This window comes from Lygodium microphyllum, chromosome 9 (genome assembly GCF_053477565.2).
Source record: "Lygodium microphyllum isolate KBCC chromosome 9, Lygodium_microphyllum_v1.1.10, whole genome shotgun sequence".
Classification (NCBI taxonomy): domain Eukaryota; kingdom Viridiplantae; phylum Streptophyta; class Polypodiopsida; order Schizaeales; family Lygodiaceae; genus Lygodium; species Lygodium microphyllum.
Window position 1 is genome coordinate 27,372,835 of NC_141143.1, and position 72,089 is coordinate 27,444,923.

At 39.8% G+C, this 72,089-nt stretch overlaps 1 protein-coding gene across 16 annotated transcripts; it reads left to right on the forward strand.

Annotated features, from left to right (window-relative positions):
* Nucleotides 1-22,632: 22,632 nt before the first annotated feature.
* On the forward strand, nt 22,633-41,464 carry LOC148030895 (uncharacterized). Of its 16 annotated transcripts, none has more exons than XM_087684456.1 (11): nt 22,633-23,156; nt 24,988-25,126; nt 25,312-25,384; nt 37,277-37,321; nt 37,598-37,956; nt 38,077-39,124; nt 39,206-39,596; nt 39,715-39,794; nt 39,876-40,563; nt 40,652-40,987; nt 41,087-41,464. In XM_087684456.1, exons 5-6 carry the CDS (start codon nt 37,619-37,621, stop codon nt 38,777-38,779), a joined length of 1,041 nt encoding a protein of 346 aa, XP_087540582.1. In that variant the 5' UTR covers nt 22,633-23,156; nt 24,988-25,126; nt 25,312-25,384; nt 37,277-37,321; nt 37,598-37,618; the 3' UTR covers nt 38,780-39,124; nt 39,206-39,596; nt 39,715-39,794; nt 39,876-40,563; nt 40,652-40,987; nt 41,087-41,464. The 16 variants fall into 14 exon arrangements, with proteins under 16 accessions (XP_087540579.1, XP_087540583.1, XP_087540580.1 ...); XM_087684453.1 differs by having other exon boundaries at nt 37,277-37,956; nt 38,077-38,816; nt 38,893-39,124; XM_087684457.1 differs by having other exon boundaries at nt 37,277-37,956; nt 38,077-38,294; nt 38,893-39,124.
* The last annotated feature ends 30,625 nt before the right edge of the window (nt 41,465-72,089 follow it).

Genomic DNA, 72,089 nt, shown 5'->3' on the forward strand with positions numbered 1-72,089 from the left:
TGTCTGGGGGAGAGGGAGAGGGATTTTTAAAAAAATTGAAAAAAAAAGGGGGGAGTTTCTATGGGGGGAGGGGGGGATGTTACATCCTCTCCCTCCTAGAGGAATCGAGATGTCCTCATCTCGAAAAGACTTGGGGGAGACAAGCACTACTGGGCCTTAGAGCCTTTGGGTTAGGGCCCATCACGCTTTCACTGCGCTACTTTGATTACTCAAATTCTTAACTTAAAATAACAACTTGTCACAACTCATAGGCTTCAATAGGATTTATTCCAAGTACAAGACCTACTACCTCAAGAGGATCTTCCTAGGATATCTAGTCATCCTCAAAGGTTACAATAGGCTCCAAGCCTTCATCATCATGTGGTTCATAATATGAGAAAAAATTGGAGTTTAGACGGCTTCGTTTGACCGCAGTTCCTGATTCTCAAGGTGTAACTCAGGAAAATTTGTTTGGATGTGTCCTAGTTCATTGTAGTGGAAACATCAACAGTTGGGGCATCTCTTACGGATGTGTCCTATCTCTTCGCACTTGTGGCACCTCTTGTCTTGATCCTGTGAGTCATCTTCATCATAGTTTCCTGATTTAAGTTCTTGGACGATTGGATTCGCTCGGAGTAATGCGTCTTGCAAGTCGGTTGGGCGCATTGATTCCAATCAAGTGTTTTTGGGTGGATTCAACCCAGCACAGAACTTTGACACCTATTGTGTCATATCCATTGGGGATTCATACTTTAGGAGTGAAACAAACTTTGAATAATATGCTTCAAGGGATAATCCTAACTACTTCAAGTCATAAAATTCATTCATCTTTTGTGTGTGGCAGGCAAGTGGCAGATACCTCCCTTGCACAGCTTCCTTAAGGTTTTCCCAAGGGATTGTCCCCTTCGAGATCGCTTGGTCTCTGCACCATTGTTTCCACCAAAGTATCACTTCACCTGTAAGCTTAAGTTTGGTGAGCATGGCTTGGTTAGCAGGTGTAGTTCCTGCTGCCTCAAAATAGTCCTCGATGGACTCAATCCAGATCTCGGCGTCAGGTTGAATAGTCCTTCCCTTGCCATCAAACTCGGGTGGCTTAATTTTCTTGAGAATAAACTTCTTCTCTTGCATGTCAGCATTCGTGGGTGCAGAAGGTGCATGACAATCAAGCCATACCACTTAGGTTATCTCTATTTAGGATATGTCTATGAACCGAACATTAATCAACAATATATCATTAAGAAGTTTTTGCTCTGATACCAACTGTAACGTGTCCGCTCCTCAAATCATGGGACACGTCTTAGTAGTCCATCGAGAGATATATCTAGAAGACGCCGCCTGGCACTCGCAAGGAATGACATGGGGTTTTCCAACTAGGGTCTCTCGAGTCTGCTCCGCAAGGGAACTTATCCGGCCATTCCCATTAGGATTGATCTTAAGTCCGACTTTTCCTAACATTTCCCATTAACATTTCCTTTGAGGAAAGCTCTCGGCTAACCAAGACCACCCTTCTGTAGGATAGACCCATCAGTCCATCCACCACGCTTCCCTCGGGGGTTGTTTTAGTTATTTAATTACCTACCACATTATGGTTGACATATAAAGGTAGCCTCCTTAATTAACCCATTAATCACAGGTTTCTTTACGTAATTCAGGCCACAGACATGAAGACAAGATAAAAGAAGGTCAAACACTTCCTTAACTTATCTTCGGATTAATGTGCATCTCCTGCCCATACAGAAGAATTAAGTGCTCCTTTCTACCTCCGCAGAAAAATCCTTCCATCTATTGGCAACAACCCCGAAGGTTTTATCCTACCAAGATTCCACCTTGTAACTAGTATCAAGGCCTCGAGATCCCATCTCGAGTCATGTAGAACACTTATGTAGGGCCTGAAGGCATTGGGATTTACGGCCAAAGCCCCCACTAGCACCCAAGCGTCCTCCTACACCAAGTAATTTCCACGGAGAGACCTCTCACAGCGGGTTCGGTCCACATTCCCGGCATGGATTCACAACCCCCTTGGTTAGGGTTTGGCGGTTCGTGAGGGGTAGCTAGTGCCATCCTTCCTTAATTATCCCTTTAGGAAATCAACCACAGCTGTGAAGCAACCAGCTTAATAACAATCACTAGGGAAAACATCCCTTTTATTTCCATGGCAATCACTCACCTTAGACCAGGCCATGCAATCATCAATCACAACAACTTGGATTAGCATCCAAAACCACATCAACAAACAGTTGAATGCACAACCTCTTACTTCAAAGCATCGCAATCCCATTGCATGCACAACCAGAATTTAACTTGGATGTATCAAAACACTTTTACAACCTTTCCAAACAACCAAGTATAACTTGGTCAACAATCCATCTTTAACAAGACCAACCTTCGTTAAAACCATTTCAACAGTTCTGAGCAACATGCTTAGCATGAATCAACTACCCTAAATTTTGCTCTCCCCCTTGGGTTAGGGCTTCGCAGGGTCGATTTAACAAGTTTCTTCTAGGTCCTTTTGTCTTGCGTGGCCCTCGACGGTTGCGACTTACATAGAGCCTTTGATGGACAACCCTTTGTTGGAAAAGAAACGACTAAGTCCTTGGAGTTGGGTTCTTAAGTTTTCAAGGTATGGCAATAAACCCTCCTTGTTGGGTCATCAGTTGGACATCAACTTTAAGTAAATGCAACATCTTCTAACATTTTATCTTTAAGTGTGATACTATGCAGAATTTTTATAGTCAAATTCACTCCTCATGCGCTTGGAGCATACCAATGCAATAGCCACTCTTATCACCTTTCCACTCTATTAGCCCCGTTACAGTGATATGCAATGAGAAGTTCATGCATTGATAACCTCTAGACCCTAGTGTATCCACCTTGGCGGGTGTTTGCAAAGGTAAACATATATCACAACAACTATTATGTCGTAGGAAATATCTTAAGTATATATTAGATTCCTAAATGGATACATCATAGTGTAGGACAACATAGATTTTCAAGAGAGCATTTTTTATATTGATTATAAACCTATTTAGGATGCAATCTATGTCATAACATCACAACTGAACATTATATGACTCGTACTAAGCCTTAATGAGTTTGCATCCTATGCAGGAATAGATTAGAAATTCATTTCATTTCATGTGATAAATCATGCTTATAGATTAAATTATGTGTACAATGGAAGACAAAAGATCCTTTTGAGTTTTACGGGTCACGTGGATGTGGAGAGAGGGTGACAAGATGTTAGGGTGTCGTATTGCTGCGCATTCGAGGTGTGAAATCCACCCAAAAGTTGTGTGTGTGGGATTTGATACTTTGTACATACTTAGTTGTTATGTTTGCATCTTTATTCTGCATGGTAATATAGTAAAGAGGGCTAGAAAAAGATCTTTTTTGTTGGCAATGCTATAGTCGACATATATGCCAGATGTGGCTTAGTTGCAAAGGTACAAGAAGTTTTTGACAAACTTCCAGTCCGAGAAGTGGCTACATGGAGTGTGCTAATACTAGGATATGTACAACAAGGTTATGCTGAAGTAGTAGTGTGTTTTCTTTTTTTTTTGAACGGATGCAACTTGTGCGCTTTTCTGTAAATGCAGTTGTGTTTGCCTGCATGTTGACAGCCTGTGGCAACACAGGAGCAGTAAGGGCCGGGAAATTTATGCTATGATTGATATAGCAAGGGCCGCTTTTCTTTGTGCCATTTTATGTTTTTGGGGAAAGAAAAACGACGGATGCTATTTGGAAAGGGATGACTATTTTTGAAAAGGGCTTTTTGGGGGGAAGAAGCTTAATGGAGAAGGAGAGCAAAAAGCAGAGGAATGAAAGAAATCAGGGGAGCTCGACGAAAAGAAGAAGAAAATGAAGGATTTTCAACAATCAGAGGAGAGCTACGGAGACAAACAGGAGATGAATTGAAATTGGAGGGGAATCTCTGCAACTTGAAAGAGGTGAAGTTCAGGACAGGAAGAGCATACTGTGGGAAGGTAATCCTGATTGAAGAGAGAAGAAAAATCGATGGGGGATTTCGCCTGTTCTTCGACTTTTGGATGGGGAAAGAGGGGAGAGAGTTCTTCCATTGATGAGCTTATCGACTTCACATCGTCATCCTCTTCCACTGTCTTCTGCTCTGCAGCCATGGAGTCTCCGCGCGCAATCCATAGTACAGATCAGTGCAATTAAAATGTCACCAGATTCTCCTTTAGTGAACTCTAGTCAAGAGCATACTTTCTGGAATCAAACACGCCCAAGTACATCAACTTATGCATGTTGGCAAACGGCATCGAGAACCAGTGGCCACGCACAAGTCGAGTATTCCTATTCAAATCAATGCCTTGTGGCTTCGTAGGGGACTGAGACATATGCTAATTTAGCTTTCAAATCCCAACATCTAAGAGACCCAGAGAGAGGGAGAAAAGGGGTAATCTCTGCAACTTCGAAGAGGAGCTAGACGGAAGGAAAACGGAGAGGATCGGAATCGAGAAGGATTTCGAGATTAAGAGAATGATACATATGGTATATATGAAGCGGAAGGAGACACACGAGAGCTCAGAATGAAGGAGAAGACGAGCTCAGCTTGGGCACAATGAGTAGGCTATTGAGCTATATCATCAGACGCAACAATCTTCTGTACAACCAGATGGGCATGTCTTTGTTGCCATTCTCAAAGCTTGCACTAATTTAGCAAACGTTAAGCAGGGACTATTGATACATTGGCACATTATGGAAAATGGTTTTGAGTCATCCACCATTGTTGTAGCCAATGCCTTGATTGATTTATACAAAATGCGTAAGGATTCAAGATGCACAAAATGTGTTTGATAAATCACTTAATCGGGATGTTGTGACTTGGAGTACACTCATTGCAGGCTATGGTCACGATGGCCATGAAGGGTCAGTTATTAAACTTTTCCATCAAATGTAGGACGAGGGCATAGAGCCAAACATTGTAACTTGGAATGCAGTACTTGGAGTTTATGCCCATCAAGGGCAGTTTCAGGAAGCACTTCATTTTCTATGGCAAATGTGTCAAGACGGTATACAAAATGTGGAAGCCTGCTGGATGCTGCAACAGTGTTTGACCTTCTTGAGGATTGCAATGGGATTACATGGAATTTAATCATCACAGGCTATGCTCAATGTGGTTGTATTCATGTAGCCATTCAGTTTTTTTTTAGTATATGCAACATGAAGTCACCAAACCAGATAATGTATCCTGGAATGCCTTGAATGACATGCATCAATTGGAGAAAGTAATAAGGCCTTTAAGTTGTATCAACAAATGGTTGACATAGGTGTGGACGTTGACAATGTCACCTTTGTCAACATCTTGAAAGCTTGTGTAGCAGCAGACAACATTAAGTTGATTCATGCTGAGGAACATGGAACACAACGATCGCATGGTATGCTCAACATGGTATTGGTGACTATGCCCTGGATCTCTTTGGGAAAAAATAGTGGCAGCCCTTGTTGGAAATCTTATATGTATCTTATGGTGTTAGAGAGCTTGCTAGAGACAAACCTAGTCTTCTGTAGAGTCATAGATTCCAGCAGTAAAGCATTTCCATAGAGTATGTTAAACTCACGCAGGGTTTAATAATTTCTTATTAGAAACTAACCTTTGATTACTAGAATTGGTGATGCTTGGATTCAATAGCTCTTCAGGCTGTGAACAACAAGTTTATTGAAGAGATGCATGTTAAAACAACAATCATTGCATTCAATATGAAGAGTCTGGAGTTTACTGTTGCATAGCCTGATCTCACTTGTTTAATCTTCTATCTTGGAATTTCTCAAGAACCTCTGTGGTTGCGACTTTACTTTTGAAAAACCGTTCGACATCTTTGGTGAACCCGACATGAAAGCATCGCATAAATTTCAGGATGGGAGATACTTCAGCATCCATTTCAGCCTCTTCTACAATTCCAGCTTCGTCCTCTACTGTAGCTCCATCATTGACTGCTGCTTCAAGTACTTTAACAGATGATCTAAAGCAAATTTTGCAGAATATGTCCATGTATATGCAGCTTCAAAATCAACAGACACAATTGTATATGCAGCAACAGTAGCAATTGCATCAACAACAATTGTCTCAACAAAGGCAACTATATTTGGAGCAGGAAAATGCAATCAGCGTGACTAAGGCGATTGAAGCACTTGAGAATGAGAAGAAGCTATTTGATGGCCGTAATGTTTCAGTATATTTGAAGACATATGAGATCAAGATGGGGTTTTTTGGAGTTCCAACTGGACTTATGAGTAAGTATTTCCTTTGTCTTGTCACACCCGCCTTGAGGGCAAAAGTGACTGATCTTTTTATTCAAAATTCGCATTGGCAAGATTTTAAGAAGGCCCTGAAAGAAGAGTATTTCCTTGAGGACTTTGGGATGGCTACACGGCGGTCATTCCGAGAGTGGGTCTACATGCCAAACAAAGGTCTAGCTGCTTCAAGGTTGATATGAGAATTTGAAGAGAGGTATAGTCAGCTTGATTCCATTGAACAAAGAGCATTGGATGTTGAGAAAGTTGAGCTTTTCTTGCAAGCTGCAGATCCTGCTCTTCAGGAAGAATTGGGAGAGCTTCTTGAGGATTGCACGAAGCCTATGGGTCTTAAAATGGATTGGCAAGATGCCCAGGATGCAGTCTCGACTTTGACCAAGAGGAGGATATGGAAGACCCGCCTACAAAATGGTTCTATGACACTGACACCGTCTTCTGCTCCTATACCTGCTTCTATCCCTCTTATTTCTTCTCTTCCTCAGCTAGTTTCTTGGCCTATGCTAGTGCCTACTGTTTCTACTCCTCCTATTCCTCCTGCTCCAAGACCGATGCCGGTTCCTTCTGCTCCAAAACCATCCTCTCCGTCAGTCCCTTCCTGTCTTGATGATATAATCAAAGGTATAACAGATTTGACACTAGAGTCAGTTAAAGCAGAATTGGTGGGAAAACTGAAAGAGCAATTTGCTTCGACCGCGCCTACTATTTCTTCTAGTGCTCCTATTGCACCTAGGAGAGATCGAAGATGTATTTGGTATGATAGTACGAACCATCAGCATTGCAGGGATTGTGAATCTTTTCAGGATGCAAGGAGGAAGAATTTGGTATTTTGGGGACAAGATGGTAAGGTTTGGTTGACTGAAACAGGAGCTCCGCTTGCTACCAACTTTGGGAAAGGCGGAATGAAGAAGTTAGTGGATGACATGGCTGCGCGTACTTCTTATGTGGCAGCTAGAGGAGATGCTTCTGCATATGGAGTCCAAATTGAGAAAGGATCAGAGAATCAGTTAGCATTATGGACTTATGCTATGGAGACAGCAAACAAGGGAAAAATTCAACAAACTGTTTTGACTAGTGCAAGCTCTAGCATCAGATCTGAGACAGGTTGGGATTCGCCTGTTGACAGATACACTATTTATGCCTACTTGGCTAAGTCTCAGGGAGCAGATGTACTTGTTGAGGAGAAGCGTAAGAGGGATGAAGAAAATCCAAGTGCAGCTAAAAAGACTAGAGGGGTGAGTTTGTTACTCCACCTATTACAGGACCGTCTTTGAGACCAGGGCCAGAACGACAGATGGAAGATGCTCAAAAGAAAGAAAAGAGGCAAGAGCCTAGAGAGAGAAAGCAGCCAGGGTTTAGATTGATGTCCGATATTGAGACATCTATAGACATGAAGAAAATATTTAATGACAAGATACTTGGCAGTGAGGTAACTTTTACTATTTTTGAGGTTTTGGGCATCTCGAAAAGAGAGTTTCAAGATCAGTTCCAAGAGGTCCTGAAGAGGAAAAGACATGCATTGCCTACTACTGATACACAGGGAGTTTTGACTGGGGAGTTGGATGAGGATGAGGATGAGGTTATGGTTGAGAATGCTTCTGTTTTTTCGCAGATAGAGAAGAGGGTTCAGCCTATGCATTATGCTGAAACTGATGAGCCTGTCTTGATACCGCATAGTCACTTTTCGCGGAGTCATTGGGCTAGGGCAACTACAGAGACGATGGTAAAAATTGGAGAGAAACAGGTGCCTTATGTTGCTTTGGTGGATCATGGTTCAGAGATTAATCTCATAGTTCGTGGAGTTTATGAAAGTAACAGATGGCCTATGGATGTAGAGCATGGGTGGCGTATGAGAGCCGCCAACAACACTGCAGGTGATTTGTATGATGCATGTCCCAGTGTTAGGGTTTCTATTGGAGATGTAGAGGAGGATTTCCATTTCTTTGTAAAAGATTCATGCTCTTATCCCATAATTCTTGGACAGCCATTCATCACAGAGATGCGCATGGAGACAAAGGTAATGGATGATGGATCTGCTTATGCATGGATTCGCAGTAAAGATGGCATGAGAGCAGTTCAGTTTATGACGGTGTGTGTGAACCATGTTAGAAACAGGGATACTCTTAGAGATGCACCTTTGCCCAGTGTGAGGGATTCGGGTTTTCATTAGGTACCGCTGTTTCGCGAGACGACGGTGGTACAAAGCAGAGGAGATTGGAGTTCTCGCCTCCTAGCAGCAGTGTTTTCTCCTCCAGTTTTGTTGGGATTTCAGCAAACAGTTCGATGAGCTATCAGAAGACTTCTAAGTTGCCTAGAGCTGCCAGGCAGTACATATGCAGGAAGGAGGAAAATTTGAAAAATGCAGGTATTTTAGAGGATGATGAGCATATAGATGGGATGTATGATAGTATGATTTGTGCAGATACGATGATAGAGATGGAAAATATGCTGAAAATTGATATGCAGAGTTATCACAGTAATATATTAGTACAATCCCTAGACATGTTTCATGAAATTACAGATTTTTGCGTCACAGATAGAGTCTAAGGCTGAGGAGACTCAGCAAAAAGTGTTGAGTGCTGAAGAAATTCAGCAAACAGAGTTTCTGGTTGATTATGATCAACTTACAGAGACACAGAGGGCTGAAAACTTTCAGCCAAAAGAGTTTACTGTGCTGAAATATTTCAGCATCGAGAGCTTAGGGCTATTCCTATGCAGTCCATAGAGCAGAGGGCTGAGGATATTCAGCCACCATTGGAGTGTAGAATTGCTGATTTACAGCAAGATTTGAGTAATGCAGAGGATCATAATGAAGCCAAGGTTGACATGAAATACAAAACTGTGGATAAGAAGGTGAAGTCGGTAGCTGTACCGCTTCCACCTGACAGTGATCAGCAAATAGAGATGGCTGCCAAACAACCAATTTTGAGGAATCCGGAGCATATAGGCCATAAATTTTCAGCAGAGACTCTTGCTGAATTGAAAATTGGAAATGGTGATTTCTTGCTACCCACAGAGAAGCAATGCTTTCAGGAGATGCTTGAGCGATATGGAAGGGGGTTTGCTTTTTTCCCGCATGAGATTGGATGTGTAAATCCGGATATTGTTGCTCTTATGGTGATATTTACTATTCCTCATATTCCATGGAACCTCCAACCTATTCCAGTGCCTAAGGCACATCTGCCAAAGCTGATTGACTTGTTGAATGAGAAAATCAAGATGGGAATCCTAGAGCCTTCATCTGCACCATACTCAAATAGGTGGTTTACGGTTCCAAAGAAGAATGGTACTTTCCGATTTATACAGGACATGCAGCCAGTAAACAGAGTTACTATCAGGAATGTTGGTATAGGTCCAGTTGTGGATGAGTTTGCAGAAGCATTTGCTGGACGTGCCATCTATTCTTTAGGTGATTTGTATTCGGGATATGATCAGTTTCAACTGGCTTTGGAAAGCAGGGACATAACCACTATGAGAACTCCTATTGGGCTTGTCAGGATGTGTACCTTGCCTCAAGGTGCCACTAATTCAGTTGCACATATGATGAATGCCATGCATAAGGTCCTTCGTGATTACATACCTCAGCTTACCATGCCTTTCTTGGATGATGTGCCCATTAAGGGGTGTGCAGAAGAAGAGAAGAATGAGAGTTTAAATGAGCAGGGATGCAGATACTTTGTGGCTAATCATATTTTAGCTTGTGAAAAGATTTTGGCCAGGTTAGAAGAAGTGAATTTGACACTATCAGGGCAAAAATCTGTTTTTGGAGTAGATGAGATTGTCATTGTTGGACATATGTGTGGATATTATGGCAGGAAACCTTCACCTGAGAAGGTGGATGCTATAGGCAAGATTACGGAGTATTGTTCTACCACTTTAGAGGTACGGAGATTCATTGGAGCTTGTGTGTTTTATATGATTTGGATACCCCATTTTGCACACATAGCAGATTGTTTATATCAGCTGCTTCGAAAGGGGCAAAAATTTTATTAGGATGAGAGCCACACTAGAGCCATGCGGAAATTGAAGAAGTTATTGCAGATTGCTCCTACTCTCAGGAAAACGGATCATAATTGTGGAAGGCCTATTGTATTGACAGTTGACACCAGTCCAATTGGCATAGGTTGGGCTGTGGGTCAAGATGATACAGATGGAAACAGGTATGCTATTCGGTTTGGGGCGAAAGACCTAAACGAGAGACAAAGGAGATATCCGCAAATCAAGAGGGAGTTACTGGGGATTGTTACGGCTCTCAAATGTGACAAGGAGTACTTTATTGGAGCTTCAGTTGTGGTAGAGACAGATTGCTTGCCATTGATTGGTATGATTACGAGTTGCTCTACTCCGGATATAGCTATGCTGAGATGGATTGCATACATCAAGTCATTAAATCGAGAATTTAAACACATAGTAGGAAAGGATAATCCAGTGGGCAGATATGCTGTCTAGAGCCAGATATGATGATGAGGAGACACTATTTGCAGAAGAGGATGATGCAGAAATTTCAGCTGCTATGGTTGATCATGTTTGCCATGTGTATGATATTGTGGCTTTCATAGAATAACTCTATGTTGGAGATTGGTTGCAGATTGGCAAGTACCTTAGTACACTAAGCAAAAGAGATGAATGGACAGAAGAGTTCAAGAAGATCAGAAGAAAAGCCTATGGTCATTTTCTCAAGGACGGATTTCTTTGGAAGAATCCAAAGAAAAGAGGTGGATTACCTTTGAGGGTTATCTGCGATAGAGAGACACAGTTACAGGTGATGAGGGAGTTTCATGAGAGTCCTTGGGCTGGTCATAGAGGAGTGTGGGCTACTTATGAGAAAATCAAGGAGAAATATTGGTGGAAAGGCATGTATAGAGATGTTTCTCACTTTGTAGAGACTGCCAGATGTATTCGGTAGTACGTTATCGAGATGAGCTTCATCCGACCTATCCGCTATGCATTCATTATAAGTGGGTAGTTGACTTGGTTACTATGCCTATGGGTCTATGGCAGATGATGTATATTGTTTTGGCTAGAGAGGATCTTACCAATCATGTTGAGGGCAGATCTTTGAGAACAAAGACCACTAGTGCAGTGTGTAATTTCTTATTGGAAGAAATTTTCTGCAGGTATGGCTGTGTGGGTAAGATCACTGCGGATCACGGTGAATTGGATGCAGATGAAGCTAGGGAGTTTTTCTCTCAACTAGGAATCAAGTTGGCTCTAACCACAGCATACAATCCAGAGGGAAATGGGAAGAGTGAAAGAGGGCATCCGCCGATAGTGAAAGCATTAGCCAAAGCATGCAGAGGACGGATTGGAGAATGGCTGAGACTTCTACCATTTTCTTTGTGGGCTGATCGTACGACTCATAGTGTTACCACAGGATATATGCTTGCAGAGTTGATGTATGGTCAGAAATCAGTTATGCCGACTGAGATTTGTGCTTTGACTTGGTCACTTTTACCTTGGTAGGAGGATTTGACGAGAGAGGAGCTATTAGCTCTTCGGATTTGGCAGTTGGAGAGAAGACCAGAGGATATTCAGTTAGCTGTTGACAGGTTGAAGGTTGCTAGACTAAGAAATAAGGACAGATTTGACAGCAGGCATCGCTTGCGGCCTAGAGCAATAGAAGAGGGAGACTAGGTATTAGTCTTTGATAGCAGCCTTGAAAATCAACATACTGCACTTCGGAAGATGGTGAAAAGATGGTTTGGGTCATACATAGTCAGACATGTCTTTGACAATGCAACATATGAGCTGACCGAATTGGATGGGATAGTGCTTAGAGTGCCTATTGTAGGAAAAAGAATCAAGATTTTCAAGAAAAGAGATGATGAGGATTATGCATTGGAAGAATTTGCAAGAGAAGAGCAACGAGAAGAAACTCCAAATCAAGAGACTGATGATATAACAGATAATCTTGTTGATATATCGAAAATGCACAATGAAGAGATTGATCTGTTTGTGGATCTTAATGATAATGATCATGGGTAGTTGGTCCATCCGAAGGATGCACAGGATTAGAGGGGGTGGATGTCATATTGCTGCGCATCCGAGGTGTGAAATCCACCCAAAAGTTGTGTGTGTGGGATTTGATACTTTGTACATACTTAGTTGTTATGTTTGCATCTTTATTCTGCGTGGTAATATAGTAAAGAGGGCTAGAAAAAGATCTTTTTTGTTGGCAATGCTATAGTCGGCATAAATGCCAGATATGGCTTAGTTGCAAAGGTACAAGAAGTCTTTGACAAACTTCCAGTCCGAGAAGTGGCTACATGGAGTGTGCTAATACTAGGATATGTACAACAAGGTTATGCTGAAGTAGTAGTGAGTTTTTTTTATGAACGGATGCAACTTGTGTGCTTTTCTGTAAATGAAGTTGTGTTTGCCTGCATGTTGACAACCTGTGGCAGCACAGGAGCAGTCAATAAGGGCCGGGAAATTTATGCTATGATTGATATAGTAGGGGCCGCTTTTCTTTGTGCCATTTTATGTTTTTGGGGAAGGAAAAACGACGGATGCTATTTGGAAAGGGATGACTAGATTTGAAAATGCATTTTTCGGGGGAAGAAGCTTAATGGAGAAGGAGAGCAAAAAGCAGAGGAATGAAAGAAATCAAGGGAGCTCGACGAAAAGAAGAAGAAAAGGAAGGATTTTCGGCAATCAGAGGAGAGCTACGGAGACAAAAAGGAGATGAATTGAAATTAGAGGGGAATCTCTGCAACTTGAAAGAGGTGAAGTTCAGGACAGGAAGAGCATACTGTGGAAAGGTAATCCTGATTGAAGAGAGAAGAAAAACCGATGGGGGATTTTGCATGTTCTTCAACTTTTGGATGGGGAAAGAGGGGAGAGAGTTCTTCCATTGATAAGCTTACCGACTTCACATCATCATCCTCTTCCACTGTCTTCTGCTCTGCAGCCATGGAGTCTCCGCCCGCAATCTAGAGTACAGATCAGTGCAATTAAAATGTCACCAGATTCTCCTTCAGTGAATTCTAGTCAAGAGCATACTATCTGGAATCAGACACGCCCAAGTACATCAACTTATGCATGCTAGTAAACGGCATCGAGAACTAGTGGCCACGCACAAGTCGAGTATTCCTATTCAAATCAATGCCTTGTGGCTTCGTAGGGGACTGAGACATATGCTAATTTAGCTTTCAAATCCCAACATCGAAGAGACCCAGAGAGAGGGAGAAAAGGGGTAATCTCTGCAACTTCGAAGAGGAGCTGGATGGAAGGAAAACGGAGAGGATCGGAATCGAGAAGGATTTCGGGAATAAGAGAATGATACATATGGTATATATGAAGCGGAAGGAGACACAAGAGAGCTCAGAATGAAGAAGAAGACGAGCTCAGCTTGGGCACAATGAGCATTCTATTGAGATATATCATCAGATGCAACAATCTTCTATACAACCAGATGGGCATGTCTTTGTTTCCGTTCTCAAAGCTTGCACTAATTTAGCAAACGTTAAGCAGGGACTATTGATACATTGGCACATTATAGAAAATGGTTTTGAGTCATCCACCATTGTTGTAGCCAATGCCTTGATTGATTTATACACAAAATGCATAAGGATTCAAGATGCACAAAATGTGTTTGATAAATCAGTTAATCGGGATGTTGTGACTTGGAGTACACTCATTGCAGGCTATGCTCAGGATGGCCATGAAGGGTGAGCTATTAAACTTTTCCATCAGATTCAGGACGAGGGCATAGAGCCAAACATTGTAACTTGGAATGCAGTACTTGGAGTTTATGCCCATCAAGGGCAGTTTCAGGAAGCACTTCATTTTCTGTGGCAAATGTGTCAAGATGGTATACAAAATGCGGAAGCCTGTTGGATGCTGCAACAGTGTTTGACCTTCTTGAGGATCGCAATGGGATTACATGGAATTCAATCATCACAGGCTATGCTCAATGTGGTTGTATTCATGTAGCCATTCAGTTTTTTTTGGGTGTATGCAACACGAAGTCACCAAACTAGATAATGTATCCTGGATGCCTTGAATGTTGTACATGCATCAATTGGAGAAAGTAATAAGGCCTTTAAGTTGTATCAACAAATGGTTGACATAGGTGTGGACGTTGACAATGTCACCTTCATCAACATCTTGAAATCTTGTGTAGCAGCGGACATCATTAAGTTGATTCATGCTGAGGAACATGGAACACAATGATCGCAGGGTATGCTCAACATGGTATTGGTGACTGTGCCCTGGATCTCTTTGGGAAAAAACAGTGGCAGCCCTTGCTAGAAATCTTATATGTATCTTATGGTGTTAGAGAGCTTGCTAGAGACAAACCTAGCCTTCTGTAGAGTCTTAGATTCCAACAGTAAAGCATTGCCATAGAGTATGTTAAACTCGCACAGGGTTTAATAATTTCTGATTAGAAACTGACCTTTGATTACTGGAACTGGTGATGCTTGGATTCAATAGCTCTTCAGGCTGTGAACAACAAGTTTATTGAACAGATGCATGTTAAAACAACAATCTTTGCATTCAATATGAAGAGTCTGGAGTTTACTGTTGCATAGCCTGATCTCACTTGTTTAATCTTCTATCTTGGAATTTCTCAAGAACCTCTGTGGTTGTGACTTTTCTTTCTAAAAACCCTTCGACAATGGTTGGTTGCAACTCCACTAGCATTTCTATCTTCGACTCCGACTTTCACGTTTGTACTCTTAGTAAGCTTTATCTTTGGAGCCATCTTGCATACACGATCCTTTACCCTGGGTCCTTGATGTGGTGGCTTTGTTCAAGGGCAGCTCGCAAGTGGTCACCAAACCGATGAGGGAGATGAAATTCTGATAGTGTTTGTGACTTTAAAAATCGCCTTGGCTGGAGATAATCTCTAACTTTCACCTCTCTCTCTCTCTCTCTCTCTCTCTCTCTCTCTCTCTCTCTCTCTCTCTCTCTCTCTCTCTCTCTCTCTCTCTCTCTCTCTCTCTCTCTCTCTCTCTCTCTCTCTCTCTCTCTCTCTCTCTCTCTCTATCAGCATGACGGTCTGATTCTATCTCCCACTAACTATATCTCCCTTCCCCTATTATATTAATCTCTCTCTCTCCCTCTTCTCCTCCTTCTTCGTCTCATCGAGAGCAAAACATGCTCCCACATTCTTAATGAACACTTTATTAACTGACTATATATCTTAAAATAAATCTCAATGTCCCACTTTTATTGGGCACAATGAACCATCTATTAGAGTAAGGAGTTGAAGAATGCTCTAGAATTTCCATCTTTATCTTTCTTTCAAGAGATCAATCAATTCAAGTAGATAATCCTTTAGCGTTAGAATTTACCATAAGTTTGATGGTATACATGGAATATTGAAAATAACTATAGGATTTGGATCCAGGCACCCCATCTCATGTGTCTAAAATTCAAAATCCCTTCCATGTATAGAATGGGTACACCAAAGTCATCACATCCAAATTTTAATTGAGGGATTCTACAATAAACATGTTTCCAATCCCTTTCAAATCCCTTGAGCTTGGCTAACAAGAATCCAACTCAATCATATCCTCACTATCTAGAGGCAAAAGCAATACAACTCATTTTACCTTTCTTCCCAATATTATACTACATATCCACTTCTAGTTGAGCCCTATCATCTTAGCATAGATATTCTTGCTTCACAATCTTTGTTACCACTTAGTGCATATCAAAATAACATACCTATATAATAATGTTTTTTTTGCTTTTAACTCAAATGTCAACATATTTGAAAGTTGAGCCATTGTATCCATATAAGACAACCCATCATATAATCTAGTTATGCAATCTTCAACTTCTAATAAACATTTTTCTTTCATGTCTTTTTGTGCTTTGAAACCATACTGTTTTACAGGCCTTTTCATGGTCTCAGTCCTTTGAAAACATGTACAACTTCCTATTGAGAATCCAATAAACCTTGTAGAAAAAGCACCTATACCTTCTATGTGAGGTAAGATCTTTTTGCATTGCATCGTACTCTCGCTTACAAGGATGCTCATTGAAAACCTAGTTCCTAAGGATTTGTGAAATTTTTTACATTTAGTGGAAAAGGATAATCCCTTAGTGTAACACAGTTTCTAATATGATTCACACAAACAATCAAGAACTGTATAGCCCTTTTTCCATCATGAACCTTTCCAAACATAGATACACAACTAAGATCTTTCTCAATCTGCAAACCATACATAGTTTCTTCAACTACAACCTATATATTATTTACATCCATATCATCAACTAACTTTTTCATGCCACCCAATCAAAAATTAGGAAAGAGAAATAGTATTGTCTCATGCAAATGGATCTTGTTATCCTTAAAGAAAATCAAATTCTTGTCCAATGTGTCGTTATACATATCACAATCATTATGCACATACTCAATGCTATCACATTAGATGCATTGCCATAGGAATCCTTCTCTAATAATCAGAGCAATTGGTCATGTAGACTACCCCTTTCCCTCCATCTTTGCAAGCTTCAATTTACAAGTCATGCATATCCCTAACCAATTCATCCATTACATTTTCTTTTATAGGAGTAGTTGCAAAAATTATTCGATTACTTGTATGCTTAGTAACCTTAATTTGCAAACTGAAGACAATGACCCAACACAAAGCCCATGCATATTTATCATGAAGATCAATAACTAAACTCACCATATTGATGAGTGTCAACTCAGGAGGACAAGCATAAACACTCTTGGGGCACTTCTACTACCCTCATTTGGTTCACACTTAGTCTTCTGTATGAAATAACCTTAGGAGGATAAGCATCAACTAATCTTTGGTATGAAATAATGAATAATCACTAATCTTTTCTACCAAATATTATTACTTGTACTCAAGAGGACAAGCATCAACTCGTTTGGGGCACTTGTGTTGCCCTCATTGGGTTCACACTTAAGTTAATTACCTATATACATGTGTCCTTATCCCTTCATTTGATCACTTGCATTTCTTCATTCCATTGTGGATATCCTTCATGCAAGATCCTTGCTCTTGGATATGGAGAGAGGTTGTTGTTTTCTTGCTTTCTCCTCTCTACACTGGTTTTAATTGCTCTCTCTCTCTCTCTCTCTCTCTCTCTCTCTCCATATTTCTATGTATATATATGTATCCTGGGGAAATCAGTCATAAATATATGTATGTATCACATGGGTTCAACATAAGGGATTTTTTAAATACCACATTTATACATTTTTCACATACAAAAGGGTCCCATATAAAGGGGTTACTTATAGATTGAATAAATAATGGTTACACTTTATTAAGGAAAAATTCACAGATAAGGATATTTATAAATAGGCCTTGAATGCACATGATATAGAGGGTATACATATAGTGCATTACTCGAGATATATATACACATATGTATATATGTATGAAGGTAGAAGTGAGTCTTGATAGTACATAGATATCAAGGTTACTAACACGATTTACCTAGTGATTCCATGGACAATATCAACCTCAATGATTATACACACCTCATTCACAATGGTTATACATTGCTCATGTTTGTTCTTTGGTATCATGTGCCACCAATTAGTAGAAATTATTTCCATTGTCTTAAAGTCATTTAATATATTTCAACTAATTAATGTCACTAGAATATAATAGTCATACAAATAGAGTTTAACAAATTTTTACCTTGATTATTTTTTCTCACAAAATATGGAAGATATCAAAATTACTACATACTTCAATCAATAAGTTTGTATTGAGATCAAGATATATTGAATCCCTTAATTAGAGAAGTTGAGATTGCCACACCTATTACACCCACAAAGAGAGGTGCATATAGTGTTGTCATATGCCAACATGTGTCTTCTAAGCTCTTTGATGGATTAATGGGTTTATGGATGCATGGATCATATTTTCAGCCCATGTGTAGAACATGGATTCATTAAGCCTAATAGATGGTCTTAAAAATCTTTGGAATGGTTTGAATTGCTCTATAGTTTATACATGTAGTACTTTTAGAGAAACTAAGCCATTTGACTCCCTTTATCAAAATTAAAGGAGTCCCTAGTATTAATCATTAAATGGGATTGTTTTCATTCAAAGCATATACATGTTCAATTGAAGGCATGCGAGCATATGTGTATGCATATATTTCAAGGCAATAAGATCTTACCATACAAGAATTTCTAAACAAGAAGCTTTCACTAAGCTAAATCATTCCATTCATTCATTGGAGAATCTTTCCAATCTTGACAACTCTTTGGAGATCTTTTGTAAATGCATACACATGTAGGATGTAAGGTCTAAGCTCACAAACGAATATATGAGATTATTTAACATGCAAAAGTTCTATACTTAGACCTTGATTTGATTGAGACTAAGCTCAATCAAATACATGTTAGTACATACACATGTAGGATGTAAGATCTAAGCTCACAAACAAATGTATGAAACTATTTAACATGCAAAAGTTATATACTTAGACCTTGATTTGATTGAGACTAAGCTATGAAGGTTGATATAAAGATGAGTCATCTTATTACTTTGGTTTTGAACAAGCTTCAACATGTGTTTACTGCATTGGCAAAGGGAATTCATGTCGGAGGATTCACTATGGTTTTGAGAATTTGGTGCTTTAATACTTGATTAAGGGTCATCAATGCAAGTTCAAGGAAGGTTGCAATGGATATCCACCGCTAATAATAACAATTGGGTTTGGGGTAAGAAGGGGATCTCACTCAAGATTGTTATCACAAGAAAATCCAACATGTGGAAGATTCAGTTGAAGCTACAAAGATCAATCCTTTGACCCAATGTAAGGTGGCCAATGTGGCATTCCCCACCTAAGAGCTTCCTTTCTAGCCTCATGTTGAAAACTTTCTAGTTCAAATGGTTAGAGGGGATATCATGGAAAGTGGTGTTTGAGGCCAGCAACTAGTGCCTCCATGAAGTGTTTGACATTTTCCTTGAGGAATGCTCTACCATTGGTGCTTCTAGGTATACTTCTGCTTCATTTTTCTTGCATGAAATTTAGTGCATGTCCTTGGGAGTTGATTTGTGAGTTCCTTCTTATGATTATTATCGCTTGAGGTTTGATTTTGCCAAAACATTGTATGGCCTCATGAATGTTATATATGGTTGAGGACTATTGGATGGTTGTTTTAGATATTTGGGAAACTCTTAGTTAGACTCGCCAAGATATTAGTGAGCTACCACACGTGGGGAGTTTATTCTTCATCCCATGGTTTGCACTTCAGGAGCCTTCTTTGTGCCATCTTTAAGCTCAGGGGGTTCAATATATGTAAACCTTGTATATCACATACATTCAAAGCTTATTTAAAAGTACCTTTATCTGTGAAATTGTTCAAAATAGAATATGCTATTTTCCTATTAAATTTGTAAATAACCCCATTATATGGCACCCTTTTGTATGTAAAAACTATGTAAAAATAGTATCTTAAAAATCTTTTATTTTGAACACACATGATACACTTACATATTGCTATTGAGTCCTTCACATCCAATTTATGCATACAACTAGAGCACCTCAGGTTTTGTCATTTTTTTGAATTCTTTGAAACTACGTAGTTACCATAATATTACCTAGGCCATTATAAAACTACCCTTGCTATTAATGGTATGGAAGAATCAATATTAAACACATTTTGAATATTATAGTTGATCTGCACTTCCTTAAACCAAAATAGATGATAAGGCCAAAGAGGCACCAAACATGCAATTATTCATGAAATGACATTTTGTTGCTAAATGACCTGAAAACTCAACAAGGCTACTTATGAGCTCCAAAGGGGCAATTTGCTTCAAGAGATGGCCTGAAACAAATGGCCACCATGTTGTGTAATATAACTTCTACAATTCAACATGAATATATTTCTACAATCTTCCACAATATTTTTGGCATCAACTTCTTCTCTTGATTCACATGGAAATATGTCATTACTTGATGAATATAGAACATGCAAAGAGATTTAAGCACCTTGTTTTCCAAGTAAATGGTTTAAAGTATGATGATGACAAAAGTTACCTTCCTTTAAGTAAGAATCCTTTAGGTTGTCCAATCTTGAAATTGATTGGTGACTCTATACAAAATTAGTTCTAGGGATTCCAAAAGATAAGTTTATTTAAGAGATCATAACTCTTGGTGAGTTAATAACTCCTTAAAAGGTAGTTATCCTCTTCAAATAACCTAGGATTACACATTGTTTCATTATCTTACTATTACATATGCCATTACAAAACTATATTTCATGTAAATGGTATTGAAGGATCAATATTGAATAGTGTCATATAACTAGACTGGATGATAAGACCATTGGAGACCAACCATACAATATCTCAAGAAAATAAATGTACTATTGTTAAATGACCTAACTAGTATTATGTTCAAAGTAGTCAACTTGAAAAACAAGGCTAGTTACAACATCCAAAGGGGCAACTAGCTTTAAGATACCTCGAAAAATTGGCCAATATGTTGCATATAATAGGAACTCTTTTTAAAAAAACAAAAATAAGTTTCTATTGCCTTCCAAAACATTATCGACATCAACCCATTCTCTTAATTCGCATGGTCAAATAATCCACGATGTAATGATCTCCTTAAGGCCAAGCTTCACAATTTTACTTTGGTATCCTACCTTTTTATGCTATTTGCAAGTTAAAAGTCCTCACTGTCATAGCCCTCTTACATCATAAATGGATACTCCTCTCCCTATCTAGCGATCTAGGTAAAGCCAAGACAGTTCACGCAATCCAAAGGTATTTATATGTCCATTGGTACCATAAGGGATCAAAGAAATTTATGCCAAATCATACTTTCAAAAACTTTATATTTTCAATCAAGAAATTTAGATCAATTTAAGGCATAGATCTTTGATACTAAAATTCTCTAGTTATACAATGTTGCTAGATCGAGACAGCAGCAAGGAAAAGGGCTTTAGGCTTTACTAGTTAGAAGGACTATGATGCTAAAATTCTCTAGTTGTAACTAGAAATTTTTACATTCTTACTAATTCGGTTGTGTTCTACATTCATCCTTCCGGCTTACAATTTAAATATATCTATATAGGAAGTGGTTTAGAGTCCCTTTTGTGAGGGCGAAGAAAGAGAGGGCGGAGGGTAGAGTTCCACAAACAGAGATCGGTGCTTTACACACACGGGTGGTGCGCACTGCGCACTGCGACCTGAAAATCTAATTAGAAAGCCAAACTTTGCAGCGCTGTGTACTACCGCACTCACAATCTAGTGAGTTGATACGCTGCTCATAAATATTCAAGAGTATAATGTGGATAGGAGTTTTCCTGGCACGTTCTACTTGCCTCGTGTTTGACTTTGAGGCAATGGCATCCGGGTAAAGTAGATATCTGATATGACTGTGCGTAGCGGTAGTGGATCGGGCAATCTATCGCTTTTACCCCACTTAGTCCCACTTAGTGGGTTTATGTACATTAATAACAAAACTTGCGGGCGTAGACTGGGGAGTCGGAACTGCGGTTGGAGCTATATAAAGCAGTGCCCGAACGTTGTTCTTCGACATATCATAACTACTCAAACAGAAATGGCGACCAGATGTTGTGCATTACTGTTTGTAGTTCTCGTCTTGGCGACAGCCAGCAGCTGGGCGGCCATGGCAGCCCGCGAGTTAGAGCAGCAGGAGGCGGGTGAGGTGACAGCAAAGCCGCAAGAGACAGAGGCGGGATACGGTCATGGTGGGGGATACGGAGGAGGGTACGGTGGGGGCTACGGCGGCGGGGGCGGCCACGGCGGGGGCTATGGCGGCGGAGGCGGCCACGGTGGCGGTGGCGGCCACTGGGCGCAGCAGCAGCCGCAGGGCACAGAGGCCGGAGGATACTACGGAGGAGGAGGATATCACGGCGGCGGCCACGGCGGAGGCTATGGGGGCGGGGGTGGCCACTGGGCGCAGCAGCAGCCGCAGGCCACAGAGGCTGGAGGATACTACGGAGGGGGAGGATATCATGGAGGCGGCCACGGCGGAGGCTATGGCGGCGGGGGCGGCCACTGGGCGCAGCAGCAGCCGCAGGACGCGGAAGCGGAAGGATACTACGGAGGAGGAGGTCATTACGGAGGAGGCGGAGGAGGCCACTACGGAGGAGGAGGACATTACGGAGGAGGGGGCCATGGTGGTGGGGGCTGGAACTAACCAACGTATCCAAATATGCCGGCCACATAATAATACGCCGCCGTGACATCGTTCATGCGAAGCAGAACAATATCGTTCATGTACTGGTTCTTCTCGTTTGAATGAGTTACCTTTAACTTTGTGCATGTCTCTTGTTCCTCTAATGCTTAGTCGCTTCACTCGATCGATCACACTTAAACTCTTTGACGTGTACGATGGGTTGGTGCGACATTACGATGGGTTGGTACGGGCATAGTTGAACTCGTGTACGTGGCTAGACGAGAAGGTTCGAATCATGGGACGTTCCTGTTTTCAGCTGGTAAAGGTGGTAATAGATTGTTAATCATCAATTCACGGGATTAACAGACTCTTAATTATTAGTGTGCACATGTACAAGTGGGCATGGTTCTAGCCTATAATCACACATGATGTAGGGATACAAGGAGATGAGAGCATAGACAGGAAGAGATAAGTGAATACAAGACGATCCCCGAATGGTTCGAATGGCATTGATTAAAATTCCTTGCCATATCCTTTTGTTTGAGTACTAATTCATATGAGTAGTTCAGCAACCATTCAACATGGATTGTCCAATTATGGAAAACAAATGCTCTTCCATGATGGTTATGTATGCTTTGGAAAGTGCGAAGCATCTCAAACGGTTGTTTTGATGGAATATTATTTTTGTATGTATATTCCAACCGCTTGTTGGTCAACACTAACACAGTGTCAATTGTGTGTAGTGACAACAATGATGGAGGGGATCACACTCAATGGGCGAGGAGTCATACTCTATGGCAAGTGTGGGAATGAATGAATAATGAATCAACATCATGAAATGTTGTGATTGGTATATGATGAGTGGGCTTACTGATGTAGTTTCAAGTACATGTGTATCTTACACATTTCTAAATATATAGCTAGGCCTAGTGATGTATAGATGTAGCCATATCTATGACAATTGTGCTTTTTGAAGTATAGCAAGACAAAAGTTCCATCATTATGGATGAACATAAAGGTATAACTATGTGATAGTTCTATTGAAATCATGTCTCTAGATGGTCACTAAACCAACACTCTAATGTGATAATTAGCACCCTCTTAGCACCCAACATAGTGCGAATTAGCACTCAATATAGTGCCAATTTGCAGTCGACATAGTGCCAATTGGCAATGTGTTGGGTGTTTATTAGCACTAAAGAATGTGTACTCTCATACCAAGCATTTCTTAAAGTTTCACTATGTGACACACCTAATGATAGTTATACCTTCTATGCAAGGTCCTTCTTTCCCTCTATACCTCATTTTTCTCATCATTGTGCATGTTTGATACATATGTGCTCTCTTCCACCCCACTCAAGCATGTCTCTAGGTGAAGGGCATCTCCGATCTTCCTTAACTGGTCGAGGTATTCTTGCATCTACTCATCTTGCTACAAAAGGATTGAGAAGTCCCCCCCAGCATCACCTATTTGCCTCCTTCCTCACCATGGGGATCTTCTACAATCTTCTCCTTCATTTTCCTTTCTATTACCTATTTGGCTTCTAGCTCTTTCCTCAAGTCACTTATTTGCCTTTGCTAGGTGGCTATTTGGTGTGTTTTTTTTGAGTTGGTAGGCCAACAATATTTCTCTTTTAGATTCCAACTCCACCACTACTGGTTTTCTCTCATTTTTTACTCTTTCCAGTTGGCCTAGTAGTTCTTGGACATACTCATCATATTGCACTGACCCTAGCATGGCCGAGTGTATGGACATAGTTGAGGGTTCCACTCTAGCCTTCTATGGGTCTTTTCTCGATTCAATGTCCACAGTAGCAGGCCTCTTTGTTCCTAGTATGGGGACTTCTCCGCTAGTTGCTACATCGTGTTGACTAGATATTGTACCCAGGCCATCACATTGCTTTGATTCAGTGTTGTGTCCACGATTTCCTATGTGGTGGTGGTAGCCATGAGGGGCGGGGGTGGTTCTAATGGGGCCTTCCCTTTGCCTTCCACCATAGGTCCTCTAGCCACTTGTGTTGTTGCGGATCTAGTTCCAAGTGCGCCATCTAAGCTCCTTCTAGCTAAGTCTTTGGTGCAGGAGGGTTGCTAGACTCACATCAGCATGATGGCACTACAATAGAAATGAGGCATAGATGCGCATGTTAGACGCGCAAAGTCACGGGCGCGTCTGTATGTGCATGTAAAAGAGCGTGTAAATAGACGCGAGTTTTACGTCTATCTATCCGCGCAAATATAGACGTGTTTTCAGATGCGTACACTACAACAAGCAGCAGTTATAGACGAGCGCACAGACGCGCACTAAAATTTTAAATTTTTTTGAAAAATATAGACGTAATTGCGCGTCTATATTTGCATCTAATTTGCAGGTGAAATCGCATCTATGTGTGCATGTATATGCGCATCTATAAGCGCATGTATATGCGCATCTATAAGCACGTGTATATGCACATCTATAAGTGCGTTTAACTGTGCATATATAAGCGCGTCTATAAGCAATTCGTGCTCTATATACACGCGCTTATAGACGCGCGCACATACGTGCACTAAAATTTTAAAAAATATTGATGGTGTGTCATTCTTTTCAAAGTAGTCCCATCTTGCGTTTCTTTTGGGTTTTTTTGACAGGTGCACGACACAAAGAGAGGAGAAAGGAAGAGGCAAAGAAGAAAGGGTAAAGAGAGGAGGAAGCAAGAGGCAAAGAGAAAGGAGAGGGAGGAGAAGGAGTTTGTAGCCCTGTCGCCGCCCATCACAACACTAATTCAAGGTTAGTCCTTCTTCTTGTCTCTCTCACTCACTCACACACACACTCTCTCTCTCTCTCTCTCTCTCTCTCTCTCTCCCTCCCTCCCTCCCTCTCTCTCTCTCTCTCTTTCTCTCTCTATCTTTGCTTTGAGTTGTATTTTGCTACCTTCTTAGCTTTTGGTATGTTTGTTGCGACGAGGAGAACAGTCAAAGAGCAAGGAGATGGAGGAGAAGAAGGAGTTTGTAGTTGTGCCGCTGCCCATCACAACAAATATTCAAGGTGAGTCCTTCTTCTCTTCTCTCTCTCTCTCTCTCTCTCTCTCTCCCCCCCTCTCTCTCTCTCTCTCTCTCTCTCTCTCTCTCTGTTTACTCTGAGTTGTATTTTGGTTCCTTCTTAGCTTTGGGTATGTTAGTTGTTGCTTGCTTTTCCTAGTTTTATTTTGTGCTTCACTGCTAATTCGCATCTACAAGCGCATCTAATATACAGAGTAGACGCTCTCGTAGACGCGCAAGTGTTGAAGATCCATAAAACCTCCTAGGCTTTTTTGAGTTTTGTGGACCTGGCGCATGTAAGAGTGAGTTTGATCCATAGAGTAGACACGCCTGTAGGCGTGCTCGCATTAAACAACCATATCTCCTTTGAGGTTTTTTTTTCATACACTGTTTTTCGTGTCTATAATTGCATCTATGTGCGCATGTATATGCACGTGTATATGCACATGTATGTGCGCATGTATATGCACATGTATATGCGCGTGTATATGCGCATCTATAAGTGCGTCTATCTTTGGGTGTATATGCGCGTCTATATATGCGTGTAGTTTTCACTATAAGCGCGCTTGTAGATGCGAAATTGTAGACACGGTAATAAACACGCCCGACATTTTTAAACACAATTCAAATATTGCGTCTACAAGCGCTTCTATGGAGCCTTTTTGTTGTAGTGTGGCAAGATCCATCTGCTCCTTCTCTTCCCTCCTTAGTCTTTCCTCCTCCTCTTGTCCCTTCTTCCTTCATTCTTCCTTTGTCCTTTGAGATTCTTCTTTCGCCTTTTGTAGGTGTTCCTCATCTTCTTTCTACTTCTTCTTCTTGCTTAGAATTTTTTTGCAAGATTTTTTTTGCTCCTCTTGGCTTGATGGGATCAAACCCTCCTTGCCTTGCTCGGTCCGCTCATTGGACCCCTCCTATTGTTGTTGTGCCTAGAGTTGAGTTTCCTTTTCTCTCGCAACTCGCTCTATGTTCTCTTTCCGTGGCTCACTCACTTCTTTGTCTCCCACCTTTCTAGCTTTTGGAGATGTTGATGGGCTTTTTGGGATCGCAAAGAGGTAGTGCTCTTGGTTTGAAGATCTCTCTGGAGTCTCACCTACTTCTTCTTCCCTTTTTGTTTCTCCCACGGCTTCTTGGATAATGGCCATCAGCACCCCTCCAAACCCTATAATTGATGTTTTTAATGCACAAATTTTTTGATGTGATTCGATCATGGTGGGCTGGTGACTCACCTCTTGTGGGTCTTTGGCTCGATGACAATGCCTTGGTCAATGATTCAATCATTTTGCAAATACATGCATTTAGATTTATTTTATCTAGGGCTCCTACTACAATACTTTCAAGCACTGGAATTGGGATTTGGGCCATGAGGGTATTGTATCAATGACTGGAGAACAGTGCATGCACCATCTTGCCTACAAAACTCGACGCCGGGGTCATGGATATTTGCCAAAATGATCATCAAGATAAATTTGGACTCTCTTTTTTGCCTCTTAAGGAATTTCTCTCACCTCTTTCTCTCTAAAAAGAGATTCCAAAATAATATTAGAATAAGAAATCTTCTACAATCAAGCAAATCTCGTATTTGTATTTTCAATAGATTTCACCTATTTTTTTATTCTCAAACTGTAGGATAAGGTCACTTTTTCTCAAAATCCTCATAACTAAAAAAATATGATTCTATTTTTTGTAAAAAAAAGCCAATCATTAATATACGACTCTTTAATGTCCTTATGACTTTTCAATAATGAAAATATATTAGAATCATTCTCATCATTCTTGGTTCTTAAAAGGGAAGAAGTTCAAAAACAATATAAAATGACGTACACATCATATTTTAAGATTATTTTTTACCTAGAGACACCTTTTTGACTCGAGTTTCTTTGTAAATTTTTTTTATGTTTGGACAAGTATATGCCTACTTCTAGGCATTCCTTCATTCCCTCTCAAAGCTCTAGTTTTGTCTAAAATTTTGTGTACTCTTCTCCTTCCCTCCAGAATATGGTTTCTTTTGAAGCAATACTTGGTACTATCTATAACACTCTCTACCCTAGTACAGGTGATCTTAGGAGTGGTTTTGATAGCATTTGCTAAAATCAAATAATCTCTATCCACAACACTCTCTACCCTGCTACATGCAATCTCCCTCTTTAGTATTGTGCTATAAGATATCTTCCTCTTCAACACTCTATACTACAAGCAATCAAGTGATAATGGAGGTATCTTTTTTAATCTCTGTGATATTATTATTCTTCATAGTTGTTGTTTAATCCTTAAGTGTCAATTCATTGAGAGAGAGAGAGAGAGAGAGAGAGAGAGAGAGAGAGGGGAGGGAGGAAGAGAGAGGACTATGTGAGATGAACTAAGAAAATAAGTGATAGAGTGATAGAGAGTAAATTAGGGTAGAAGATAAGATTATGTTATTGTTCTCCACTAGCCAAATTTCTGTATAAATGTGTTTAAATATCTTTGATCAACTCTTTTTGCAAGGGAGAGAGAGAGAGAGAGAGAGAATATTTTGGATAGAACAGAAGATAAGATTCGATGCTGATTAGAGGTAGATTAAAAGTTAAGATTACATGTAGATTAGGGGTTGATTAAGGTCTATCATGATTGAAATCAAGAGAAAGAGACAAGATCCAACTAGGTAAAAAAGAGCATATATATAGTGAATCAAAGGGGTGTAATTGTATGATTTGAGCCAATCCACAATTGTTTGCATGCTACTGGATTGATGTTGACCTACAACTCCTAGATATTTAGATGTTCTTGCTATTGATAAAAAAATTGGCATCAATTCCTTAGCTTACTATTAATTAAAGGGGTGTAATTGTGTAATGTTTAAATTGGCATATAGTTTATTTATAGGATGTAGGTGTAGGACGTACAAAGAGAAAGAGAGATATTCACCTTCAATTGGAGGATGAATATGCACCAATGTTCAAAAGAACTGTACAAAGGGATGATGCAATAAGATACATGATGCAACAAGAAAGAAATGTAGGGAAAAAAAACATGGACCTTTGGGTTGATGGATGCATTTATCCACCCGATCCAATCACTCAAAGGCCACCACAATTTGAAGGGCTTACATCATTTGTAAAGTTCGTTTGTGAAGGCAATGAAGGATTGTATGGATACACATGCAGACTTGTGACACAAGGATTAGCTAGGGTTCATGAAGCATTGACAAATATGTAGACAAGATTAAAAGGGAATATGTAGTCGTTGATGGAAAATGATAGATTATTGGTTGAGAAGGATAGGGAGAACCATAGCTTACAACAAACAATGTTTGTCATTGAAGATGCAATGCAAGATACACACGTGTAAAATATGGACTTACAGTCTAAAGTTATGGACTTGGAGAAGGAGAATCAAAACATAAAGAGGAAGCTTACAAAAACTTTGGAGATTGGGCCCACTTTAAAAACCAAAGAAAAACATTGGCAGGAATATCTTCTAAAAACAAGTCTTTCGATGCCTAAAAATGTCTTTATAGGAGGTAGACAACTACTCGGACCTCCCCCAGATATACCTAACCTAACCCTAAGACTTTGTACATTGAGTGTCAATCCCCAATAAACAACAATGCTCCCTAAGTACATAAACACATATAGCATAAAGGAAACAATACTCATAAAGAAAGAACATCGCCTGGACGTGGCAACATGAAGCTTTTGCACAGAAAGGCTCCCTCTAAGTCCTTTATCAAACCTGTTTGATGCAATCACTAAAATAAAAAACTATTAAACATATCCGCACCAAACAGACAAATGGCCCTCTTGGCCTAAAGAAATATAACATTTCATAATCAACAAACTGGCACTCTTGGCCTTATGGAATAAAACATTAGAACCCAACAAAAATGACTTTCTTGGCCTAACAGATAATCCAAAAAATGACCATTCAATAGCGTACTACAAAAACAAACTCTTGGTCCTAATATAACTCCACTAAAGCACAATACCTAAGGGCTCCTCATGCCCTATACTAAATGCATCAAGTTATTGGTTAGTCCCCCTACATAACTCACAAGGGAGTCGGTTCGATGAATATGACAATAAAAATTTATATATGTCCATGAAAGAATAGAAAGATGCTTAATTGCTACTTGACTTGTGACCCAAACTAGCCATTGGCGGCCATAATAGGATGTGTGCCACCACAAGAACCCAAAGTAGTCTAGGGATAATGTTAGAAGGTAATTGTTAGAGCTCCCCTAGACCAAAATTGAAAAAGACATCGTTAACAAAAGCATAATTGGCCAAGAAATCTACAAAGCGATTCCCTTGTTGAGGAACTAACTAACAAGTCACAATCTCAAAAATATGCAACATATCCAAGGTTGCATGATGGTACATTCGTAAGATGGGATCCCACACACTATTGGTCCTATTCAACTGATTGATCACTAATTGTGAGTCATTATCACCAATAATTGGTGAATACCACCACATCGGGCTGCAATCAGCCACATATCAAGGCCTTGTATTCTACCATATTACTAGTAAAAGAGAGTCCTAAATATACTCTCATTTTGATAATAGCCCTACGTCGGGGATCTATAATGACCACACCAATACTCACATGTTTACTAGTGGTCCCTCTAGAAGCTCCATCAAAATACAAAGTATAGATCCAATCTTCATTGATAGACCATGCCATATTAATGAGCTCACTTGTACTAATGATAATCAAAGTCAAGCCGAGCGAGAGGATGTATAACATGTATAATCTCTCCTTCCTCGTTGAAGTCGATAGGAATGCGTTATAATTCTTTGACAATGGTGATAGTGGACCTTAATTTTCCTCGTGACCTTATAACCGTTACTCCACCAAATCAATTGACCTTGGTGGTAACATTCCTCTAAATATGGATGCTCAAGATAAGGAATGATTCTTCCCATTCGATCATCTTGGTACCTACTCAAAGTTAAAGCTGAATCATGAAGGACCTACGTAGGCACCAAGCCCTACCTCAGCCCTTACACGTAGTAAGGCTTCAACTAATTAAATTTAACTTTATTTTTAATCTCTACCCCTTGCAAATCTATTAAAAGGGATGTAGAGCCGTTCTTTCCTAAATGTACAATTTTATATGGCCCATTCCATTTGGGTTCTAATCTACTAGGAAATAGCTCATGAGGAGCATCATAGTACAACACTTATTAACCCTTCCAAAATTTATATTTCTTAGCGTGAAGATCATGAAGTATTTTCTTTCTCTTCTTCCTTACCTCTTGATGTAATAAATCCTACAACCAAATCTCATCAAGATGTGCAAGATAAATAAATCTTTCTTGTAATGCTTCTGTCTCACCTAATGAATGATTAAGAGCAAAACACATAGTGGGCAGCTCTATTTCGAATGGCAAGTTGGTATATTAATTAGCTCACTTTTCCCCATATACCAGCTTAAACGAGGTGTGGCATGTAGCTCTTTTGAATATTGTGTTGTAAGCCCAAACTGTCACATACAAGTTCTTATCCCAATCCCGTTTACTTTTTGAAACTAACTTGGATAAGATCCCTACAAGCTTTTTATTAGTACTCTCTACTTTACCATTTTCTTGAGGATTATACAGAGTAGTTTTATTGTGTTCAACCTTCAAAGCTTCCCCCAAGGCTACTATAACCTTGTTCAGAAAGTGTATCCCTCAATCAGCCACTATCTCCTTAGATGCACCAAAATGACAAACAATCTACTCCATAATAAAACTAGCTGTCTCCTTAGTGTTATCATTCATCATTACTCTAGCTTCAATCCACTTCATAAAGTAGTCCTTCGCTATAATAATATAATGCTTTTCCATAGTTGATGAAGGGAATATTGATACCACAAAATCAATACCCCTTTTTTTGAATGGTAACGTAACTAAAATAGGGCTTAGGGGCTACTTATGATTCTCATTGGCATTGTGTCTTTGGCAAAAATCACACCACTTAACATAAGTGAAAGCATCTTGGAAGATCAATTGCCACCAATATCTAGTACCATAGAGACCTTTCTAGGCAGTAACCTATCTAGGAAAATGTCCCCCATGTACTGGGTCTTCTCTCTCCCACTCCTTCTTTTTTTACTTCTCTCTTCCCTCCTTCTTCTTCTCTTCTTCTCCTTCTCTCCCTCTTCTTCTCTTCTCTCTCCCACTCCTTCTCTCCCTCTTCTTCCCTTCTCTCTCCCACTCCTTCTTCTTCTGTCTCCTCACTCCTTCTTCTTCTCTCCTTCTCCTTCTCTCCCTCTTCTTCTCTTCTCTCTCCTACTCCTTCTCTCTCTCTTCTTCCCTTCTCTCTCCCACTCCTTCTTTTTCTACTTATCTCTTCCCATGGGCCCGCAGCTGGTTGGCAAATAGGAGGGGTGGCTTGAGTCATAGGTTCAGGGGCCCCGTTTCAGGAGGTCGGAGGGGGGAGAATGGAGGTCCAACGGAGGGAGGAGGGGTGGTGTTTCTAAGGTGGGGAGGGAGGACGGTAGCTCCCGCCACTTGGGGGGGTTGCATGCCCCCTTCCTTTATCACTCCTACTCTCTCTCTCTCTCTCTCTCCACACCATGCACATGGCAGGGGGAGAGAGGGAGATTTTTTTAAAAAATTTTCAAAATTTTTTGAAAAATCTAGAAGGGGGTGAGTTCCTATGGGGGAAGGAACGGGGGTCACGAGGGGGGGGGGGGGGGGGAATGTTACACACAAAAACAAGACAACAGACAATGCCTCTTGTAGCTCAAAACAACTAAAAACCTGAATGTGGGTAGAGCATCACACAAATAAAACACAACAAAAATACCAACAATTCAAAAACAAAACAAGTGAAATATATTCTCGTACCTTAACAACCTTGAGCCAACACTCGACGCCACAAATCCAAATTCTTCAACTTCCAAATTGGCATGACAAGAGCTCACTCTAGCATGTGACCCTCCACTCTCTTCTCTCACAATATACAATTGTAATCAAGGGGGAAGGCCTCTAACTCTCCACTCACATCTCCTTTTATAGTTTTTTATCCACACTCACACATTGGTCTTGCTTTCCAAAATGCATATAGCTTTTATGCCTTTTCCTTTAAGGCTAAAAAGCCTTAAATGTTCTTTCAAAAGATAAAAGCCTGAAAGCTTTTCAATACGTATTGTCTTTTAAGCTACATGTTACGACTTCTTTGTGTTTCAAACAGTCGCTTGACTTCTTCAATCCCCAGTCAATCAATCAATGGTTGTTGCCATAACTATCCTGTTGAATATTCCACCATTCAGGCCTTGAATCAAGTCAACATAATGCCATCTTTGCGTGTCTTCTACGTCCGTTTCCTATGTCAAAACTATACATGCCATGCCATTTGGCAATCTTCAAGCAGCCATTCCTGCTATTATAGTACATTTCCACCATCATCTTGTCAAAGCCACTTGCCTCGTAATTAACATGCCGCCTTCCATTAACTAATCAGGCTGCCATCTTGCCAAATTGTCATCATCTTCGCATATTTTATCGCATTCGTCAACAATCAATCTTCCATACCTCCGTTCAACTACACACAAGCCATTGAATTCAAATTCTGCCTTTCAGAATTTGATGCCACATAGAATCAACTCATCAAAAAGATCGCCTTTGGAATATGCCTTTATTGCATGTGTTAATGCCACCATTTGCCTTTACTCTTGCCATTATTCTACATCCACAGTTGCATCAACCGATTGTGTTGAAATACCAAACTTCTGCTTTGAAAGAAGCCGTTGTTACGGTGTGTGCAATTCAAATTATGATGCTAATTCACTGACGCTTGTTTGCATGTGCAATCATAATCTCCTCCCATATGTTTTTTCATTGAAAGCTAAAAATTGAGAGGCGATATTATGTTTGCATTCAACACCATCTCCACAAAATTCAGGTGGAAATCGCAACCTTTAAAATGGTAAACCTAGCGAGATGAGAAAGTTTGCCCATCTCAACTCTATGCCCAACAACCTCCATTATTTATTTTGCATCTCCCCGAGCCTTCAGCTTCGCAATATGTATACTTCTCACCTTAGAATTGAATGCCTTGAACAACAAGACATTCACAGACACACTCTCATAAAACATGCAACCACCAAACATGATAGGGCATTCACACCTCACCACCCTCTTGAGCCTTGATTAAATTTGAAATTTCATTTATGTTTCTTCCCTAGATTTCCTCATAAACTCCAACATGGCATACAAACCCTTGGAGTCTTCAAGATGATCATTCTCTTCATATGAACCTGTGTTTCACGCAATGTGCCCTAGTGAGAAATATGGTATTTGAAATGAACTCTGTGCCCAATCATACATGATTTGACAAAATATGCAAGAATGGATCCATGCTATGCAAGTATTCAAGCAAACCTCACAGGATAATAATGAATGCACTTGAAAAAATTGTTCCTAACCTATCTAAATGTGCTAGTGCATCATGCATAATGCAAACATACACTACAACAAAAAGGCCTCATAGATGCACATTTAGACGCGATTTTTGAATACAGAGAAAAACTTACGGGCGCGTCTATCCGCCCGTTTATTTGCGCATCTATAATTCTACATCTATAATCGCATGTATCAACGAATTTACACGCACAAATAGACGCGCAATAGACGCACATATACACGCGCATATAGACACGCTGTTAGACACGCTTCTACAAGCACTAATAGATGCGAACGGAAAACAAAAAATATCATTTTAAAAAAATGTATTTAATTTATTTTTTTAATTTGAATTATGAAGTGCGTGTATAAGCGAATGTAGTCTGCATTATAGACACGCGAATAAACACGAATTATCTGCAATTTAGACACGCTGATAGACGCGCAAAACAGAACTGGAAAATAAAAAACCAGACGTGCAAAGCAACCACATGCTCTCTAGTTTTTTTTTTTCCCCCTCCCATACATCAGATTGTGTATTTGGGAAAAAGACAATGTATCTTACAGGCACGAGAATTGAAAGTAAAAGTCCATGTATTCATTATATATCAAGGCATTTACAAGGAAAGTTTTGAGTGCTTACGACCTAAAGTGTGGCTGCAAGCAATAGGCTCAAAGAGATATCATACATATACAAGAAAAGAAGGCCTCATGAGGAGGTATGGTGCTCCTTTACGAATCTGAAGAGGAAACATCCTCGCTAGTACCACCATGGCTACTAGCGTCGCTATCCCCCTCCTCACTATGCTCCACATCCGGGTTCGCCTACACACACAAAAGATCAGGGTTACTTACATAGACAAGGTGGAGAAAAAGTTATAATTAGTTATACTTTTAATAGGAAAGTAAAAAAAACATACCTCCTCTGGCTGTCGAATCCTCATGGCCTGGTTGTATTGGTCCTCAGTGATGAGACCCTCCTCATAAAAGTGAAGCCATGTCGCTGCGCGATTATGGCCTCGATGGTAACCTACTTCTCTAGGGGTAGGTGTCCTACCAATGATGGTAGTCTGCAAAACATTTAGAGATATACAAAGAATTAGACATCACAATATATTAGACTAAAATATATAAAGAATTGAAAGAAATATAAATAAAAAAAAACTAGAAATCAAAATATACTTACAAACTCTGCCTCCCACGACTCTCTGCCGCCCGATCCGTAATGCAACGATCCCATTGTTTCCATTTGGATCTGATGCACCTCTGCGTGCTGGCGACTCTTCACTTTCTCAGCTTTCTTCTTGGCTTTCTTCACTCTACGTGGTGGCACATAGGTGGTTGGCTGTAGGCTCCACGCCCCTCCTTCAGCCTCCGCAGTGAGTCCCTGACTCATGTCATGAGGTGGGATTTTTTGTTGTGAAGCATATCCCTCACTTTTGTACGTCCCCAATCATCCGAGAATCGATGACCCTTAGGATTTGGGTACCTCCTATGGACTGCCCTCAACACCTCCTGCCACAAGCCGCTTTTCTGATTTTTGAAGGCAATGAAACAATCTTTATACGTTGCATGCACGACGCTCCTCATGTATGCCATTACATCCCTTCCCTCATCATCATGAAAGATGCCACCAGCATCTGTAACTCTATAGTACTGGCGTACAACCTTCTCTACATGATCTACTAGTGAGGGTGATCACTCGCCACCTCCTAGGCAACCCCCACACAACCCTCGTCCTCCCCCTCGACTCTCCCTCCTCCCTCTCTGTCGACTGCCCTCTGCCTCGCTAGATGCACGAGCTTCTGCAAATGCACGTACTTCTGCAGATGCTTGTGCTTCAGCCGATGCACGTGGAGCATGTGGAGTACCTGCAAATGGAGTATCTGCATATGGAGTACCTCATATGGAGTATCTGTATATGGAGTACCTGTATGTGGAGTACCTGCATGTGGAGTCTGGGAAGTAGTGCCAGGCAAAGACACTGAACACCTCGTCCGCTGTGGGAGAGTGGCCAAGGTGTCTGGTCATCTCTCCCATGAAGTCTTCCCTACTAGGAAAACCTCCAAAAAATGCATTGACCCCCTACCAAAGGAGGGCAATGTATCATTCATGCGATCCACATCTGGGTCATTGCTAGATGAACCAGAATACGACATCTGCAAAAAAAAACACAGGAAAAAGAAAAATTTATTTGCATACAAAAAATCATATATTACCTACATTTTCAAAGAGCTTTGTTTAGACATTGAGCATAACACTTAAGTGCTGATGCTTCTCTTAAACAAGAAAACTGATAAACACAAACATGGGATTGGTCACATTCATCATTGAAAAAATATATTGTTTAATATTAGAACTGGGAGACTTGGCACGTGTATCCCCGCGTCTACATTGCAGGTTAGACGCGCTCTCAGACGCGCTCCAGAGTGAACCTTCTGTCCAGCGCATCTATCTGCACATCTAACATGCAGCACAGATGCGCTGCCAGACGTGCATCCTAGGTCAATTTCTGTCTAGCGCGTCTATCTGCGCATCTAACATGCAGCACAGATGAGCTGCCAGATGCGCCTCCCAAGTCAATGCGCGTGTATCCCCGCGTGTAGACTGTAGGTCAACCTTCTGTGTAGCGTATGTATCATCGCGTGTACACTGCAGAGCACACGCGCCAGTACACACGCTCTAAGACGCGTACTTAGACACTCTGAGAGGAAACATTTTTTTGCGTCTATGTCTGCGTCTACACTGAGATGTAGACCCGCTAGCAGACGTGCTCAGTCAGTCGATTTTAGGCCGACGACCACCATTGATGATTTACAAAATGCAATATATAATGGAATCACAAATCCTAAATACACAGACAGAGCAGAGAGAGGAAGAGAGAAAGAGAGAGAGAGAGAGAGAGAGAGAGAGAGAGAGAGAGAGAGAGAGAGAGAGAGAGAGACTCACCTTGGGTGTTTGGTGTGGCGGGTGGTGGCGCTTCTCCTTCTCCTTCTTTCTCTCCTTAGTAAGTTACCCTCCCTTGATGCTTGTTTGCTTGCTTGCTGCTTCTTCTTGTTCTCCTCTTTCTTGTTCTCTCTTTCTTCCTCTCCTTGGCTTTCCTTTTTCCCTTCTTGTGTGTTTGAAATGAAAGAAGAGGTGAGTCATGAGGAGGTGAGGCGTGAAGAGACTGCATGTTGGCTAAACTCAAGCTTCAGAACCGCAAAAAATGTAGGAAAGGAAAGGCGCAGTTTGAAAAGAAATGATTTAAGTATGGTTTGAATTTTGACGTATGCGTCTATTTTCGTGTATATATGTGCATCTATTGTTCAGGTAGACGCGAGTATAGATGTGAATATAGACACGTAGTTAAACGCGGATATAGACGTGCATTTGGGATTTAGCATAATGTTTTGTTTTCAAGATAAGTTTTGATAGTGAATTCTTATCATAAGTTTTAATGTATTTATGATTATTTTTGTGTATTTAAAATTAAGATCTTATGTAAACATACGAATGACAAATATTTTGATGTTGTCATGAATTAGGTTTAATCATGTCGACATCGTCATCACCTAGTGCGGTGCAAGCTAGTGAGTCAATGAGTACATCCTCAAGTGAGGATGAAACATTGTGTCTTCATAATCGAGATGCATGGCTATGACAAAAAATTAAATGCATGTGTGATCGTTGTCGAGGGTGTATTTTTCGAGCACGTCGAATTGCAATGTCACACCTCAGCTTGTATGGAGAATGGGACCGAGAAAAATCACGAGTATTCATAGTTTTTTTTTACCACTAAGATTGCATGTCTATGTTACGGGAATTATATATCAAGGTACATGAAACTCCCTTTTGTGGTTGAGCAGGATGCGGTGCCACATCCTTAGATGCTCCCTCCCGGGCATCGAGAGGCTGCAAAACGTCGACGCGAGGAGGTAGAGTCTTCAAGAAGAGTAGAGACTGCTAAGGACCATGATAGTAGCCCTCATGAAATGCCCCATCAGGTCATAGAGGATGATATTTTGGACAACATGGTACACCATCTATTTTCGCAACCGGTTCAGGGAGAAGGTCACTCTATGAAGCCAGATGATCCACTATATGTAGCATCATCTACTCCGTTGTATGAAGGTTATACGTACTCCATTCTTCGTGCGTCCCTCGAGATACTTAACTTGCAAACAATTTATGGATGGAGTAATGTCAGTTTGGATGCGTTATTAAAGTAGGTATCAATTCAGTTTGGCTTATATATGAATCATAATATTAATTGTTAATTCTATTTTGAAATCAGATAGAAATATATGTTGGTGGTTTTTTAACTCACTTTTATAAATATATGTAGGTTATTATCACAAATGCTTCCAAAAGGAAAAAAAATGCCAACTAAGAGAGAGCAAGCAAGACATTACTTGACATCTCTGGGAGGTCTCGATTATGTCAAGCTTCATGCATGTGTCAATGATTGTGTCTTATTTCGTGGGATTCATGAGTTCACACAAGAGTGTCCTATTTGTGGCAAATCAAGATACGAAGTGGAGATGACGTCAATGGATGTGCCTCGTAAGGTTTTGCGACATTTTCCGATTGTTCCACGTATAAAACTTATGTTTAAGTGTAAGTCTATTGGAAAGCTCATATCATGGCATGCTAGTCATCGTTCAAGTGATAAAAAATGGAGGATCCCTTCAGACACACCCACATGGCAACATATAGATAATTTGTGGCCCGTTTTCAAAGAAGAGCCAAGAAATTTGAGATTTGTTTTAGGTATGGATGGAATCAATCCATTTGGCATCAAAAGCACATCATACAGTGTACGGCTAGTGGTATTGGTAAACTATAATATTCCTCCATCCATGGCAATTAAAAAGGGATATGTGATATTGTCCCTTCTGATTCCTGGAAAGCACAAGGTAAAAGACATGGACATTTACTTAGAGCCTTTGATTGAAGAGTTAGAAATGTTATGGGAAGGTATTGAGGTGCAAGATACAAGTGCATCTGCATCCTCTAGAAATTTCACATTGAAGGCCATGTTGTTGTAGACCATGCACAACTTTCCAGGATACGGAGAGTGTTCAGGTACATGTATATAACTCTATATTTGAAATTTAAGACTTGAATCAATTGCATTTTATTAGTTCACTTGTTTTTTCAGGTTTAACCACGTCAGGATATCATGCATGTCTTATTTGCGGCCCCTCTCTAGTTTCCTCTAGGCCGGCACGTTTAAAGAAGGTTATCTACGACAATCATCATCGATTTCTTCCTATTGACCATCCCAAATATGTTCTTCCTACTAATGGAATGACTCCACAATCTCTAACCATTTGAGATTGGAAGGAGAGATGGATTAATGCCGATAGCCACCCTCCACTCGGCATGAGTCGGTAAGAAGTGCATTTCTCTCAATTGACTTTAAAGTATTTAGCATGATGAATTGTTTACATAATATATTGTTTGTTTGTTAGGTTCTCTCTATTTTTTCGTCTTCCGTACTGGACTGAACTCAAGATCAATCACTTGTTGGATCCCATGCACATATTCAAAAATGTTGTATCTACATTATGGGATCACTTGATAGGGGCTTGCGATTCAGTTAATGTAAGGGAGGATTTACGTAACATTGGTCGCATGAGACGAGCTTGGCCACGCATTGGACCCAGAGGAAAGATTGAGCTACCCCATGAACCTTGGATGTTGTCAAAGAATGAGGAAAAAACAGTGAAGGAACAAATATATAGCTTTCGAACACCCACAGGATGTATGAGATGTCTCAAGGGAGCCTTCATAAAGAAAAAGAAAAGAGGTGTGGAGCAACTATCTGGTTTGAAGTCCCACGATTGGCACAAAATGATTCAAGTAAGGGTATCTCTAACCATGAATATAGTAATTAGTGGAGTAACTATGTGTAAACTTTGAGGTATGATGACTTTTTCCTCAACTAATCATTTGATCTATGAATATTGTTTACATTTAGTTCGTACTTCCTACTAGCATATCCCATTGTGCCTCCAAAGATGTACATGATATCATTTACAAGATGGAAGAGCTTGTGAGGTGTGTATACATTGTATTTTTTCATTATATATCTTTGAATTTCTACACAAAAATAAAAAATTCTCAAATATATCTTGATAGATACGTGAGCTCGAAGGAAATTGATCCAAACACATTGCAAGATGCTCGAGTATTATCTGTTGAGGTGGTTTGTTTGGTGGAGGAAAATTTTCCTCGATCCATTTTGACTACTCAATTACATTTACTCGTACATTTGATTGATGAGATCGCACTTTGTGGGGCAGTTCATGTAAGGTGGATGTTTTTTCTTGAGCGCTTCATGAAAACCTTGAAAGATTTTGTGATGCAAAAAGCACGGCCTGAGGGAAGCATGGCTGAGGGTTGGTTAGTGCAATCATCCCTTGTTTATATCTCTGAATATCTTGCTGAAGTGGATCCCTCTCAACCACGACTATGGAAAGATGATGAAGACTTGAGGATGACCTCTATAGTACCTCAAGGAAAAGGAATGAGTAAAGTGCCAACAAAAGAAGAACTTCGTAAGTTAAATAGTTTTTGTGTGCTCAATAGTGATGTTATGAGCAAATGGGTGACACTATATAATGAAGCAAGGGCAAGAAGAAAAAGCGAAAGACAAGAATTTTGCACTAGATATGGATGTAATGTCTCATTTCTAGATCATCTAAATGCACTCCTACGTCATATTGACATAGATTGGTTACATGAGGAAATGGAGAGAATGGAAAAAGAGGAGGAAATTAATATATCTCAAGAACAGTGGGAATACACACGAGGTTGCTTATCAAAGGTGAGACATACTATCAATTAATTTGTTTCTATAAGTTTTATTTTATATAAAAAATTGACATGTTTGATCTTTTATCTTTTACTACTAGTGCACATTATTCAAAGCACTTTGGTGTGAGGGTAAACATCTTCGAACTCAACGTATAGATGAAAAGAGAAATACCCAAGATTGTGGTGTCCTTGCTCACTTCGAGGCTGCCAATGGTACCATGGAAGGTTATTGTGGCTTGATCCAAGATATTCTGAAGCTTGACTTCAGACGATTCTTTATATATGTACTGGATGTGAAGTGGTTTAAAAAAGTAGTAACAAATGGTGAGCATTGCACAATCAGACGTCATCCAAGTGGTTTTGTAATCATTGACTCTACAAAATTTCACTAAAACAAGAATGACATATTAGTACTACCTCAACAATGCGATCAGGTATATATGAAAAGGCTAAATTTTTTATATGTATACATGTGATGCATATACACAATATAATAAGTACTTAAGTTTTTTGCTTTTGTTTTTCAAATACAGGTTGTGTATCATCCAATGGTAAACAATAACCGATGGTGGTATGTCATCCCTATATCTAATCGTTCAAAACCAATATATGGTAATATTACCGACATGGAGATAGCAGATGACAATCCAACAATTAATGATGATGTGCATGATGACACCATAATGGATGATATGCGTGATATAGTACAAGATGAACCTCGCGAGGATGTTCAAGGAAATGCAGCAGAAGACAATAATGTGATTATCGATGATATTGATGAAGTTATTGAGCAATATAGCAACACATCTGATAGTGGGATAGACTTATTTGTTTCGTTACCTCTTGGTAACATAGACCTAGAAGTAGATAGTTTAGCAAGGGCTGATCTCATTGAAGATGAGATGGATCATTCACTGTAACATACTTAATTTGCTTATTGATTCAATGTGTATTCCTAATTCTATGCTTTTTATCATGCGCACACATGCATACTCAAGAATCAATAGTCAATTTTAAAGCAAGCATTGAATTTTCCATAATAAAAAGGAAGTATCTTTTATCATCTTCAAGTACATAGAGAAATTACGAGATACATATTGCAATGCTTGCTACTCATTGTAAGGTTTCTGTTGCTTGCCGCTAATTACTTATATCAGACTTGTCAACTGGAGGAACTGCCATTCATTAGAGAGCAATGAAAAAGTAATTATTAACTCTATTTTTTTAATTCAATGATTCAATGTGTATTCTTAATTCTATGGTTTTTATCATACGCACATGTGCATGCTCAAGAATCAATTTCATGTGGTTAAATAATTATTAACTTTGGTTTTTCAATTATGTGAATTGCTAATTTTAGGTGGTTAAATAATTGTGTGTCTGATGGCACGTCTATATTAGCGTCTATTTGTGTGGATATATAGACGCAAAATTCACGTCTATTTACACACAGATTTACACACATTTATAGACGCTCTGATAGACACGCCCGACTTTGCGCATCTAACGTGCGCGTCTATGCCTTGTTTCTGTTGTAGTGATAGTTCCTTCATTATTTAAATCCTTGTCCTCACCTCTCCCTCTCATCGATAAAATATCAATCTCCGCTCCACCATCCAAAATCTCACAATCACTTAAGAAATGATGGTCCTCAAGATGCTGAATAGATATGAACAACCCATCTCACAATTGGTGGCGTCCTTCATGACCCTCTAACTCACCCAATTACCTTACACGCTCAACCAAAGGTTCCTAATTTTGTGATGAACATCTCAATACCATGCGTGCAAGAATGTGCATACTCAATGATAGGTGCTCTCTCATGTGCCGTGCAACTAAGATTTATTACATATAGCTACATTAGACCTCATGTAGTTGCTAGTGCTCAACGATGGTGCAAAATGTACATAATCCCAAACCATGGCATGGAAGTATTTGATAAGAACATAAGATGACCCTTGAGTGCAGTGCATCAACAAGTGCAACGTGAAGTGCTTGTGAACCCATAATCTCCATGATGTGCAAGAGTCTCAGCAGGAAAACATACCTTGTTCCACAATGTTCGGCAGCTAATAGCAAACTGGAGCATCAAGCTGTCCAAAAAAAAAAACAAGCTCAACCAAGGCTATCATGTTTCACACTCAACAAATCAAGCAAAATGTCGGAAACAAATCCTAAGCTAGACAAACAAAAGAAATCCAATTACAAAAAAACAAAAAAAATAGTCATGCAAACAACCAAGCTAGCAAAAATCAAACCTGACTACAATTTGACTAGGGCTTTTCAATTTCAAAAAAACGCTTGATAACATGGATGTGACGAGCCTGCTTTTGCTTAGTCGTCTCTGATGGCACCCCTATGGATGCTACTCTGAGGGATACAACCCCCATGGGTACACCAGATGTACAAGGGCCTTCTAGTTATTCCGAAGAGCGTGGTTATAGGTGGGAGAGGACACATCTTAGATGTACCCCAAAGGGATATGGATACCTTGTAGATGATAAGACAAGAGCGATGATCATGAATGATGAGGGGAGGAGAGTGATGGCTCGTATGAGAGAGTTGCACCAACAATTTTTTCGGCACAACATCTTGGACCATTGGAAGAACATACCAGAGGGGAGCAAGGACTACATATTAGCATCCTTGTATGAGGAGTTTCCACCAGCCCAGCACAGTAGATTGATTTTCCACACACTGAATGATGGAGTGCATATGTGCATACATGTCACATAGATGGTTGGATGCATGCAAGGCACTCAAGAGTGGTGTCTCTCAAAGCTAGAGTGGCTAGATGTAGATGACTGACAGAGACTCGGGGAGGAGGCTACAGATTCTCTAGGACGTTGGAGACAACAATGCGAGGCAGCTAGGGCACTACTAGAGGCAGGGGTGGTCCATTATCTTGGGAGTGGCAACAAACACATGACTTATCTAGAGGACTTTGTAAGTTTTTCTTTTTTTCTTCTCGCTTTCTTTTTTGCAATATTACTTGTATTGACAATCGTGTTTCTAACAGTTGTATTTTATTTTCTTTATAGCACTCCATGACAAATCACAATCCCATCGGCCTAGAGACTCGATATGCCTAGAGACTCGATATGCAAAGAGACACGGTCTCACCACATTGATCAATAGACTGTATGCACAGGGTGGCCCAATAAGTCCCTCAGTAAAAAGTGACACAAATATCAGTGACAATACCGGCACTAATAGCAATGGTTCCATGGAGACACTAATACTGATGTGTTTAGTGATGACATGGGCAATTTTTTTAATAAACATTTTCGTCACTTTGAACATTGGTATGAGGCATGTATCTTGTAGTGTCTTATCCTCTCCTAGGCCTCTATTGGCTCATTCAAAGTTACTTGATAGATATCATCTATAGTGGACCCCTCTCGTTGGATTTGTTACTTGGTGACGTATTACTAACAGATGGAGTATCCAATGTATCTAACTCTTTGACAAGGATAAAGTAACTCTCTCACTCTAAGGAGATTCAGGGTAGGGAGCTACTACTACATGTCTAGCATCTCTGCCAAAGATCAATTGACCAATTGGTATATCAACTTGATAGTATTCTTGTAAGATCCATGGCCTACATAGTAGTACCTAATAATTAGGCAGCCCTACAAACCTAATAACCCTAAAGTCCAAAATGCATTCCACATTTGTGATGGTGACATGGAATTTAGTGATGCAATCTCAATTTCTCTTAAACTGTCATCAACCATTAGGAGAATCGTGGAGGCATCCTCTTTTTTTTTTCTAATCCCAGCCTCTCCCATCAATTCCAAACTCATAATGTTGATGGAGGATCCAATGTCCAAAATGGCATGATCCACCAATATTTGATCAATGTGTGTTGCTATCCTTGGACGATGATTTTCAGCATGCTCAAACCAATTATCTCCTACCCGTGCTATTCCTAAGGGCTCAAAAAATGATATACCTAGTGTGAAGAATTTTCTTAAACTCTTTACGCACTCGTGGAGACAACTTGATCAACTATAGGAGGTTTACATCCCACTTTTTGCAAAGAGAACTCTCTAAATAGAATTCATGATAGCTAGCAAGAGCTCATTTTTCCCGCTAGACCATTCTCTCCTTTGGTCTTTGAATAGGCTTTGGTGCCTCTTTTTTGGCTTTTTATTTCTTTCTTGGCAACACTTTATTAGGGTCAGTTTTACCATCTATGGCCTTTAGAGGTCCACCTTCTATATCAAGATTAAAGACTTGCATCCCCTTATCATCTTGCTCAGGGTTTTCCTCGACATGTTGTACCTTGTCTTTATCAGCTTCTTGACCCTTTTGACCTCTTGTAATGACCCATAAATTAGAAGCTTCAGTGCCATTGACACAAACACATTCTATAAGAATAACTCCATTGCCATTAGGGAGCTCCTCTACAATAGCTTTTCCTATTTGCAGTATTTGTTTCGATCGCTAATCTTGTTGAAGATTATTCCCTTGTGCTCGATGGTAGATCATATTTGGCTATTTACATCCTTACTGGAGAGAGCTAATCTTACTCTAATAGGTACTAGCTAAGTGGCTGGACTTCTCCGTGTGTCATACTTAACATCTAGACAATTCCTAGGGAAATGTTGGCCACCACACCACTTACAACTGAACCTTGAGGGGCACCCTCTTAAGGGCATCGACTCCCTATCAAATTCTACTACTTCTTTAGAAGATTGACATCAATAGCTATTTTTCTATATTGTTTGGTGATCATGTTAGTATAGTGTGTCATTATATCCTCCTTAACTTTGCCAAGGACATTAGAGGCACTTGACTCATAGCTGTGATCATCTACTTGCCATTCCATTGGCCTAACCACTTGATTGAGAATTGGTTGTTGATTTCCTAGAGCAATGGTGGGGTTTATCATTTAGCTTCCAACATTTGGTGGAGCCATGCAACTAGCCATAGGCATGGTCACACTGGGAGGAGCTGGCAACATGGGCACATTTGGAATCATGCTTCCTCTCCCATTGGGAGTACTCATGGGCATCCCTTGACCTCCTTTCGTTAATGCCAAAGTATTTCCACCACCTAAACTCGGATTCTAGTTTTTCCTAGAGATACAGGCCACTTATAATCACAACTCTACCTCCTTTGCTTGTGTAATGGTCATATCAATGTCAGTTTTAGAAACACTGCTCAATTGCACTTGAATATTAAAGTCTAGCCCATTAAAAATTTATTGCAACTAGGCAGCAATTGGAATAGGAATATAGGTTTGCAACTTATGACATACTTCCTTCAATTTCTTAGCATAACCTCAAACATTCTCATGAGGTTCTCAATTTGTTACATTGAGAACATGTAGCCAATACTAACCTTTCCTTTTAGGGGCAAACTCTCTTCGGAAGGCTGCAAAGAAGAAGTCAATTGTAGTTATGGTTCTAGTCTCTAAACTATGATACCATCATACTACATCTCATCCTTTCCCGACAGCTAAAACATTAACTTTTGGAATTAATTGATATGAAGTTCCACACCTTCCTCTGCTAACCCATTAAAAATGGGAAGAGGAAATCCTAAGGCTGGCAAGTCCAACATTCCTACTGGGATTGCAATGAGTTGTGTTAGAGTAACAATTCACTAAAGGGGTTTGGATGATGGGAACTATTACTCCACTCGAAGTGGGCTGACAAACTAAAAGGGAGGAATTACTAGAACTTCCTCCTTCTAATGGACTATGCGTGGGGCTAGGGTTACTAAGACCCCTCCCTTGTAGGGATATTGGAATACTCCTTTGGGGAGAATATCTCTAAATAATTTTGGCCCACTGCCTAGCCCCTTTAGCTCTTTCTTTGCTTCTAAAGCTTGGCTTGATGGTCTTTTGGATCTATCTCACTCCCTTTTGGTATACACTAATAAAGTGGTTCGTATTGACCAAGATTAAAAAACCACTACTTATTAGCAACTCTTGAAAAACACACCACCTGTCAGGACCTAAAATGAACCCAACACTAGCTCTACATCACTAGCTTGGTCTCTACTACACACCTAAAACCACCCCACATTGCCTCGCGGTCAAGAGTGTCTAATGGGTATACTACCTTGACTTCTGATAGAGAACTTTGCATTTGTACGAATTGTAATCCAACAGATATCCTTTCCCACACTCCTCATAGGGAGTCTCTAAACATATTGGTGTAATCTACCATGTAGGCACATACAAAGGGAGTGTCCCTTGGCTGATTATCCTAGCTCCACTACGACTCTCTTACACCTCAGGGATTGGCCCCAAGATGCATCATGAACACATAGAACACATTCAAAACAAGCTCCACTCTCTTAATTGTCCAATCCCAAGAGATAATAAATAATCCTCATTAAATATTCTCCCAAAGAATCTAACCTCTAACCCTATAGCATAGGGTACCTCAAACTCTTTACGCACATCATTGCTCATAAAAACAACTGCTATGTATCTAGGATGATACCATATGGTGCATGCAATGCAATTGTGTATGACGATTGTGCTCAAATAAGTTTAGTCATTAACAATCAATATTGTGAAAGTGCAAAGACAGTTCTTTTTGAGCTTTTCTTCTAATCAAGATTGATGTGTTGCTTAGGCCTAGTATTAAGCATTCTAGTGCTACTAGACCCTTTTAATTTTGGAAAGCAATGTACCCTATATACCATGCATCCTAAAATATTATAAGTGACCGTATTTTAAACACTCAACAACCCCCTTCTCCCTACCGTTTAAAGTTATGCATTCATTGGTAGGTTTATGGCACATTTTTCATGTATTTTTCTTTCACGAAAATAATAAAAACCCACTTTAACATAAAGATAGGGCCGAACTGAGGCTAGAACTGAGGCTAAACTTCATGCTTCAGCTCTACTATACAGTTATAGACATAAATCTTATTTTTTCTTATTTTTGAGATGCGAAAAATATATTTTTTTGGCTATTTATTTACAAATAATTACTGATATTTATTGATTTACTAGTTAAAATTAATTGATCTTACTAAGTTTGATTTTCTTATCATGTTTCAACCTATAGGAATAACATACGCATGACAAAACTCCAAAATCGATAATTTTCCTTAAAGCGCATAATCACGGATTTTGTGCATTTAGCATAAAATTATTATAAAATAGAATTTTCTTGATTACTTTAACATTCTTAATAAATCAAATCATTGACAACCAAATACCATCATTTCCAACCATTTCCAACCAAAATATATCATAAAAAAAATAAATCTATGACTTACTCATCAAATTGCACATTTCTAACATATGCATTTCGTAATTGGAGGCCCCTTGATGCTCTTGAATAGTCAATGAAGTTCCTTTCAACCCCGATCTATGTTTCTATTTCTTTGTGCTCTCGCATCATCACAAAATCAAAATCATTCATCTCATCCCACTTCCTTCTTTCGTACATTAACCCATAGAAACATACAACAAGAGGACAGAGAACAAAGAAAGACTAAAATCAGATCTCTTAATTTAATGTATAATTTTCAGATCATCTTGTCATAATGGATGGTGAAGAAATTGAGTATATTGCTACCTTCTCCATTCCTCTCAATTCTACTCGGGTGAAAAATGATTTTTAAATGCAAATTTGGGAGGTGCAAAAAAAAAGGTTCCCCCCTCCCCACATTTCATGATTTTGTGGCTTTTGATTTCTTTAACCTTAAACAAGTTTAAGGCTTTAAGTCTCAAAAAAATGGGTTCCACCTTTCATCTTCACACTTGGCATAAGTGGGTTTTCCTAAAAAACACAGGGTGGAATGAACTTGAATTCGTGATGGACCGGACGGCTCGCTTCGTGATGTCAAAATCTATTAACCTCACCTTTGTCATGGACTTTTTGGCTCTCAAATCACAATATAACTGCTTCATAACCCTAAGCCTTGTGGGGATTAAATGGGAGGTCAAACGGACTTCAGTTGACAAACCGAGACTTGCATTGGGTTTTTGGCATCCAATTCCAAGTCATTGATCCACAACCATTTCATTTTGCATAAAAATTTGGTCTTTTATGTATCTTGGGCAACTTTTCTGCCTCCCAACGGGCTCTAAAATTCGCTCTCACCTCAGACCGTCCGATTTCCAAAATTGGACCACTCCATTATCCCAAAGTTGTTCGATTTTGAACATCGGATGCAATTAGATCGTTCAATCATACAAACTTCAACTAGTCCAAAATCAAACAACCAGACTTAGATAGTCCAATTCGTATGGATCAGTCAGATTTAGATGTCTAATTTTAAAAATCAAACAAAAAAAAAACCTACAAATTGGATGAGAAAACCAAACATTAAATTCTAACAAACTCTGACCACCCTAGACCCTATAGAGGCCAAGTCCTAGCTATAGGACACCCTAGTGGCTTTCTAGAAGAGTGAGTAGGGCAATGGACCTAATTGACCCAAGAGTTGAGACCTGATAGTACAGAAGTGACTGTTGTTACTAACCATATCCCAATAGAGGTCTAGACGGAAAACTTGACCACTGCCCTTCGAACCAAGCCTCAAACGTATAGTAGGGATCTAGACTAGGCCACCGTGAGTGGCCGCCACTTGTATGGAAGAGCTAGCACTAGCCAAAACTGATAGTGTGATCTATGTTGATTATGATTGAACTTACACAATTCATCACATAACCACTTGAAGTGCACAATGAAAAATATAGAAAACCTGATTGGGCACAATTCCACACCACCACTTGTACATTTAGTTCATGTAATATTGCAAGCTAATTTGTATAATAAGAAACACACTAATGTGGTCTGGGTAAGGGAAGAACCCATTAATAAGAGTAAACCTCAAAAAGTCAGATACACTCCGAGAACCAAGACCTAAAGAAAGTAACTACAAATTGTCAAGTTATAGAGAAGGAAGAGAAAACCGACATGATTAGGGGCATAGCTCTACTCAATCTAATAAAATTAATTGACACACTAGTTTCTAAGGAAACCATTGACATGTTGGGAATCAGCATCAACCCTATAGATAATGTGCTTGACATGGGAAAATTTCCAGTCGACATTCAGCAAAGGGTGAACCAATATTACTTGCAAACCAAAATGGTGCATCATGGTAGACCAGTTGATGACATCATAGCCAATCTCGAGGAAGAGAGAAGGTTGGCAAGGAAAGCACTGCAAAGCATAACCTCCTACAACCAAGAGCAGCAAGCCCAGAAGTTGAGACAAGACATTGTAATGCACGAGATCCAGCACGTCTTAGCTCTCACCAATAGAATCAAGGAAGGACCAAATGCTGAGAAGGAGAGGGCATTATAAGTTGATCTTACACTGAGTGAGCTTCTCACACAAAGTGACTCTTAGACAATGCAGTTGTAGTGTAGAGCTTAGCAGTCCCAGCAACTACCTTACTAGCAGGACTAGGAATCATACCAAACTCTAAGGGCTAGACTAAAATAAATGCGGTTGCTAAGCAACTTGACAAGTATCAGTCTGGCAATGATCTTGACAATGATCTGCATGACTTTGTGGAGTAGTTCAAGCAAGTATGTGATCCCAACAATGATCCTGACAATGATCTGTACGGCTTTGTGGAGTAGTTCAAGCAAGTTTGTGAGGAAAACCACCTCACAGACGTTACTTAATGAGCACAAGCTTTTGGAATTTGCATAGGAGATAAAGGACAGACATGGTTTACTAGCCTAGACGATGCCAAACAAAATAATTTTAATAACCTCAAGAGTCTTCATCAAGAGATTCTCCAAAGCAGGATACTCTAACAACCTAATCATCAGGTTGAAGAATGTTAGCTAGAAGGATAAGGAGGACATCCGTGACTTTGTAACCCATGTGTAGAGCCTCTTTAAGAGAATCCTTGTGGCAAAACAATCTAACAAACAAGCGGTCTCCAACACCTATTCATAAATAGAATCCAAAGAAAAGAGCTCTACAAGGCCTTGATGAGTAATTCGAACATGCAAAGGGACATGTTAGCTAGGGTCTTTTAAGAAGTCATCGCATGGATGGCATACTCAAGGAGAGAAGCTCTAGAGCCATGACTCAAGAGGGCATTACCTCTAGATCCTCAAAAAGAGCTATTACCATTAGCAAGAAATCTAGCTATAAAACACAAAAAGGGCATCGACTAGAGCCAATAGTTGGCTAAGCTTCCAGAGATAATGAGAAGGCCCACATGACCTCATGTGCAATGCATACATTGAGAAGGAAATCACCTCTCCATCAAACGCATGGATCCTAGGTCAAGACCATGCACTCATTGGGGTAGGTTTATATATGACATAATGCATTGTAGATTGCCAAGATGATTTCCATACTCGGAACCATACAATCAGCCATATTATCTAGGGAATAGACTACCTAACTTCAGGAGGGGACCTCTAGTATCTCTCCTAGCACCCAACGACTCAAAGCCAGTCATCCCTAGGTTGGACATCAATCATACATGGGTACCTAGACCACTTAGACCTATCATGACTCAATTATCGAGAAACACTCCAATACATTACGTAGAGGAGTCAAAAAATAATCATACATAAATCATTATGTCTCATACAACAAAGAGGGTAGCCCCATCTTGATGGATTTTAGACCAGTGTTGGTGATGATGGCATTAGGCAGCTGGGGAAGAGGAAGAGGTTTAGGAGGAAAGCACCAAGAATCCATCATGTGTTGGACTTGCGGTCACCTAAGGCATATTTTATTTCACTTCCCTAAAAGGGAGGAAGCCAATCAAGACAAAGCCAACCTGAGATGTCTAGAGTGCGAGATCACACACTTGTATGCCAAGTGTCGTAGAAGGAAACCTTCCACTAGTTAAGCAATTGTGCCATTTGTACGCTTGGGGCTATTCGGAGTCAAGATACTAGAAGTAGTGGATAAAGTCAAGGAGTGGATGAGAGAGGTCTAAGAACACCTTAAGGATACCAAACCCATAATGGAAGATGAGATCCATGAGCTCTCTAACGTGATCACACCAGACTCCCCCACACGCCTAAGATCGAGAGATGCATCCACACCCCATATGGCACCACATAGATAAAGCCCAGATGTCATAGGCAAGAAAAGCAACTAGGATCACTAGCAAAAGAGTGTACATCCTAATCAAAAGGAAGTGGTTGGTGACATGTTCACAACATTGATATCAACCCCTATAACCCTAACCCATTAAATATGGGTAGAGGAAAACCTTAAGGCTGGCAAATCAAGTTTTTTTTCAAGTATTACAATAGGTTAAGCCATAATGAAAATCGCATTTGCTATAGGAGTTTGTAACAGAGTGATTGCAATCCCACTTGAAGTGGATTGGCTTACTAGAAGAAGAGGAGAATTAGAGCTTCCTTCTCCTCCTAATGGATTGTTTGTGACACTAAGGTTACTAAGACCTCTCCCTTGTATGGGTATGCGTTGCTACGTTGAGGGGAATACCTCTTAGGAAATTCAGCCAACTGTTTAGTTCTTTTGGTTCTTTCTTTTTTTTAGATCTTGGCTTTATTGTGTTTATCAAGAAATAATGGATTTGTCCTCATACTCTTTGGATAAACTAATTGACTATTCCCTAATTAACCAAGGTTTAGGAACTGCCTCTTTTATCAGTAACTCCTGACAAAGGCACCCCTTGTCGGTGACCAAAAATGGACTAGACACTAGATCTAGGGCTCTAACAAGCCTCCTATACTCACCTAAGTAACCCCACAGCCCCGCAGCCAAGAGTGTATAAACACTATGAACTAATTTATTGAATGAATGCATTTGTAGATACAATCTCTATATTTTAGTCCAACATGATACCCTTCCCAACTCCAAGCAAAGGGAGTGCCCAAACATATAGGTGGCTAGCACCTTGTAATAAAAACAAAGGGAGAACTCCCCTAGCTTATCACTGTGGCCCCATTATGGCTCTCCTACACCCCAGGGATTGGCCCCAATATGTACCATCTCAACATAAAACACATACACACAAAGTCAACTCTTCACAATATTGGTTCTAGGAGATAGTATACTCCTCACCAAGTTAGCCCCTAAGGAAACAAGTATACTAAACCTACAACATAGGGAGCCTCCACTCATCGTGGGTCATTAGTTTGAATCCAAGTGCTATGCCTCGAGGAAATAGTTCTCTTTATGCCATGTCAATGCAATGCAATGCAAAGTGGATGTCATTGAGTGCACAAATATTTTACTTAAAATAAAATTAGCATTTTGAAAGTGCTCAAACATTCTTTCCATGATTTTACTTCACTAGTGACTTTTTACAAAAGTAAGGTGGGCTAGACTACTTCTACCACTATACCTCTTAATACTTAATATGAAATCGAGACCTATATGAAAAATACAGTAAAAAATTTATATTTGAAATCATATTCAACACATAAAACCCCCTCTCTCCCTATTTTTTAGGGTTTTTCTTGCGATGGGTAGGTTAAGATGTATTTTCATGTATGCTTCTTCATAATAAAAGCAATAAATACACACTAAAACATACAAATGGGGGTAAACTAAGAAAAAGCCTTATTTCTTATCTCCATTATACTTGCACAAACATAGCCTTGAATTTTTATTATTTTTCACATGTAATATCTAATTTTTTCTCAATTAATTTCTATTTTTCTCTACTTTTCACAACTATTTGTGATTAAAATCCTTGTTTTTCTACATTTTCTTATGTGAAACACTTAAGAACATTGAGATTCATTATTACTCTTTATTTCTCTCCATGAAAACACAATTTGCCATGATGGAACTCATAAAATCACACTTTTACATGTTTTGCATATTTTGAAATAAAGTATATAAACGATTAGAACTTACTATTCATGTTGATATTTTTTATAGAATGAACCATTTTTAAACACTAGAAACTAGTTTCAACCATAGGAAACCAATATGCATCATAAAATCGAGAGGAAGCTCACTTACTCATAAAACCTCGTACGCACACTTTGTAATTTGAAAATAGGAAGCCATTGATGCTTGCATTCCATTCTACATTGACACCCATTCCCCCTCATTCTCTCAACCCAGATGAACCAAGTTTATGGTGAGAGAGAAAGAGAAGAGAGAAATACTGATTTTTTATCTTGCTGAATACTACATAACTCCTCATGAGAATTGGGCGATGTAAAGCAAAACATTTTGTAGCCAATGCCTAGGAGTAGGAAGGGAATTGTGGAAAAAATGTATCTCCCCCTCCCGATCATGTTTCATTTTTTGAGTATTTGCCCTCTTTAATCAAGAACCACAACTTATCTAGTTCATTTATTGGTGTTCACACTTGATCCCAAGTGGTTCTAGCCCAGTTGAGGGGGTAAACGAGCTCAAAATTTCCATGTGACTAGATGGGCAACTTTTTGGCATCAAAATCTATCACTCTAGCCTTTGTCACATGCTTTGTATCTTTCGGATCTAGTAGCTGCTTCATAATACAAAACCTTGTGGCCATTAAATGGGGGGTCAATTGGACTTTGATTAACAAACATATACTTGCCTTGGATTCATGGCATCAAAATGCATCTAGGGAGACCCTAGCTCCTTGATCTATGAACCATTTCATTTTCCATGAAAATTTTCTCTTTTATGCCTCTTGTGCCACTTTATGCTTTAAGATTGGCTCCAAAAATCCGCTCTCACAAGGTCCCAACAACAATAGGTAGATTTGGGATATATATCCATGTTAGGAAATGTGGCCATGTCAAGAAATGCAATCACCCCTAATTAGGGGTGATTCTAGTGTCAACATTAATAGAATCTAGGTGTCCACTGTGGTGATTTTGGAATTAGCATCATCAAAATCTAGGTGTCCAACATTTTTAATCACAATACATTTGGGTCATCTCTTTAATCTCATTTTAACATTAAAAGATCATTCAACTGAATCATCTTATTTGACCAGTGCAGAAAGTAGTGACTATGATTGTTGAAGTCCTCTTTGAGAAAGTACACAAAGTGCAATGTGAACCAATTTCACCATGTCCTCTATCTGATTTGACTATTCTAGTGATTTTCATCAAATTTCAAGGCAGGGTAATCAATAATATCTTTTGGATAGTGGATCATATGAGTGAATATTATCACCATGGCAACTTGTAAGGATTTTGTGATGACATCAACCCCATTTTTCAAAGTGACAAATCAACAATGACTATGATGGCCACCCAATATTCTTTGCTTAGTTCTTATCAAAGTGGCCCAAATTTCCTTTTTGGCTTCAATAGTGGTCTTAAATAGGGAACAATCCTAGGAGAAGATTATTGTCTCCTATTGGGATGGATCTATTGGATCGACTAACTATCCATCGGGGCCATAATAAAGTCTAATTCTCTTTGAACAAGCATTGTCCTCCAATGACAACATTTACAACAATGGTGGTAGAAATTATTAGTATGGTGAAAGGCTTAGATAATGATGAGGAAGCATCATTTTGGTAGCTACTGTTGACTTGGAAACCTTTTGTCTTGTGGATATCTTACACATAAATTAGCAATATCTCAATTTGGAATCTTTGGCACCTCTCTCTCTAGATGACTTCAAAGGGTATAGAGCTTACATTGGTATCGGTACTATGTGATAGAATTGTTAAGGCAAGAGAGAGAATTCGAGGCCCAACTTCAAAAGGTAATAAGGGTTAGAAAGGATTAATTAACTAAAATTTATCTTGATCTGAATGAAACTAAGCTAGAAAAAATAAGCACTCAATTGGATCTAGAGTTTTGTGAGTAGCTAATCACTCTGTTGAAGGACTTTGAGGATGTTTTTTCATGGGACTATCCTGACATGAAGAACCCAAATCCATATTTCTATCACCATTACATTCCCTTTAAATTGGATGTAGTCCCAATCAAGACATAGAGCTATAGAATCAACCACACATTGCTAAGCTAGTGAGAGAGAAGGTGCATAAATTTCTTCATGTGGGGTTCATTGCTTTGATTGAATATGTGAAATGGATCTTTTACATAGTCATTGTCCCAAAAAAGAACAATAAACTTAGAATCTATGTGAATTACTAGAAAATTAATGAAGTAACTATCCTCGATAGCTTTTCCATGCCATATTCAGACAGTATCTGAACTAAGGTAGTTGGTCACAAGGTGTATTCCTTCCTTGATGGATTCGGAGCTAAGGTAGTTAGTCACAAGGTGTATTCCTTCCTTGATGGCTTTAGTGGGTACAATAATTTCTAACTTTCTTTGGAGCTTAGTCAAAGACAGCCTCTATCATGGCTTGGGGAGTGTTCATCTATATAGTAATGTGGTTTGATTTGAAAAGTGCTCCAGCTTCCTTACAATGTGATATGTGAGAAATATTTGGGTCTTACCTAACAAAGTTGATGAGGGCATCTCTACATGATTTCATTATCTTTGACACTATTCTCTTGCATCTATTCCATCTCCAATTGTGCCTTGTCCAATGTCCTAATGTGAGTCTTAGTCTAAACCACATGCAGAACAAGAAGTATACCTAGAAGCACCAATGGAAGAGCATTCCTAAAGGAAAATTTCAAACACTTCATGGAGGCACTAGTTGTCCCCCTCAAACACCACTTTGCATAATATCCCCTCTAACTATTTGAACTAGAAAGTTTTCAACATGAGGCTAGAAAGGAAGCTCTTAGGTGGAGAATGCCACGTTTCCCACCTTACCTTAGGTCAAAGGATTGATTTTAGTAGCATATACTAAATCTTCCACATGCTGGATTTTCTTGTGAGGAAAAACTTGAGTGAGATACCCTTGTTACCCCAAACCCTTTCTTCTTCTTCTTCTTCTTCTCCTTCTTCTTCTTCTTGTTCTTCTTCTTCTTACCTTCTTTCACTATGAGGGTATTAGTTGTGGATATCCATTGCAACCTCCCTTGCACTTGCATTAATGACCCTTCATCAAGTATTAAAGCACAAACTTCTCGAAACCATAGTGAATCTTCCTACTAGGATTTCTTTTTCCAATGCACTAAACACATGTTGGAGCTTGTTTAAAGCCAAAGTAATAAGATGACTCATCTTTATATCAACCTTATAGCTTACTCTCAATCAAATCAAGGTATAAGTATAGAACTTTTAACTCCATATTTCGGAATTTGGTAATTTCCCATCAATATGGGAACTCCAAATCAAAATGGATTGCGTGAATTTTGGGAATTTCATTAATTTGAAACTTGGTACAATGGAACATATTATTGTTGAAGGTTGTTTCCAAGAGATTGAAAAAAACTCAAAAAAGTAGTGTTAATAAACACCTTAATTTTAATATCCTTGAAAAGCTTCAAGGAAAATCTTTAGTTGATGGATTCTTGTAGACTATGTTTGGCCTTCAATACAACCTTTGGGGAAATTTTAAAATTTTTGGGAGATTTTGTACCTTTCTTCATCTAAGAGAAGAAATGCTATCTATTGTTACCCATCATTCGGGATATTTTTTGTTGCACATCCAATATTTATCCCAACAATTAAAATACACCTATGCATCTATAGCATTTTGACGACCACAAATTGGTGCCTAGTACACTACAAGATATAGACCTTATAGTGACATTTAAAGTGACGAAAATACAAACAACAAAATTTACCCCCGTCGTCGCAAAAAGCATCGTTATTGACGACGCCATAGAACCGTCACTATATGCGTCGCATTTGTGATGCATATAGTGGCGCATATAGTGGCGCATATAGCGATGGTTACAGAGAATTTGCGACACTTATAGCGACGCCAATAGCGACGCGAGCAGTAAATTTGCGACGCAAATAGCGACGGTAACAGAGAAAAAAAAAATTTGTGGCTGCCACATATAGCACTGTGTGCTGTATGAGAGCCATACAAAATAGTTTTTACACTGCTGCATACAAAGCGTTTGCAAACAAAAAGAATGTATACTGAAATCATAAAACTGATACATGAAATAAATACATGATCGCATAAAATGCGATTGGTACAATCATGAAACGATATCACTAATACATAGAAAATGTCTACATAGATCAGGCGACTAAAAACTAAAGGTGTGTGAGCTCTAAGGATCCAAGGGCGAGCTACAAATCCTCGCCCCCGAAAGCGTCCCACTGCAAAGGAGCATCAAACGGATTCTGTAGAAAAAGAAACAACATATCAATCCACTATACAATAATGCATTCAAATATCTCATGGTAACTACGGACAAGAAAGATGAGTGACTTACAGGGCCGCCGCGTCTATACAATCGGTCGATCAATGTCCTGAGACCATGCCTCTCTGCATATCGAGTCTCAAGGCCTTGTGGATCGCGATTTGTAATGGAGTGTTGCAAAGAAAAAAAAATGCTAACTGTTAGAAACATGATTGTCAGTACAAAGAATATCTCAAAAAAACAAATAAGCAAAACAAAAGAGAAACTTACAAAGTCCTCCAAATATGTCCTGTGGCTGCCACTCCCAAGATGATGCACCGATCCGGCCTCGATTTATGTCCTTGTCGCCTCCCGCTTGCTGACTCCAACGTCCTGGCGAATTTGTAGCCTCCTCCCTCAGTCGGCGCTAGTCGTTTGCATCTAACCACTCCGGCTTTGGAGCCCCACTCTTGATTGCCTTGCATGCGTCGGATCGTCTATGTGACATGTATGCACGCATGCAATCCATCATCCAGCCCATAGAGAATCTATCTACTGCGGTTGGCACCGGGACCTCCTCGTGCAAGGATGCTACTATGTAGTCCTTGCTCCCCTCCGGTATGTTCCTCCAATGATCTAGGATGTTGTGCCGAAAAACTTGTTGGCACAACTCCCTCATGCGAGCCATCACCCTCCTCCCCTCATCATTCATGATGATGGCTCCTGACCTGCCATCCACTAGGTATCCATAACCCCTAGGAGTCTGCCTAAGATGGGCCCTCTCCCATCTCCGTCCACGCTCTTGGGCATATCCAGGAGACCCTTGTACATCTGGTGTACCGACTGGGGTACCCTCTCCCGGAGTGCCACTCAAAGGGGTGCCACCAAAGGGGGTTCCACCAAAAGGCGGCACGACGGCTACGCAAAAGCCGGAGTAACTGGAGTGGACGTCCCCATAGGTGTGACAAATCCTGGAGGTGATGCAGCTCCAGCTGAACGACGAGATGGAGACACCACGTCCGTGTCTGCATAGCAGCACCCCCCTGATCCTCTTGCAGTCACAGTCCCTCCCTCTGGCCCAAGTCGCGAGCGTCGAGATCGTCTGCTCGAAGCTGAAGCATCTGATCGTGCTGAAGCTGATCTAGCAGAGTGCCCTGACGAAGAACGAGACAGCTCCTGGTCTGCCATCTCTTTGAATCTCGCGAGCTGATCTGGAGACATGCGTGCCATCATGTCCTAAAACTCCTCGTCGCTCATCCCTCGACTCATCCTGAAAATGTCGATATCTGCACAGATAAAAAATAATGTTAGAATAATCAATTTAAACTATACAAAGCACATTAATATAAATCATTTTTGAAAAATCCCTCTTAAAATGCATATCTTATCTACCTTTATGGAAGATCTAAACAACGAATTGAGTAATACAATTCTCCAAGACTGAAGTATTCTATGGTCCCATGTTAATCTCCTGACACAACTCTGCATACACTGGAAGGTCGATAAACATGTCACCACAAAAGAACGAGTCTGCCTCATTCTCAAAAAATTCTACGACTTTTATATTTCCATCATTGTTAGCCGATGTGGGCTCCAAGCTTGCGGTGGCCTCCACCCCTTTTAATATCGATCCCTCTATTTGCATATTTTCTTCATCTATGCTTGGAACATCGCTTTGATCATATACTCTTGCGCCTCGAGGAGTTGAAGGTATAACATATCACCATCGAGGTTGTCGGGGGTTTGGATAGAAGATTACCTGTTCACAAACACTTACAAAGCGAGTTCAAACCATTGTGACATAAACCATGTCTTATTACAATTAGCAAGCAAATGACTATTTGTACTTATTCACAATGGGCTGGCAACACAAAGGTGTTGCGCAAATCCGTCCATTTTTTTTCAGAATATATTTCGAGAAATCCAGATGGACCTCGTCGAACTGTTACTCCAGCTCCTCCAAGTACCACTTTGAACCACTGCACATCGAATAGTATCATGGAGAAGCTACGGTAATCCACCGTAATAATACTTTGCAAGTTCCCAAAATACTCCATCTCATCCACAACCGTGTTCGGATCCGTTGCTCATCGCCGGCTCTCTTGCTCAAACCTTGCCATGACACCACAGTCCATTGTGGAGTGCATTTTGTCAATATGCTCCACCCGAAAATGTCGTCCGTGCAACCACACTGCACTATATATTTTGTACTGCACATTGAAACACTCAAATTAGATGTAGCAAGCAAATTTAGATATGACACATTCTAAACCCCTCATTACCTTTGGACTACATCCCCTCGAGAACTCCCACTCCTCCATTGAGACCTCTGTCCCTTCGCTGGATGCTACGGTCAAGGCTCCATGCAACCATCGTGTTGACATAAACCGCGGCATCTCCTCCATGCCTTCGGGATATCGAATCGATCGGTGACGCGTACTGTGTCGGAATTCAGCTCGCGCTTCCTCTCAATCTTGCCTTGCAATCTGATACTTGGCGAGCCACGTCTCCATGGAGGCATGGTGCAACATACAAAAGCGATTCACCTTCTCTTCCATTGAGGCATCCATTCTTTTTTCTACCCCATTTCCAACCACCACATCTCCAGTCAGCCTATCATCGTCCTTCAGCATTCATAGCATTTCATTGTCTGGTTCCACCATTGGTAGCCATTGTGAGATATGCACTAACGCCTCTGACACCAACCAACCTTCCACCATGCTACCTTCTGGACGAGCTCGTTGTCGCACAAAGCCTTTCAGGGTTTTCATGAAGCGCTCCAGGAAGAACATCCATCGCGTATGGACAGGTCTAGCAATCTCCACTTCGTCCACAAGATGCACAAGAAGGTGAACTTGTATTGTGAGCATGCTAGTGGGCAGGTATTTCTCAAAGAGACAGACCATCTCAACTGCTCCCCGCCTTGCGGATTCAATAGAGGACGTCTTAATCTCTTTCTGTGAGATCCATTGCACCAAATTTGACAACTTGTAAATGGCCCCGCGAATTTCTGGAGTAAGGCATCCTGCGATCGCGATCGGTAGGACAAACTACCACAAATGAGAAAGCATTATGAATAATGGCCACTTTTCAAATTTCAAAATGCCCATGCTAATTACAATCCATTTTGTTCACAAACCTGACATATCTTATGCCAATCATGGGATTTTAGCCCAGACATTTGATCATGTTTAGAAATGCGGACCTGAGAGAACGTGTCATACCCGTCGAAGTGCGGATAGACTTGATTACTTGCTTCACAATGCGCTCTTCTTTGGTAGACAAAACCCAAGGAGCACGAGGAAGCTGCACTCCCCCTTCAGCACTCGACTGTGGCCAAAGCACCTCCATCTTACCTACCTCCTTTAAAACCATTCGTGACCCTATAGTGTCTCTCTTTCCTGTGATGTGGTCCCATAGCAAGCTGCCCACATTTTTGAAAATATGCATGGGATCCAACAAGTGGTTGACCTGTAAGTGGGTCCAATATGGCAACTCGTAGAAAACTGAGAACCATCGCATTCCATTTGGATGTGATTCTGGGTTTACCATTTTCAGCTCATACCAGCTTGCAGCGTTCATACGTGCTGGAGGTCATCCAAGAAAACCTTCCCTGAGTTCATGATCCTCCGGCAAGAAAGCGGCATGTCGTTGATATACCATCTTCTTCATAGTTCGTGACCTTCGGGAGTCTAACTGTGGCCCACACAATGGACATGCATGATAACCTGAGGTAACCAAACATGTAAGGTGATCCACGACCTAGTGAATACTTGATTGAATGAAATAAAATATAGATATTACCAGCGAGAACAAACCTGAACACTCTCCTAGTCCTGGAAAGTCATGCATCGTCCACATGAGAATGGCTCGAATGTTGGCTGACCGTCGACCATCGCGCATGCTCATATCTTGCACCGTGACCCTCTCCTCCCACAAAATCTTAAGCTCATCGACTAATGGACGAAGATACACGTCCATATTTTTTACTTTGTAGCAGCCCGGGACGAGCAAGCTAAGGATCAAATGTCCTTTGTTCGTAGAAAGACATGGAGGGATGTTGTAGTTGACAAGCACTATAGGCCACACACTGTAAGAAGTTGAGCACAGACTGAATGGGTTCACACCATCCATAGAGAGACCGAGCCGAAGATTCCTTGGCTCTCACGCAAAGCCTGGGAAGGTAGAGTCAATGTGGCTCCATGCGCACAAATCCGCTGATATTCGTTGAGCTCCATCCGTGGACCTATTTTGCACATGCCACGTTGTCAAGCTTGCGATGGCAGACGTGCAAAACATGTGGTTTATGCGGGGGATGAGCGGAAAGTGTCTGAGAACTTTTTGAGGGATGGTTTGTCCTTGCAAGTCCTATCGATACCTGTGAGCACCACACTTTGGACATGTCTCCATAGTCTCGTAGTCATCTCGAAACAATATGCAGTCATTGATACATGCATGGATGCTATTGTAGTTCATGCCAAGCTTCCGTAAAACATGTCGTGCATCATCACGAGACTCAGGCATGGTATTTGCAGGTGGTAATATATGATATTTCAATAACCTGAAAAAAATCATAACACGCCTTGAAAAAGCACAAATGTTTGCAATAATACTGTTAAAAAAAAACACAATGAAGCCTGTGTGCAAGGTACCTGAATAACTCAGTCACACTCGTATCACTCCAACCGTATTTTGCTTGCACACTTAAGAGTGCAAGCAATGTCTTCAACCGAGATACTCGGCACCCATCATATAATGGTATGGATGCTTCCTCTCTAAGAGGGTAAGATATCTCAACATCCATGGGAATCAATGCATCGATCATTGCCTCCATCTCAGGCTCCAAGATTGTAGGCAGGTCGGGAAGGTTATCTGTCTCCTCTGGCTTTGACGATATAGATGGGCCTTGCGAGTAGTCGATTGGCTCCTGCAATCCATCCATCGCATGTCCATGAACTCTTCTAATTGGCCGCAAAGGGTGCACTCCCCCTTGGGTCGAGACATCACCCCCTAGATAGAAAATTTGCCAACAAGACCCAATCTTATTGTGTATGGTTTTCAATTAGCTTGAGAGTACAATGCATGATTAATATTAACTTCAAATTACCGTTTTGCTGAAAATTTGCAATCGCCTGATCAATGATCTCAGATTGAAACGCGCCAAATCGTCATACGTGTTCTATAGACAATCGGCGTTTTCGTCTAATTGCCAACTTGCATTGAGAGCAAGGACATGGGACACGCTGATTAAGATACGTCTCGCGGTCTTGAACAATGAGACCTTCTTCGTTTTCCATCTTATCTACATTATAGCAAACGAGGCTTAAATGGATAGCTTTATGGAGATATACGTCAAGTTGCAAGTTGACCATAAATCTTGCATTGTATATAGTAGTTGAGAGATATTCCGATGTTATATCTCAGCCTTGTATCATGCTCAAGGATTTGTTTGTCCCGGTAGATAATTATTTGTTATATCTCAGCTTTTAGTATAAGTAATCCATTTTAAAATTAATGCGCGCCATCTATGAAATTTAATAACTATAGTAATAAAATTTATTTCAATCAATTCTACTCATAGTCATAAGACTTGAGAGAAATTATCCTATACTCAATTTAAAGGTTTCTTCTTCTATAACAATACTTTTGGGTTCATTTTGATGAAGTACCTTAATGACCATTAGCTAGGGTATCATTTTCTTTTAGTCCTTCCGTTGACTAGTTGGCATGATTTCTAATTTGGCATGCCTATCTCATTCTCTTTCTCTCCCTCTCTCATTTCCTTCCTCTCCCTCTCCCTCTCCCTCTCCCTCTCTTTCTCTTTTTCTCCCTCTCCCTCTCTATCTCTCTTTCTCTCTCATTTCCTAAACAAGCAAAAAATAAAGTGATTTAAACATCCTCCAAGCAAAAGGGAGAGGGAGAGATACAATGCACTCTCCCTCTCTTTCTCTTTCTATCCCTCTCTCATTTCCTTCCCCTCCCTCTCCCTCTCCCTCTCTTTCTCTCTCATTTCCTCTCCTAAACAAGCAAAAAATAAAGTGATTTAAACATTAAACAAGCAAAAGGGAGAGGGAGAGAGAGAATGCACTCTCGCTCCTTCTCCCTCTCTTTCTCTTTCTCTCCCTCTCTCATTTCCTCCCCCTCCCTCTCCCTCTCCCTCTCTTTCTCTTTCTCTTTCTCTTTCTCTCTTTCTCTCTCATTTCATTCCCCTCCCTCTCCCTCTCTCCTAAACAAGCAAAAAAGAAAGTGATTCAAACAACAAACAACCAAACCCGTCGTGAGAGAGAGAATGCACACACTCTCTCTCACCCTCTCCCTCTCCCTCTCGTTCTCTTTCTCTCCCTCTCTCATTTCCTTCCCCTCCCTCTCCCTCTCTCTCTCTTTCTCTTTTTCTCCCTCTCCCTCTCTATCTCTCTTTCTCTCTCATTTCCTAAACAAGCAAAAAATAAAGTGATTTAAACATCCTCCAAGCAAAAGGGAGAGGGAGAGATACAATGCACTCTCCCTCTCTTTCTCTTTCTATCCCTCTCTCATTTCCTTCCCCTCCCTCTCCCTCTCCCTCTCTTTCTCTCTCATTTCCTCTCCTAAACAAGCAAAAAATAAAGTGATTTAAACATTAAACAAGAAAAAGGGAGAGGGAGAGAGAGAATGCACTCTCCCTCCTTCTCCATCTCTTTCTCTTTCTCTCCCTCTCTCATTTCCTCCCCCTCCCTCTCCCTCTCCCTCTATTTCTATTTCTCTTTCTCTTTCTCTTTCTCTTTCTCTTTCTCTCCCTCTCCCTCTCCCTCTCTTTCTCTCTTACTCTCTCGTTTCCTCTCCTAAACAAGCAAAAAAGAAAGTAATTTAAACATTAAACAAGCAAAAGAGAGAGAGAGAGAGAGAATGCACTCTCCCTCTCTTTCTCTTTCTCTTTCTCTCCCTCTCCCTCTCTCTCCCTCTCCCTCTCCTTCTCTTTCATTTTCTCTCCTAAACAAGCAAAAGAGAATGATTTAAACCTTCAACAAGCAAAAGAAAGAGAGAGGGAGACTCACCAATGAGATATGGCGAGCGTGGGGCGGCTTCTCTTTGCAATGAGGGCTCCTCCTCTCCTTCGCGAACAACGGCGGCGGCGGTGGTGGCAGCAAGTCTTCTTCCTCTCCTTCCTTCTCGCAAAGCCTTCACTCTCTCCCTCGCTCTCGCTCTCAAAAGTCGAAGCAAAAGAAATGAAAATGGCTCTCGGGTTTCGGCTGCACTTTTTTTCCTGCGGCGTCGCAAATAGCGACGCCAATAGTGACGCCGATACCCGTCGTCACTAATCGGCGTCGCTAATTGCCCAATTCCTTGTAGTGATATTATATACATACCTTGTTGAAGTTTTTGGAATTTCTATTTGTATCCACCTCACTTTGTGCAACACCAAGCTATATTGGATATACTGAATCTAAAGGTCTAACAAGCACAAAGTCACATTTCTTAACATAAAGCATTGGTTCAAATGCATGTTTGAGTTGTTTGCTGAGAGGACCATAATAGTGATAATTCAACTCTTCCAATCCAATAAAGTCATCTGCATTATCTACATGTATATTGGTTGTATCACTTTGTGTTCTTGGCCAAAAATATATGAAAATTAAATATTCTTGGACATTTGGAGTTTGAAGAGCATAGATATGTGTTTCTAATAATCAACCACTGGTGTTATAAACTTTGTGAACTTTGCTTCGGGTCCTTGTACATTTGACAATCTTTCCCAATACTTCAAATAATCTTTAACTCCACTTACTACTTCTTGATGATCCTTAACAATCTCAAACATGGGTAGCAACATTGGAACACCCTTTGGAAGAGTAGGATTTCTTGCAAAGTCTATCTTCCATAATTCAATACTACCTTCTCTTGGTAACTAGTGTGGGGACTTTGGATGCATCTTGTATTGCATGACAAGTGTAACTTCTTGCATAAAAAATCAAAATTGAAGAGGTTTTGAGTGACCAACAAGTGTATCTTTGGAATCATACAAGTATCCCTCAATGTATCTCTTAAAGTCAGGCACATGTGTTAATAAGAAAGGTGTAGGACTTGTCATCTCACATGATTGAAAATGTTGCATAAGATGAGGAAAAGTGAAGGTCATGCTCGTCCTTAGCTTCTCTAAAAATTTTCTGAACATTGTATCAATGTCTTCATGTGTATGACCCACCATGAGAAATTACCCAAGCTGGATCATCTTGAATGTTCATCGTGCAATAAACAATGATAGATATGCAAAGAGATAGCTTTTTTTTTTTGATCCACAATTATTATGTTGAAGTAGTAAGTTTTTTGGCAATCGTTTGAAATGATGATGGCCATCCTATGGTGTATTACCTTCCATGCGTGATTTATTTTGTGCAATGCCTTGATGGTGGTTGAGTGCTTTTTTCAAGTTGAGGGCATTTAGTAGCACAGAGGTTGATCTTGGCATTCCATCTAGTTGTAGATCACCATTTGCATGCCTGTGTAGTTGCTCCACATTCCTACAGCACAACGATAATGAGGCAATTGTAAAGTTAGGATCGTGAGGCCATAGATCAAGTGAGAAATGTCCACATATTCCTTCTCCATGTCCATGTGTAATCATGTTTGTTAAATAAACTGGTAGTTGAATAGAACTTTTAGTCTCTTTTGATCAAAGCCTTAACCTAGGGATAGATGTCTTTTGTTGGTCCATTTTATCATGTATGTTGCACAAGTTTTTCTCTGGATATAATGTTGAGCCAAGCGCCAACTATAGTATGTTCCGACAACTTTGTTGTTGTAGAATGTGACATTGACTCTTTTTTAGAAGCACATTTCGCTTTTGAAGACACTTTGTTGCTGCAAGTTGCTCTTTGATCTCTAAGCAAATACTACATTTGGAGAACTCCCTTGTCTTTGCTAAGGTTACATGCTTGAACTCTGTAATCCAAATACAATTGAAGGTGGACAAGGACATTTTCTTACATACAATACCATTCAATGGTGTATTTAATTCTTCCCATATATCTACCTACTTATAAACATCTAGGATGACCAATTGTGTCTCCCTTGATCCATCTTGCATTGTTCTACTCTTGTGTTGCATTTTCTATGCATTCTTCTTAACAAAGTCTCTAAGGATGGCTCTTCCCATCTCTGTGTGATCCTAATATGCTCTTATTACCCCCTGTTTCCATGCATTTCCCTCCTCATGCCATGCTCAAATTGTGTTTTGTACCTGTAAAAAGATGTATTTTGGATTCCATGAATCTCATACCATGCTCTTCCACATACCACTTGACAATTAAAGATGAAGTTGTACTTCCTTGTTCCCAAGTAATCAATCTTGCATGATGATTCAAACTTTTCATAAACATAGTTTGTGCGCACTTCAAATTGCAATCCCCAAAAGTATTTAAGTAATTGTTGCATTGCTTCTCTATCAACAAAATGACAACACTTTTCTTGGCAATAATCAATCATGGAAACTTGTGAAATGGAGTCCATAGAAGTCCTCAAGTTTGCACCTTTAGGGGCAATAATTTGAGGCTTTCTATTGACCATAAAATATGATCTCTTCTGGATTAAAAATGATATTTTTGCGGAAACAGTATCTTCACTTGTTTAATAGGCCAGCTTTCCAAAGTGACATAGTGGAGGTTGTCATGTATGTATGTTCATGTGGTTTGATCAAGGGATTTATCTACCACCACACCAACATCCTCTTCTCCTAGCAATTCAAATTTTATCACATCATATGGAAAAGCCAATAATATAACCCCTGTCCCAACACACATTGTGTTGCCTTCTGTCCATAACCTCACTCTACGTTCTCTCCAACTTTCACGAATGTTAAGCACATGAATATCCTCAAAAGGTAGGACATGGTTTGATTCGTAATCATCTCCTTTGTCATGAATTGTTATTGAGTTTGAAACAACCACCACATCTTTCTGTCACCATTTTGCAGAACCACTACAACTTCATGAACCTTCATTGTGTCAATTGTTGAGAATGGAAAATATGCCGCTACATTTAGACATTTATCAATAGCCACTGAAATATATCAATCTTCAAGAGTTTCTCCATGGCATGTCTCATTTGGATGTATTGCATGCACTCTCCCAAGTGCAATAATCTCATGATCAACTAGCAAATTCACAGTTTCTCTAAAATAAAATTCATTACTCATGATACTTGTACAAGTGAGAAAATGGAGATTTTATAATTTGTATGTTGTCACCTCTCCAAAAGAAGAAAATAGTAATGAAATTGTTAAATACAATGAAGTATCAAATTTCATTGAAAAAAAAAAAGCTCTAAAACATTAGATAGAATGAGTCCAACATCCATAATAGAAAGTATTAATGGAAACATCGTATAGAAAGGGGACACGTTTGACCATATGGCTAAAAACAAACTTTCTCATGAACTATGCCCTAAACTAAAGAAGAAAAGTTTCTTCTATTATTTTTAGTTGCCCTTGATTTTACTTTATTCTATTAGCTACTCTTTGAGTAAGAAAAAACTTCATTGTGTGTTCTCATTGGGAAAATATATAGCAGATGTTCAAAACTTTTACTATATCTATTCAACATGAGAACAATGGTTAACGTTCTTTATAATGTAGATAGGAATAGATCTAGCCACTTGGTCAAAAATCTATTGTATGTATTCCATACCATAGCAAATATTAAAATTCTTTGTGATCCCCATAGGAGAAAACATAATCAAATGATTGAAACCTTGCTTGTATGTATTTCACATAACAAAAATGATAAAAGCTCATTGTGGTCTCCATAGAAAAATATTTAGCCAAATGGCCAAAACCTCAAGCAAAATACATACAACAAGGATAAAAGTTCATTGTGATCTTTATGAAAAAAAAATTACCCAGATGGTCAAAACCTCTATTGCAAGTATTTTACACAAGACTTAGGATTAAAAGTCTTTGTGATCTTCACAATAAAAGATTTAGCCATATGGTCAAAACGTGTATTGTACATTGTCGTAGCGCATTGGGTGGAAGGTCACCACAGGGGTTTGGCAAGAGAAGAATGTATCGGGGTTCAAGAGCTTAGACTCCGGAGATGGTAGAGATAAGAGAAGGGTTGAAGGTTTCAAGCCAAGTTCTTGAAGATAAGAGACAGCAGGGTGAAGGTAGATTCAAGGAGAGGAGTAGATGGAAGAGAAGGGGTCGAAGAAATTGAAGATGTAGAAGAATACTCCCATAAAGAAATAGAAAATGAAGAAGAATTATAACAGAGATGGATCCTGTCAGTTCTTTCATCATTATGAGAAGATATAACTCTAATAGACAAAAATATGTATAAAATAATACCTTTCTCTATGCTCCTCAGATCTCTAATCTGATGCTTCCATTGGCTCTAAAAGGGGGTAAAATACCAACACACATGGCCAGAATTCTGCTAGATCACTCCTTCTTTATATCCCCCTTTGAAGTGCTGTTCACTGCCTGAAAACATTGATCGTGCGTCGAACAATTTTGTCAATCTCTCCTTTCACATAAAATCCTCTCAAATTGGCTGAAAGCTACATGCTTTCTTTTACATGTCATCCTAATCTAGAAGTTGTCTATAGTTTTATGGATTTTTATAAGAGATAGTATCTAGAATATCAAAAATTGGTTAAAAACTTGTCCAAAAAAATCTAATATTTTGAACCATGGACACTAACACTAATGCCTAAAGTGGCATTGGCTCTCTAAATCTAAAAGGAAGCCACACTCTAGATTTTTTTACACGGTGTGCATATAGCGGCACGACATCCACCCCCTCCTAACCTGCACATCCTCTAGTATGTGGCAAAGTCTTATGGATTTGCAGTATTAGAAGAAGTATCTTCTGCCATGTTAATGTCTTCATCTTCTACTTCTTCTTCTTCCTCTATGTCTTCATGCTCTTGAATTATATTCAAGTCTTCTAGCTCATATGTTGAACTTTCTCTTCTTTTGAAGAGCTTGATTCTTTTTCCAGCTACGGGTATCTTTATGCTAGTCCCATCCAATTCAACCAATGAATATGTGGCATTGTCATGAATGACCTTTACCACATACGGGCCAAACCAACGTGTTACCATCTTCCTAGAATCACTGTATTGATTGTCTAGGTTGCTGTCATAGACAAGCACCCAGTCATTTTCTTGAATTGCTCTTGGATGAAGTCGATGTCGCTTATCAAATCTTCTTTTGTTCTTTAGTATTGCTATCTTTAGCTTCTCAATAGCTACTTGACCATCTTCAGGCCTTCTTTCTAGCTGCCATATATACAAAGTCAGCAACTCTTCTCTACTGATGCCTTCCTCCCAAGATAGAAGACTCCATGTGAGAATAGATTCTTCAATTGGCATAATTGGTTGTTCTCCATGCATAAGTTCAGGTAACATATAGCCAGTCACTGAACTGTGAGTAGTCGGGTCAGCCCATAATGTAAAATGTAGCATTTTAGGCCATTCTTTGATCTTTCCTCTACAAGACTTTGCTAGAGCTTTGAGAATAGGTTGATGAACTCTCTCACTCTTTCCATTTCCTTCACGATTGTAGGCTGATGTCAAAGTTAACTTGATACCCAATTGAGCAAAGAAGTTGCATGCCTCATCACCATCCAATTCTCCTCTATCTGTAGTTACTTTACCCACACAACCATATCTGCAAAACACATCTTCAAGAAAAAAATTGACAAACACCTTGAGTGATCTTGGTTGTTACAGCTTTGCCTTCAACTTGATTGGTTAGATCCTCTCTTACAAGAACTAAATACTGCATATTCCATATTCATGTAAGCATAGCTACAAGATCAATAACCCATTTATAATGTATAGACAAGGGATAAGTAGATTGTAACCCATCTCGATGCTTGACCATAGAGTACATCTGACACATAACAAGTTTCAACAAAATGTGCTATGTCCCAATACATGTTTTGCCACCAATATTTTTCTTTGACTTTACTAAAGGTTCCATGTATACCTCTATGGCCAGCCCACATGCTTTCATGAAATTCATTCATTACCTGTTGTTGCAATCTTTTGTTACCCAAAACTCAGACAGGTGCTCCTTTCTTCTTCTTTGCGTGCTTCCATATATTTCCTTCTCTAAGAAAAAATCCATAAGCTTGAACTTTTGCTCCAAAACGAATTGCATACCTGTTACCTTCAAGATCCTCTTGGCTAATAGCCCATCCTATCCCAATGGGACTTGTATCCATAGTAATGATAATGGATTGACCATTTGAATAATCAGTCGTTTTGAGAGTGGGGGCTGAAATTAACAGCTTGTTTAATTTACTCATAGTGATAGTATGCTCATTACCCCAAGATAATCTTTGGTCTTTTTTAATAATTGATAAAGATTTTTGGCTACATGAGTAAAATGTGGTATCCATATGAGATAGAATATGCATGCACCAAGAAATATTCTTACTTCTGAAACATTTGTGACTTTTTTTTGCATTCTGATAGCATCTATCTTGATTGGCAAAGGTTTGTGTCCATAGGGGCCACATAGATGACTGACCACTAGGATCTTTCTACTCCAAAAGTTGACTTAGCTCCAAAAAGGGTAAGATGTACCTCTTCTAGCCTTGTTAAAATCATGTCACAATCATGAATATGGTTAACTACAAATGTCATGCATCCATCTTCGTCAAGCTCCTCATTCTTTTCATTGACTTCACATCCCTTGATAGGTACATCATCAAGAAATGGAAGAGTAAGTTGTGGAATAAAGTCCCTTAAGACTTTGTGCATGGCATTCATTATATGGGCTACGAAGTTTGTTGCACCTTGTGGTAGAGTGCACATGCGGACCAATCCAAGAGGTATCTTCATTGTGGTAATGTCTCAACTTTCTAATGAAAGCTGAAATTGGTCATATCCTAAATATAGATCACCCATAGAATAAATTTCTCTACCTACAAAAGCTTCAGCAAATTCGTCAACAATTGGACCCGAACCAATATCTCGGATTGTGACACAATTAACAAGCAGTAGATCTTGAATGAATCATAAGGTGCTAAAGAATGTTCTAAAATCTTCATTCTGATCTTCTCATTTAGAAGTTCCAATAATTTGGGCAAATGCACCCTTGGAACAGGAATAGGCTTGAGGTTCCAAGGCACATGTGGGATCGTAAAAATGACCATAGGAGCCACAATATTTGGATCCACATAACCTATTTCACTTGGTTGAAATGCAAAAGATTTTCCATGTTTCATAGCATTTGCATAAAATAGTGTTTTTTAGCCGATGAAAGAAAAAAAATTTCACCTATTTTGGGCTCTTTTATACTTTCACATGTGAACTTGTGACCAATGTTGGAAGGATCACAAAAACTTGGTTAATTTTCTACCCTATCAGTCAGCCCTTCACTTTCAGAAGGCAATGGGACTACCACAGGCTTGAATTTCTTATCCACCATCTTGTATTTTGTCTCCACTTGCACTTCAATCTTGTTGAGTAAACCAATGTCTTCCTG

Bases quoted from the DNA above. Each gene is read 5' to 3' on its own strand.
- LOC148030895 (XM_087684445.1), top strand. The intron at 39,597-39,714 runs GTAAGGGTATCT...GTTTACATTTAG, and splicing joins ATTGGCACAAAATGATTCAA to TTCGTACTTCCTACTAGCAT. The intron at 40,564-40,651 runs GTGAGACATACT...TTTTACTACTAG, and splicing joins CACGAGGTTGCTTATCAAAG to TGCACATTATTCAAAGCACT.